This window comes from Megalops cyprinoides, chromosome 6, assembly GCF_013368585.1.
Source record: "Megalops cyprinoides isolate fMegCyp1 chromosome 6, fMegCyp1.pri, whole genome shotgun sequence".
Classification (NCBI taxonomy): Eukaryota; Metazoa; Chordata; class Actinopteri; order Elopiformes; family Megalopidae; genus Megalops; species Megalops cyprinoides.
In genome coordinates this window covers 21,682,063-21,754,151 of record NC_050588.1, presented here as the reverse complement: position 1 = coordinate 21,754,151, position 72,089 = coordinate 21,682,063, and the positions used below count along the sequence as shown (strand labels likewise).

The window sequence follows — 72,089 nt, the reverse complement described above, 5'->3', positions numbered from 1 at the left end:
AGAGGACAGGAGGCACCCACACACAGTGAAAGTGGCATAAGCAGTCATTTCCCTCTCTGAGTGCTACTTAGAGCAGGACCAATTCTGTCACCCACATCCATCAGAGTCCGGCTGTGACACAAAAAATTGAAGCACTGATTCCCTCTCATGATGGAGCGCTGACTCTAGCACTGCTTCAGACCTGGAGCAGATCCATGCCCACCTCCTGGAGGCTTATGTTACAGGAACCTGGAGAATAGCGGCTCTTTAGCACTTGTGCTTTTTTGGATAGCACCAGTGTCAGCCAGTGTGCGACGTTCCAAGTATCCCGTCCCGTTAAACCTGGAAAGCCTACGAACTGCAGCGCATTATCAGGGAGAACAGAGAAACATAGGAAATGGAATATTGATGAACACAGAGCGTCCTGTGATGTACAAGTGTAGGGACTGAAGGCCTTATAGCACATAAACATAATACCATATCAGAGGGGCGGTACACATTGCTGTAATAGGGAAGAGTGTTTGTGTGAGTGTGTGTGTGTATGTGTGTGTGTGTGTGTGTGTGTGTATGTTGAGGGGGGGGGGGTAGGTGTTTGTGTGGGTGTGTGTGTCAGGATGATGTATGCTGTTACACTTGAGCATATGAGTTAACATCCTCTCCCTGATCTAAACCCCCAGTGTTATGGATGGTCTTGTGCGCTGTGTTCATGGTTCGTTCGCCTGCATATCCCAAGCAATCTGTAACCGTGCCAACAGAGCGGTGGCCGTGGAAACAAGCTGGCTTTCATCAGGACATCCAGAAGCAGCACAGTGCGCTACAGGTTTTTCCACTCATGAGACTGCGGTGACCCTTCGGTCTGACAAAATGTAAACATTTGATTCCCTCAAAGACCGATTTTTCCTATTTTTGTTGCTGTTTTGTTTGTTTTATTTGTATAATTGATGTCGCCCTGCTCAGAGCTGCTGTAAGTTGCTCAGCCGGTTATTGGCCAGCGCTTTGGGGGTGGTTCATCGTTCTGGCAAAGACCTTAGCGGAATGTAAACACGGTGGGTGGAGAGAACAGTGGGAGCAGTTTTACTCCTGCTGGCGTGGTCCACACAGACGGTGTCACAGAGCTGATGGAAGAGATTGAGGTTGTTTATTTCAGTGCTCGACTGAATATATCAGTGGCTCAACTGTGCTTCCCTCCATGCTTAAAGGAAAACACTGTGGTATCCGAGGTGTCATTTATTGGGCTGCATACTTGCAAGGCCAGAATGCAAATGAAAGGGTTAAGCCATGACAATAAGGAAGACAGTCATTGAGAATGAATAGACCAGTTCACATTTAAATAATTAGATGTTAAATTCTTTTGTAGAGTTTAATCTATTTTAACATAGTTTTGGAGTACATCTGAGGTAAATGAAAGTCTAATGAGACAGTTACATAAATGGTTTTCAGAGCAGCAAATTGTCATGGGAGATATTAAAGGTTAAAATCTGGCTGGATTCTTTTGGCTTCTGTTTCATCAAAAGCAATGACAACTTTGTCATCATGCTAACCCAAAAACCTTTTATAACTGTTGATCCAGCCCCTAGGGTGAGTAACTTTTACTCATCCAGTCCCTCTGGTTCTTTGACTGATCGACCATCTCCGCCCTCTTTTTGGAAAGTAGTGCGGAAGGGTGCAACAGAGGGTCAGAACCTGTTTCTGTCTTCATCATCACACATGGATAGCAGTACATTGTGTGCAGAATGTAATGATCTCCTCTGAGTCCCTCTCCTCCCCTCATCTAATGAAGAGTCATTTCTGTTGAGCTGAGCAACACACAGACAGGCCAGTATTTTAACTAAAGCACTCTGCCAGCAGCACAATTGGTTTCCAGACAAAACCAAGAGCAGGAGCAGAAATCTGTGCAGATCTTATGTAACAGTGAGTAACACAGCCTGGCCTGCTGTGCTCTGACAGAGGATTGGGTTTGCAGCCACAAGGGTCAAAGGTCAAAGCTTATTTAAGATTTCCTTTTACACAGAAAGAGAAAGGACAGAGAGGGATAAAGAGAGAATTAAACTTTGTGTGTACTTTTCATTCTTTTTTTCATAGATACATAATTAAAAGCACATTCTGTGAATGTGGTATGTTTTTTATTGTTTGATGATTAATTCTTTTTGATTAATGCTCTTGTCATCTTGTCAAAAGAGCCCGACATCACTGTGGTCATTTATGCATCATAACCTATGGGCCTCCACTGCAATTTGTTCTTAGTGACCTTTGAGTGTTTGCTACCCCAAGCTTCCTCTGATTTTCATATGTGCCCCAGAGTCTGTTGCAGTAGGGCTAAGAACAAATATGATGCCTCTTTCCCCAACAGTCTGAGATGGCACTCTGGATTGTGCACAAATATATATTGAAAAGTGGGAACATTTGTTGGAAACCCAAAAATACATCTGGGCAGAAACTGAAGGGGGCAGAGGCTACCTCAGAGTGAAAAGGAGGTGACTCACATAGATATGCTTCTGCTCTGTGGTTATGTTGTCTCAAGCCTCTGCACATTATTGTCTGCCCATAATTACAGCGTGACAGATCTCCTCACAGAGACCAGGGTCATCTATGCCTGCACGCACGCAAGCACACACATACATACACTCACACACACATTCGTGCACACATACTCACAAACACACGCTACACACTACACAAGTGTGCACATACACAGACACATACATTTTTAGGGTAACTGTAACATTTGTTGCTTCACTTTTGAAAATAAACCAATGTTCATTAATGACAAAATGCATAAATCAATTCATCTGAATTCACCCGAATGCATAAATCATTCACCTGAATTACTGACTGTGGAACCAATGTATTGTGTACGAAACTGTGACTAACTGAGGGACAGATGAGTGAGAAAGTGTGGTCTGGTTTTGGGGAAATTCCTTTCTATTGCCTTATGCATTCACCTGTGAAACACACACTGTGACAGCTCTTGTATGTGCTGTGCTTTAGTGCATGGGATATTTGTTAAGTTGACAATGAAGATTAGTTTGCTCCAAACATTATATATATATATATATATATATATATATATATTTCTTTTTTCTTTTTTGCCACCACATTATGAAATGGCTTTCAATCTATCTATAGAATGATTCTGCCTACTGTTTGTTTTTCTCAATGGAGAGCAAGAATCAGTATTGCTTAAAGGTTGCCTACTGACATGCAGTAATGGCTTCTTTGGGACCAGCTGGGTAGACAACAGTCTTTAAATTCTTCTGGATCATTTCATATGCCTGGCTCTGTGAGATGAAGGCGAAGGAGTCCAGATCTCTGCTGTTGGTGTGATGTATTACATCCACGCCCAGAGGGCAAACTCACACAGTTTCAAATCAACTGAAACCACTCTCAGACCATATGCTGTAAGAGGATAAGAATATGGAGCTTCCATTCAGCCACTTTCTTTGCAATATTGTAAAACATTATTGTTATTATTTGGACCCGTTTGAAGGGGAGTTTACTGTTTTTATGTATTCTGCATTTTACACATGCTCAGGACTTATGGATGTTTGATGGTGTGATCCAGCATACAGTGTTTCTGACAATCTGGCTTCCACTGAGGATTTAAGTTAACCTTGTATTCACCCCAATAATCACCTCAGTCACTTTGCCTACATTTCTCAAGTTTCTTTTTTGGCTTTCTGCATACAATTCCTTAGACTTTCTATTCTCCACTGTAATAATATGCTGTCTCTGCCTCTGGGCCTGTGTGCCAAGATTCAGGTGGCATGCAAATAGAAGACAAGGCCTTGGATGGAGCTCAGTCTGAATAAGTCTTAATAGCTAAAGATTTTAGCTGAAGATTCGATTTAATACGAAACCCCGCAACTGCACTGCTGCATCATGGGAATCGCCATCTCTGGAGACCTGGCTAGCGTGGACCCCTGATGCAAAACCCAATGTAAATTTCCTAATTACTACAGACAGGCCCCTCTAAACTGTCAATTATGAGAAACTGTACCACGTCTCTGCACATAACCCTTTCAAACAGATTGCGCTCAGATTGGAGAAACACATTGAAGGGACCTCACGAAAGGTCTGCAAGATTCCGCAGGGACAGAAGCAAGAGATTCCGCCTATCTGTTCTACGAGTAATCATGTCCCCCCCCCCCCCCCCCCCCCCCCCCCCAGATGAAATATTCATGGGTGCCTTGAAGTGGGAAAATGGAATATCCCTCTTTTTACTCCAGTGGAGTTGATTAGCGAGTGAAAATAGACTAGGCTGTGACAAAGGGAGACAGGGAGAGATAGTGGCGTTTTGCTCTTCCCATTCTCCAGGGCCTGAGCTCGTCTCAGCTCGTCTCAGCTCAGCTTTCTGAGGGATATTCAGGAATTATCAAGAGGCGAGGGGGTTATTCCTCAAGTCAGTGGCTCCTGCTTCCTCTCCACCCTGCCCCCTCTAATCCTCATCCTCAATTGCAAAGGCACCAGATGCTTAAATGACAGGCCGAGTCTCCTGCCCTCCCCCAAAAGGTACTTAAGAAGGGAACACGATGTTTTCACGCACTCTCCTCTAAATTGTCAAGCAGAGCTCTCAAATAAAAACGGCAAAAGCTATCTGCTCTTAGATGCAGGGAGGTGACAGACTGATCTGCATAAAGAGCTCCATTTGGCAGCCAATCAGGATTAAGTAAATGGTGAGAAAATAACAGGGACATTTGCACCGTAGCCAGCCACAGCCAGGCTGGGTTTTAGCTGGATGTGCAACACCTGCAGCCCACACTGCAAAATGAAGGAAAAAAACATTTAGTGATATTATTCTTACAAAAATAGTTATGGTTATATAACATACAACAGCAACTGAACTAATTATATATTTAAAGAATATTGACACTATTTAAAAGATGGAAGGATATTATTCACCTCATTTCAGGACAAACTCACATTATGAAAACACTTCAAGTGGAGGGATAATTTTTGTGAGAGAAACGTTACTTTTCCTCCCTTGTGAAATAGAATGGAAACTTAAAGATTGAGAGACCGTAATGGAAAATGACACATCCATCCCTTTGACACAACCCCCACATGAAAACCACCACTTCACCATTCTCCTTTTCATCCATTTACTCCATCGCAACTTAACCAAATTCTCTCTTTATGGTTGTAAGGGCTCAGGCAAGGACTCAGTCGCAGACCAAGAGAGCTTCAGGTTCCAGGCAGGTTTATTTATGTTGGCAGGCAAGTTGCAAAACAAAAACAGGCAGGGTCGAAAAACCGGAAGGCAGTCCGTGGACAAAAGCAGGGTCAGGAACCAGGCAGGCAAACGATCAGGCAACGTGACAAAACGGCAGGCAGAGTCAAACACGGAGAAATCAGACATCCAAAAAAACTGCGGGAACGAAACAGGTATGACAACGCTGAGACGAACTGGCAAACAAGACAGGAACAAGCAGGGTAGAAATAGGGCTGGGCTGATGAGGAGATGGGATGCAGGTGAGCAGGCAGGCAGGTGAAGGTAATGGGGCAATCAGGTGGGCGGGGACCAGGCGTGGAGCGGGGCGGGGCTGGAACACAAGGAAAAACAAAAAGCAAATTGACAGGGAAAAACAAAAACACCACAGCTAGGGGGCGGAGCCCTGACGGTATCCGTAAACAGCTGCTGCAATTCGTGGGGAAGGGGCTGAGGGAGTGCGCCTGCAGGGAGGGCAGAGTAATTTCACTCTGCTGCTTACACAGGTCCTTATTGGCTCTCCCTCTCTCTCTCCGTATGGATCGCTCTGCTCTTTTCTGCCTGCCCCTGTGGGGAGCTGGCAGTTTCAGCGCAGTGCTTTGGCCTTGTAGACCTGCAGGGTGCTTATGTAAGGGTAGTCAAGAGTTCAACCAAACCATTCCCCGGCAACATTACAGTCACACTTAGCAGGTGAAAATAGGCTTGGGTACTGACGGAAGTCTTTTGAGAGCAGTTAAAAAAAATAGCTGAACAACACATTCCTAACTGCAGCAACCAAGAGTCAGTATTGCTCATTGCATTTTATTGCATAGCATTTCATTTCACGGCTGAATTTAAAATGAAAATACAAAAATTCTCAGCTTATTTGTTGTCTTATGTAAGATGTATGTGATTGCCATGGCTAGATCCATACATCTCATGCAGATTAGCTTAAAGTGATGCTTGGGAGATTTAGAAATCTCATTTAGTCAGATAGGATCCTTTGCCTTTTAAATCCCTGTGGGAATTTCTTTAATCAATATTGTATGCAGTCTTCTTTAGTACGATGATGCTAAACAAATTCTAATTAGCCATGAATAGCATATTTGAACTATATATATATATATATATATATATATATGTGTGTGTGTGTGTGTGTGTGTGTGTGTGTGCATTGAAAACAAAGTAGATGGGGAAAAATGGGAAAATACAACTGTAATGCTCTCAAGAAGAAACTGAAAAGGCAGTTCTTTCCCCTGTGTTGCCATGGCTGCATCCATTACGTTCCTGAGTTTCCGCATGGTTTTGTTGACATCGAGGGGTACTGTAGCTCTTGCTGCTTTATTCTCTCTGGCACCATGGCATTTATCTTGGTTCTCAAAGAATGAAGGAGGACACATTTGTTTCCAATGAGCATTACAATTTCCTTCTGCCTCCACAATCATGAGATGTTTAGGTGTTTTGTCAGCAGAAATACAGTGGTTTCCTTCCACCAAGATTCATGCGAGCGGCTCATGAAGACCAGCATTTTATGAATGTAATTAATAACTCAGCACTGGCAATGCAGGTGAAGTGGGAAGGAGGATCAACCCATTAATATAAATAATCATTTTCATGACTTGAACATCCATGATATGATATTGCACCGCAAGTGGCTATATATCAACAAATTGCTAAGCGTGCTTATAAAAATAATCATTTAACAACAAAATAAATTCATGTAATTACAAAGCACACAAAATCTGTGTAAAATATGTTAAAGAAATGAGATTAATTTACTTCAGAATTTTCCAGCACACTTTACATAGAGATGGCTCACAATGTACTAGGCATGTATACAAGCAGATAGAGAGCCAGAACACAGGCAGTCAAGAAAACATACGCAAGTGTGTGCTTCCAAATAATGTAAATGGAAAAGAAAGGGGATGCCTGCTATTGAGAGAAAGAGGGAAGAAAGGAATAAAGGCGACAGAGATACAAAGCAAAACCAAAGGCATCAAAACAGCAGCACTATATCAACACACTAATCATGCACCTACTTTAATCTGGCCACCAAGACAGGTGGGTGGGATATGACAATTCTCAGCCACTTGCTGATGGCCAGTAAATAAGCAAGAGGAAGTGATTTACATGACAAACTAATCCTCACTCTAAGATAAGGCTTTGTTGTTGAAAATTTTGCATGTGTCTTTGGTGCTTTCTGCATTACATTCAACATCTTCAGTGCAGAGTAACTGTCTGCAGTCAGTTATCAGATCCTTTCCATCAGACCTGTACTGGTTTCAGAACATTCTGGAAATTCACATGGATTCTAAAGAGACTATGCGAGTATATTGTCTTCTTTTGACAGAAGGCGAATAGGTTTGTGTAAATGTTTGAATTTGCTAAAATGAATGAGAGTACCCCTCTGTAAGGTTGAACCATACCAAATGAGATTTAAAGATTAGTTTATTTAAAGAAAAGTATTTGAAACTTTTGGAGATGTACTGGCATCACATAATCAAATGACATCGATGCAGATAAATTATCTCCATTTGAAAATAATCCATTGAATGAGTTTGCCACAATACACTGACCTTGATAAACAAATCACAGGAGCATCCACTGAAAGCCTTGATAAGAGTGATGAACCAGCTTCAAACTTATATGACCAGAATATTGGAAAAGTATTGAAACTCTATTGAGACTTATCCTTAATAGGTCAAATGCCTGTAAGATATCATCACTGATGAAAAGAGAATGATAAGGCTTGCATTACAGAATGTGGTTTTGAATTCTCAATAGTTCAGGTGCTGTAAGTGCTTTATACGCATAATCACTCACATACATATGTGTATATAAAGTGATTATGAATGACTGGATTTCTAACGCACGGACAACAAAACTGCACCTGATGTCTTAATTGGTTCAGGAACCAAGACAGATCTGAAAAAAAAAATTGCATTTCATAAGTCAGCCTAATTGAGTCTGATGTATCCACTTTAGCATAGCTTTGAAATATTTGTTCCCTTTATTAAATGTATTCCGTTCTTATCTGAAGGAAAATTGCTTTTTAACTTGATTATTTACTGTAGCACTGAAAACAGAAAGTAATTATTAGCTTGCACTGAAGACGTTAAAACTGTCATTTTTAGGCTTCTATTATGAATCTGTTCAAATATATTGAATTCTATGAACATGTGCTGTGGGATAGCTTGTGACATCATTTGCTTTTGAAATCATTCACTTGTTAAAACCCACAGCAATAAAAGGTAAGTGCAGACAAGAATCACTGAGAACAGTGTGCACTGGATATGCAGCTGAACTCCGGTGCATAATTATGTAATTACCCTTGCTATGAATAAATCCCTCTGTGCTGTTCTACTAAATTGATTTACAAAATGCTCGGCGAAGTGACGAGGTCGTTCTTTGCATACTGTGGCCTGTGAGTTATTAAAAGATTTTTTTCCCCCTTTTCTCTGTTACGGTGCTTTCAGAGGACATATGAACTCCGTTGTCAAGGAAACCAACGGTCTTGAACAGCATCTATATGGTGAAACTTTGATTTGTCCATGACTGTTGTCAATGGTAGGTTCAAAATCCTAGTCAATTTCTGATGACATCTTGAAATGCTGGGGGCTAATAAAATGATCACACATCACTCGTTTGAATGCATATTTCACTGATATTACCTGGAATTCACTAATTCCTCATATAACTGCATCTGGCGGAATGTGTCAGTTTGATCTTATGGCATGAAAGTACTTTTCACTGAGGAGTGGTTTTATGGGGCTTCTGTGCATCCCTGCAAGGTTTTTAAAAAAACAAACTTGGAAGAGACAGTGAAGACTGCTTTTATGGTCTTCAAATATAGCACGCTCTTGTAACCGAAATCATGACTACAGCTGCAGTCTTTTTAAGGGGTTTGAGACATGTATTCTTGCAAGACTAGGTTGAGTAATTCTTTTGTGAACTATAGTGTGAGGTGGAAGAATATGATCGTTCTGCCCTCACCGCTGTACAATACGGCCAAAAAATCCACATCTGAAAAATGACCTGCCATTCCACCTGTGTAGGAAGAACACTTGAGGGGGAGGTCCTAGTTAGTCATTACTACTCACCATGTAGGAGCTGATGGACAGGTTGTACAGTGGTGTGAAAGTGAGAATACTTGAATTGTCAAGGGCACCCACATTATTATAGTAGCATATTGGGTTGGAAACTCACAGCTGGGTTCAATCAAAACAACCAGAAGCCCTTTAAGCCATCATCATGAAAAGTTATAAAAAAATTACAATAATACAGTGACCCAATGGATTAAATCAGCACCACCAAGCCAACTGCAAGGACAAGTCACTTATCTGTAATGTGGCACTGGTTTAATCAACAATGATTTGATGGATGATTTTTCTTCAATTGAATTTCATTTGAGAAAACTTTTGACTGAATACAGTGGTTAAGCACCATCTGTGTTTACCAAACACCATTTTTAACCTCATTACACCTCAAGTATTGTATCCTGACCTGGTGAAAACTAAGAAATTGTTGCCGTGATATTTCCACAGTACCTCATTTCCCCCACCCCCTACTCACCTGTAACAAAACAAAGAAAGTATGTACCAGACCTTTTTGGAATAAAGTAAAAAAAAAAAACGCACCAGGCCAGATAGAAATAAAAAAATTGAACACAATGGTTTTGACTGCACAGGGAATGTACTGTTGAACCTGAAGCAATGCTGCATTTAATGACTGTATGCATGACCTGCCTCTTCCCCTGGGGGGGTGCAGATGGTCAACACCACACAGCCCCCCCTTTCTGCTCCATCTTTCTCAGAGGGTCCCTCTGGTTGTGGCTCTGTGGATGAATGACTCCCAGCAGGATGAGAGGCTGCTGGCACCCCAACCCTGTGGCCTGTCTGCCTTCTGGGGTGAGTCTTGCTCAACTGAAACAATTCAGTTTTGGCAAAGTGTCACTGTAACGCATTGTGAGAAGAATGCTGCCATTATTGGCTGTTGGCCACTCTGATGGAGGGAAAGCGGGGAGTTTAGGGGGTGGGGGAGTGGGGGTGAGGTGTAAGGTTTGGGGTGCATGGGATGGGCACAGCACACCTGGTGAGGGCCTCACACCTCCCACAAAGCAGTCGGCGCGCTCTTCGTGGCAAACTCCGTTTCCATAGTAACCTCGACAAGGCAGACCAGCTGCCCCAATTATGTCAGATGTCGTAACTGGTGACAACTGAAACGTCCCTTGTTTCCATTTTTGTTTAAACGTTTAATTTTTGCACACTGCAAAGAACAGAAAAAAAAGCTGATTTTCTCTCAGCAATGCCTGCATCAGACCTCCCGATCTCATTTCACCGTGTGTAACTCCTTTCAAGCACAGCAACAACTCTGCTCACTCAATTAAAGTGTTTATGAAGCCATCTATCTCTTATCCTGTTGGCTGTGCTCCCTGTATCCTGGAAGGGCTCTTCTGCTTGGTCATCTTTTTTAATAAGTCTCTTTAACGTTGTGCCCCTGATACATTGGCACAAACCTTGCAAACTGTTGAAACTAGGAAAAGAGAAGTGAATACCATGTGACTAGGCATGAGAGATAAGCACTTGCAGTCTGGAGATGTGTAGAATTTGTTGCATTGCTGCTCCTTGAGTAAACGATAGGGGAATGTTGGGTAATGGGTGAGAAACTGTCATACCAATATGCGGTAGCCTGACAACCAACCCGACACTTCCCAACTGCTCCAGCACTTGAATTAGCACTCCAGCAATGACAACGGCGTTCAATTTACTGAGAAATCCAGGCCAAAGACAATGCAGAGGCACATTAAATGACTTCCTTCACAGCTGCACTGCAGTGTCTCTTTCTCTTATCTGCGGTAGACCAAAGGGACTGAGAGAATGTGATAAATGCAGCCAGTTGAGTGGGGGAATTGCTTGAAGATGAATTTAAGATAAGATGCCATGATGAGCTCTGATGGGTTAATCCTATGGAGCAGGTTTGAAACCCTTCTGAGTCCGTGTGGGGAAAATGAAACAGCAAATGGTTAAAATCAAATGTCTCCAGCTGCCATGTCACCCTGTAGCCTTTACCAAATAGCTGAAGTTAGACAGTAGATGAGAGACCACTTGGTGAAAACATGCTGCCATGGGAAGCCTTGTTGACAGTCCAATAAGGGGCAGTGCTCTTTGTGCAACAAGGTGACACAAACTTGGTCCTAGTGCTGTTTATTTATTCTGGTTTTCGATGTGCGCATCCTCCGTGTCAATGTGTCTATTTTGATGGTGGTTGAAGTGAATTTCAAACCTTGTAAAACACAGAGATCATCAAAAGGAGTGAAAAATATAATTCTTTTCACCCATTCATTTACATCAAAAATCATGGACTGTAAGACCATATGGAGGATATTCCATGTCAAAATGTGAAGTGAAATGTGAAAAAATAGTAATAAGGAAGAGGAATGGAAATGAGGAAATAAAAGTGCATAGTGAATAGTAAATAAATATTATTTAAAAAAAAATAGAAACTTAAATTTTGGAATGACAAAATAGTGCTCTCCATTTTCTAGTTTGAGATTCCTCTGCCCCATGTGCTGTTGTGTTTGAATTTAACCATGGCATCTTCTTTGTACATAATCATTTCTCAATTCACATTCTTTGCATTCATAATCATTTCTCAATTCACATCCCTTTTCCACCTGTCTTTTTTCATATCCAGTATGCCCACTGATGTTCATCATCTGATTACTAGGAGTTGGGTTTTCAGATGGATGTGTTACATGGAAATATGTCCCCTGTAAAATAGACTGAAATCACCCGAAAGCTGGTTTGACAGAAGGAAACACCAGGAAACAAGCTATGTTATAGATAAGCTTTTCTTATGACATAATTATGATGACAATATTATTCTGAGATATTTTCTTTAAATGATTTAGTAAGAATTATGAAATGGTACATCAAAATTATGAGACTGTAACTCAATATTTTGACATAATATCATAATATTCCAAATGTACATTAAAAGAATGACATTCTTACCCAGAATGTCTGCAGTACATAATGTCTGCAAATTCATCATCTTGCAACTCTCTCAGTCTCTGTCTCCTTTGCTCTCAAGTCAGGTGACATGTTGCAAAGTAAAGATACATATCTATAAAGATACAATTATGCATGAATAGGTAAGTATATATTTGTGATTGAGCATGTGTGTGTGCGTGTGTCCTCTCAAGCCAATCCCAGCGGCCTTTATATCTTCCCCTCTCAATTAAAGGACAAAATTAAAGTCCACAGTCTTAAGTAGGTTGCAATCAGCACTATCTTTGTTCTTTAATACCCAGCTAATTAGAAATATATGAGATACTGTAGGGCATGGAGCATATATCTTTAGCTCAATATATCTGAATTAAACACAGGGCTGGACCTCATTGGCAACTGCTGATGGCCCTCTGAAAACTGATGTTTCCTACTACACCTCCCCTGTTACCAATCTGAGATTGTGTTAAATATGAGTTATAATAAATTCACTTTAATCTTTGCATCTTAGTTTATATTATATTTTGCACTTGTAGTCCACTTAATATCATTATGCTTCAAGCTACCTAAGCAAATAGATAATGGTTTATAAATATTCCATTGATGACAGATGTACATCCTGCCAGGCAGTTTTACTGGACAAGGGCAGCAGTGGACAAAGCCATCTGTTTTCCCTCTCGGTGGAAACTCTGATTTATTCATTTTTAAAGCTGGTTTTTATGCAAAACCTGCCAGTTGACATGATTCCTCCCCCCCCACACCCCCCCACCCCAGTAGTGTTGGGTCTCCTGATGCCAGTGCAGAGAGTTAGATGTTCCAATGCACAAGCTGTTCTCCCCACAATGACAATGCTCAATAATCCATGAATCCTTTGGGTCGCTCTACTCTTCTTTCCAAATGGTACACCTGACCATGGCTCCCTGTGAGATGACACCCTGACCTGTCTCGTGGGTGACTAATGTACAGAAACAGTCAGAGAACTTGGGTTATAACTAGATGGCTGGTTGGTTCAGATCTTACCTTGGAAACTACTCTTAAATACTTGAGCAAGGTACATAACTAGAATCCTTCCACATGCCTTCTGTGGTGAATTGTGTGTGTTTGGCTGCATGTGTTTGAAGTGTTTTTTTTCTTAAATAAATTTCCTCTGCATCTGGTCTAATTGAGTATAATATTGACAAAGCAGTCCTTATTTTTTGGCTAGAATGTCACACCACTACTGCCTTCAGCCACTGGTTAGTAACTGGTCATCTGCTGTTGAATTTAAAATAAGGTCCTACATGTAATAAGGTTTATAATTTCCTTAATTAGAAGGTTACATGGTAAGAAAGAGCTCCTTGCCATTTTAGATGAAAAGATAGGCTTCCCCTTGGATGAGGATTTCTACCAGCTATTACCTTGATCAATTGCTTTTGGAATGCAAGGGCTAATACTTCGCCAAATGTCTGCAAATTCTGTTACCGGTATAATTAAGATGAAAGGAAGAGGTCAAAGTTCAGTTAATGGAAAATTTTCTGTTCTCTTCTGAGGTTTTCCTGTCAGGGATTGGTCAAAATAACATACGTCAAGTGTGATTGTTCTTCTCCTTGCCGTAGGCAATGGACATTTTGAAAGGGTGGCTTTATAATGTCAGTATATCACCATATTGCAGACACCTATTATGATATATGACAAACTGTTCAGCCTGCAGAATGTACATTGTATGTATCATGTGATTTCAGCAGAATTTTATCTGTCTTGACAGTATCGGCCAGTATCCACCCAACCCTCCCTAAGCGCTTCTCAGCAAAGATTTGTACTAGCGAGGTGGAGCATCTGCATCTAAAAACAATAAAAGTAATTACTGAGACAAATCTCATGCTTTCAAGTGCCTTTTAACAATTGATCATAGGCACCAGATTATACAGACATCCAGCTGTGGCTTGTCATCAATTGAAATTTAGAATTCAAGCACGTAATTGGAAAATTAATGCTCTTATTGTACAAATACATGATTACATATTCTGAGCATATCTAACCCTGTTGCTTTGCTATTGTATGATTTTAATTTAGATTTCTGATAGGAGCGCTTGTTGTATGTAAATGTAATGTTGAATGTACTCACATCTTGTATGTCACTCTGGCTAAGAATGTCTGCTGGACGTTAAAAATGTTATTGTAATGTTGAATGTAGTCACATCTTGTATATGAATCTGGATAAAATTGTCTGCTTCGTGACAAAATGTAAATGTAAGTTAATACTGAAACATGGAATTTATGGGAGTTAAATTTAGGCATCATTTTGGACAACTGCTTAGGGGGCCTTGGTATGCTAAGTAAGTCAGTATGCTTAGTAGTTTTCCGACGATCGCAAAGAGAATCTAGACAGGATCATGCCAAGCAAACTATATTCACATTTCAGTGGGTTTTCAGGGTTTGCATGCTATCAGATAATTGCATGCATTTAAACTGCATTGCAACAGGAGAGATCTGAGAAAATAATTGTGTGTGAGAGGTTATGGAGGTACAGTCAATACTGTTAGACTTGAAAATAACATCACATGCACATCTTATCCCTTTGTGTCGCTGTCATTGACCCTAAGCAGGGTTGTGGAAGGACAGATTCTGACCTAACAAACCTTTAGAGATCCAAGGGCACTCCTATTCTCACTTGTCTGGGGTGAGTGGAGGCCCATTTCAGGAAGCAGTCAATATTCAACACTTAATTACTCTGTCCACAGCAAGCGGCATTTGTCAATTACCGCTTTAACATTGGTGAAGGGTTTTGAGATGTGTGCTCAAAAAAAGCTCTCACAGTTCCTCTCTCTATTACTCTATCTCATTGGATCAATCAGTGCATACCTGGTTCAGTGTGCACCTCTTCCATGTTCTTAAAATGCTGGATATTCAGTGAGGCAATGGTGTAACCAGTTACTGGTTACACCATTGCCTATATACTTCAGAGTTCAGAATTTACAGTCAATGGCAGCAGACCCCCTCTCTGGATTAGTACCATGTACAGTGTTGGTGATAAGCCGTATGCAAGAAGGTTTTATACAGTAATAACCGGTCAGTTTTGTGACTGTGATCATGAAGAGCTTTTTCCCCTTTATACACCCCTCTTTTGGCATTGCCAATTATGTTTTAGGATCGCCTCATCACATCAACTACTGTAGTTGTTCAGCAGCGCTGAGGCAAGATGAATGCAATGCAAATACACTGACACATAGCCAAGGGCTATTGTTTGCACTAAAAGCCAAACAGCACAGCACATTACAGTGAAATGGGTACTCATTGGAGGATAGGAGCCTATTCATTACTGTCATTGCATGAGCAACTCGTAGGTGTCTGAGAGTGCCTGAGAGCAGTGAGATGAGCAACCCCTGCCAATGTACCAACCGCTACCCTGGCAGAACTTGATCAACCTGTTCTGCCGGGGGTAGCGGTTGGTAAACTGTGGGCACCTGGTCATCACCAGCTGATGACATGACTGTCTTCAAACCCTGATCCATTGCATGACAATGGGAAGCGGTGTGGAGCTCTGATTCAGGAACAGAACATGGCCTGTAACCAAAAGGTTGCAGGATCAATTCTCAGATGCGGTGCTGCTGTTATACCTTTGAGCAAACTACTTAACATGAACTGCTTTAGTACTGTAAATACCCAGCTTTACTAATCAATGGCATATTAAATGATCCCAATTCACTAAATCATGCAAAATAATTAAATGGTTCATGAACATACACCACCAATCTCTCTGTCAAAAACATGCATTTCAGGAGAGTGAAGATTTGAATCCTGAAAAATAATGGTCGAAACAGACACCAAAGCTCAAGAAAGACAGAGGTTTAAGAAAATGATGACACTCATTACAAGGGCAGTATCATGGTCTCAGAAAAGCCTTTTCTTTCCCTGATGTATTGGTCAAGGCTTCTTAATTGATATTTTGGCTCAGCATTACCACCAAACGGAAGGAACTGAATCCCTTGATGTGCTCTTGTTTTTGCTTGCTGTGATCCCCAACTCTTTTCACTGCGTGGGGCCTGACCCAAAACACCATGAAAGAAATGAAGCTCTTCCCTCAGTGGCTGTGGGATTTCAGCCGCACGCTGCAGGCTGTGTTACTCCTGCCTAAAGCCTGCCTTTGTTTTCTCTTTGTTTCCTCTGCTTCCTGGCTGTATACAATTCCTTTCATATTACTTGGAATTCAGATGATTTGAACACATTGATGGTTCTGCTCAAGTGTGCTAAGGTGTGGATCCTGCATGCACATCTCTTGACTTCTCAGTTTTATTTACACAAATAAACACTACTACAGATATCGTCCCTGTCTGACCACATCTATGAACCATCTCTGTGTAAAATATTTTCTGCTTAATTTTTGTGGGCCACATCATTTAGCTCAAACATGACAGGCCACATGTAGACTTGGGGACTTTAGCACCTTTTATTGTACCTTCACATGATTTCCTTGCTTATTACTGGGAAAGCAGCAATGAAATATTTCTTGTACATCTGTTGTGGTCTTGCTTGAAGGTTTGTTCTTCTCATTGCAGGAGGTTCACAGATCTTAGCAGCGCCATTGTCTTTATTTCTACGACGGCATGTTCTGCGTGTCACTTTGCTTAAATGTTGCCCACATGCGGTGTGCATTTTTGGCCTTTGTTGCTAATGAGATGTGAATACCTGTTTCCACCTTGGGCCAGCTGCTGTGATCTGATGCCCCCTCTGGAAAGTAACAGCTTCTAATTATACTCCTCTGGAACAGTGCCTGGGGATGTCTGAGCTGTCACACACATGGATGGGTCACACCCGCAGGCTGGGAGGGGCTACAGGGGACAGGGAGCCACTGGTTGGGGACCCTTGCCTTTTCCCCAAGCATCACCAACTTCCTTGCCTTGTGCAGAGAGACAGAGATAGAGAGAGAGAGTACACAAAGACATGCCACCATATGGAATGAACTAACTGGCCAGTGAAGGTGCTAATATACAATTGTATATTTGGTCAATAACACCATAATGGTAAAAATATGCTAATAACAATAATTTCTTGTCAGTTGTTTTTTTTTTCCTATCCTCCCAGGTGATCATCCCCACACAAACTGCAGGCAGTAGCAGCTTTCACATGATGTGTTTAGTTTGAAACACCCAGACTCACCCTTCCCTTATGTACCGCCATGTTCTTTCAGTTGCTGTGGCTGATAGGCCTCCAGGCTCCCATAATGTTCCCACTTATGCCGTTGGCACTGCAACATCTCCTGTATGCATGGAGTGTTTCAGTGGAGGGCCTGTTCTATATTGCAGCAGGCTGAGTTTCCTGCCTTATTACTGGAGGCCTGTATACAGACAAAACTGCTCTTCAAAACCACAGGATCAGATATGACTATTGTTCTTTTCAGGCTGAATTGCTGTAAGGACAAGCTGAGACACTATAATAGGGTTCCTTTCTGGGGGTAAATCAATGACATGAGAGCTTGTGAAGAAAAACAAAGAAAAACATGATACATTTTCTCTCACGGTGAAGAACTGAACATATTTAATTCAGTTCTTCTCTTGGATTTCATTTACATTTCTGCAGCAATGGAGGAGGGGAAGTGACAATGACAATGACTGCAGAGCCCTCAAACTCACTTTGGAGTCAAAATTCAGGCTTGCTGCTGCATGAGACTATTCTGGTCTCATTTGACTAGTTCTGATCTGCAGTGCGTCCTTCCTTTTGACATCATGTTGCACGTGATTTATCATTCCACAGATCTGCATTCCAAACATAGAGGATGAAGTTTATGTTACAAAAAGAGACTGCATTTATTCAGATGCCTTCATGTGGACATAGTAATGCGCCTGGTTAATGTTTGCACAGAAAACTCAATATGTTCGTTGAGAATAGGAAAGAGCTGAAAAAAAGACTTTCTGTTATGATACAGGCTTTCATCCAGACAATACATTGCTAAAGTCAGCCTCTGTTTTCCCAACATTTTCAATGTGCAGAACATTCAAACTGGAATAAATTGGTATTCACTAATGAATTGGAATACTATGGAATCTTCGAAGATATTACACTGGAACTTTGCCAGTACTTGCAAGCAGGAAGACCTTTTCAGCCGCAAAAGTCATTATGTCCCGTAGGTTTAGTCACTTACCGCAATAGCAGGGGTTCTCCCCAGGTGTTGGTGTTTGCTCGCACCTCCTGCTATTATTCACATCTATGGCCCCAAGCAGCACTCAAGACCTCTACAAGATCCAGGAAAATTGAAAGTAAAGGTTAATGTACAATGAGGTGGTGCAACACAAATGTTCACGTCATTGTGCAAAATATAGTGATGAAACCAAAAAGCTTCATGTTCAGGTGGATTGAAAAAAGTTCATTCGTGGGCCCTAGTGTTTCTTTCTTTTCTTATATTTTATTTAGAAATTGTGAAATGAACTCAAGTTTGTTGTTGTTATGCCATTACCTCGGTAGGACCTTTGGATACATTGTGACACAGGTTGTCTTCTTAGTGCTAATAACAATACAAAAATACCTTTACAAATTCCACCACTCTTTTACTGCAAAGGTTTACATTTGCTCTTGGAAACATGGACAGCTAGACAAATGTCATAAAATACAGATGTGAATCTTTTTCTATTTTTCAAGTTTTACCCGTGAAAAGGTGACCCTGGAAAAAAGAAGCCGTGAGCTGTGGTATCGTGCTTATGGATATTGACTCTGAGTCCTGCCTCTCTAAAGCTGGACTCCCTGGACAAGAGAGACCCGTGGTGAGGACATCTGCATGCGTGTTTCCCCACGGGGATTTGCAATCAATAGAGAAAGATCCATTAAGACTTCTTTGGGAGCAACACTTCCACAGAACATTGGGACATGATAATGATGGGGCCCATCAACAATAGCACCTATGATCTAAAAATGACTTTATGTGGCAGCTTCTCCTTGCTCAGAAGCTCAGTAAGCATGCATCTTATGCCCATATGAGGGAGGTGACAGCAATATCTGTAGGCAGGGCCTAGCATTGTATGCCACAAATGCTACTAGATCAGAATGCATGTATTCCCCACTGAGTAAAATTAATTGATTCATTTTTTTTTTCTAAATATTAAAAACAAATCAAAATGAGGAGCATTCAATCAAGTATCAAACACATATGACTAAAGCTAGCACCTGGGAAAAACTGGCTCCTGCAGTTGTTCAGGAGCCATGCTGTGTTTACAGAATGTATATTCCTTGTTTATTTTGGCATTAGTCTGCCCGTGTTTGTACTGAAGACAGATTTAACCTTGTTGATTAGGTATTGGCTACGCCTATTTGCACTTCAGGGATGCATCTTTAGCACCCACTTGGCACAGATAACCAGAGAGACATGGGCTGTCACCATAGGAGTCCTGCAGATCTTTTATTGACTGTACTGAGGATCTCCTTTTCTCTGGCAACATGAAAAGGCACTTACGTGGACGTACACATGTGTGTTCTGGCTAATTCACGAGGACACATATACCCAAGGGGGTCTCATTAAGTCTCAGAACGTTAGAGGGTGACATCACCACTAACAACAACCCGCTGATGGCATCTGCTGCAGGGCCAAAATAGCCCCCCTTACTTTTGAAGACTGCTGGAGGAAAAGCCAGGTGACTTCACTGGGTGGCCAGCTCACTTACAGAGTGAAAAAGAAGGTATAAATCACCATTTCGAAGGTTGTTTTATGGCAAGCAAGCCAAGTTAATACATAAATAAATGGTACATGCATCTGAAATTGTCTCATAAAATTGTTTTATCAATTTTTATTCACAAGATAAAATGACAGCCCATTACACATTTTAAAAGAGCTGGCTTATCTCCAAGTGATATAAAGCCACTGAAAATGAATGACACAACTGAAGTGTGCCCAGTATCAGTCCCTTCCATCCCTTTTTGTCCAATGAAATAGACCCAACCTAGAATTTACATATTTTTTTATTGAAAAGAGAGAGGGGAAGAAAAACAGAACTATATCGTCTTCCATTTTATGATCCTTCTAATGAAACGTGGCTTAAAATATTTACTGAGTCAGCATGATATGAATAGTGTAAAATGAATCCATGCTTAAGCAAACATAAACCTCCGTAAGTTGAAATCATTCATAGTATTTTGCTGAAGTCCCTGTTGATAGTATTAAGTTATATTTAGAACAGTAGCAGAAGTGGCATGATTAGTTTTGTTTTCTTATACAATGAGCTAGAAGTGCTGAAGCGACACTTTTAAACCATACAAGTACTACTGCTACTATCACTACAACTAATAAGAATGTCTGTGCACTGTACGTATAACTGGGGTCCCGTTCCCTACAGCAACTCCACACATCCGAACTTGGACTTCTACGGAAAAACGCAACGTTCATAATGTGCGACAGAATGTATCCGCGTGTCATCAGCACACCATCAGTCATGGGCTGACATACATAAATATTTATTAACTAATGCGATTGCATCTGCCGGGGTTTATTGCGTAGCCACACCCCTCGGCAGTTCGTCAGATTAACTCGCTTTAACTCCCTCTTTCTCTGCCCCCCTTTCTCGCGCTCAATTCTAGTTCCCCTCTCGCAGTGCGTATTCCTGCTCCTCGATCTCTCCACGGCGAAGTCTAGGCGTAAAGCGCACAACGGATGCAACAAAAGCTGCCGGATTTACCCCTGACGCTCAAGAAAGAAGAGCACAAGGTTCAAAAAGTAAGCAGAGCCCTCGAGTCAACTAAACGATTGTCAGTAGTTTCTGTGAAGAAGACGGAGGAGGAAAAAAGCGATATTGGACTCTTCATTTACAGCGGAATTGATTATTCAAGTAAGTAAGCGCAATTGGAGACCGTGCATACCGAGAGCGTCTTGGCGAAATGCAGTGATAATCATGAACTACGAAATTAGCCACATTAGCGAATGCAAGAAAAAAACCAAAAAAATTTATTAATGTTGATTTCCGAATTTCTGAATTTCTTATTAATTCTTATTATAACGGTTTTAAGAGTACAGCTGCATCAAGACTGTAAAAAGTGCTATCCCGTGGTCATTTGTTCAGCAAAACCTACTTCAAACTTGTGAAAATTCACCCCCACATGTGTTTGCGGAATGTAGAGCATAAGGTTGTGGCTGTCAAGCATATTAGGTGAAGTATATTCGTAGCTACTGTACAGTTGGTAATATTGCAGCAGAGCACATCGCATTACTGACTGTCATCAAAAAAAGACGTTTCTCACAATGGACACTTTTATACACGTAGTCTCACTACCATCGAGAGGATTTGGTTTGTACATAAACAACATACTTACAATGCAGTTACCTATGTTTTAGTAAATACATAATGCAAAATATATCACACAGGAACGACATTCTTTCTGGATAAATAGAGCATGCGTTTATTTAATTAATTATGATGCATTCTGCCAGAAGAAAATGCTTTTGCTGATAAACTCCAATTTAAATTGCTGGTCTTCTTTCACTTTTGTTTGGAATGGTTTGAAATGTAATATAGGCTACTATAGGCCACTAGATACGTTTTGCAACTATTTTGGATTATTTGTTTTGTTTCTGTTCTGTGTAATTAAAATACTGTTATATTCCAATTCTTCATTTTCACGTGCGCATGTATTGTTTGAATAGACAGAAATGATGTACTTCCGAAGTACAACATAAGCTATTAAAATGAAAAAGTGTGTGTGTGTGTGTGTGTGTGTGTGCTACGTATATGCACGCATATGCACAAAATCGACGGGTTTGTCGCATGACTCCAAACAGCTCCGCACCATCTACTGTATGGTTGTTTTATAGTGTCAGTTGTTGTAAAAGTAGCCTACTACGTGCTCAACAAGTACATTGCTAATGTGGGATTTCACAAGAAATATCAATTGACGTGTCCTGTAATCCACATTCTGACATTTCGATGTGTTTTCCATTATCCTGCTATGGAGAAGTGCAGCCTCTCACAGTTGTAAATCGGTTCATGATGGACATAATCAATCGCAACGCTATACCCTGGAGTACAGTAGACTAATGAACAAGTTGCCCGGCGCCTGAGTGCAGTGCTGCTGCCACAGACACGTAATACAAGACCTTTCATATACATCTGATATTGCATGCTGTTAAAATACCTTCGATGGATAATACGTTAAATTATTTCACAGTAATTCTTAAATTCGGGACACCGATAGTCGCAACATTTTGCCTTGTCCAAACTGGAAGCGAAATGAAGACATGTGCAAATGTGTTTCTATCACACGCACGTTGCGAAGGACATCGTGCTCTGAATGTTTCCCTTACTGCTTCGAAATGAAGAAAGCCGAAAATTAACAGCATGACTGGATGTTCCTGTTGCTCCGCTCCACGCGTCTTGCTGTCAAAATATCAGCTGGCACGGGCTCTTTCTTAGCGTGCGGGGTAACTTTCTTCAGTAAAGTATCCGCATGAAGTTCAGAGGATGCTGTGCGATGATATTGTTACGGACGCAGTGTTGCAATGACGTTATCATCACTCGGAGGCAAGCATTTTAGGAGACACTCACCGAAATATGAAGGAGCACATTCCCCAGGCAAACTGAATCTTTGTGCGAAGCCCCTCGGAAACAACTTAGAGTTGCTTATTAGAGTTGCCTATTGTGGAAGGAGCAGTGATCACCAGAGATCACATGTCGTCAGCATGGCAGCGCCTGCCTGGATTGCTTTGCTGATCTTTAATGCGGGGTTAAATATTATCAGGGAATCGATTTTTTCAGAAAAAAAGACATACCGCAGATCATTTTTAAAATTGTATTAGTAAAAATATTTTGGAATCAGACTACTGTTGCATGACATATTTCTTTCTTCATAGTTTGTTGTACATTTAATTACAAAAATCTTTCTTATATTACGTGTCTGACATTTAACCTTAGAGTTTTGCTGCGTAATTTAAACCCTAATGTGTTTTTGACAAAGTAATGGCAGAGTCTGAGCGTTATTTCTTGTTGAGAATGACGGGGGTAAGAGACAGTGCAGGGGAAGGTGTTTGTCCCAAGGTGGAGTGAAATGTGAGATTATGCTTAGTCAGACATGAAAGTTTCTCTACTTTTTATTAAAAAAAAAGTTTTTTCAGTCATAGAAATTTGTAGATGATGGAACTGGTCTTGCGCTGGCTTTTATCACGATGATTCCGCAGCAGTGAATTGTGTTTCCTGTCCTCAGCCAGGGTATTGTGTTAATGAATTTTGCACATTCCATGTGTTTCATCAGATCGCCTTTATAATGAGCAATCAATAGATTAAACTGTGCCGAGGCTTCACAGATTAGCTCGGCATTTATCTTCTGGCAACATTTCATTATGCAGCGAATTGCATAATTTCACTGCATTGAGAGTGCCTCAAAGAGACCCTTACACAGAGGACTGTACAGGCTTTTTGTGAGCTCGCAATAGCACTGGATAATTTCTCCCTTTGATCTTTATAAGTATTCCTTTTCAGTGCCATATTCCCCTGTCAGTTGGTTTGGTGTTCATTGTAGGTGTAAAATTCATGTTTCTGGTTCTCAAGCAAAGTGTGGTGGCACTATGAAGTCTTTGTGACACCTAATCAGTATTCCTGAGATTATATTTGATAAAATAACTGAATACCTGCCTCGGATTTTGCCTGGATTTGTCTACTTTACAGTTTGCTGTCAGATACAGGGATTCAGTGAGATTGCATGAAGGTTCTACGAAACAATGGTCATTTCTCTCTGCTGAACCTTGTCACTTAGTTATGTAATGGTGCATTTTGCAATGGAATCTCGTCCATCATCTCTGTATTGTAATGGATGGGAATGGACAACTGTAGCTGAGTAGTGGAGAACATCACTCTCACACTGAATATTCACTGCTACGTTCAAATGCACAGCACCTTTCAGATGAAGACCTCAGGTCTGGCATGTAGGACTGGATTAGACTACACATATCAGTGTTCTGTCTCAGTTTAAATGCTATTAGGTTTTCAGCTCATCTGTTCAATTCAGAGTTAATTAAGTTAGTTATCAGAAACCCAATGTTTTCATTGGGTCGCTTGAGTTGGTTGATGCAAATGGACACAAGCTGTCCAATCACCAGCAGTATTCTGAACTGCTAGCAAAGTTATTTGTCCCCACTCCACTCATCCTGTGATGGAGTGCATGTTGACAGAGAACATAAATACTGTCAGAATTTGGAGTATAAGACATCAGCGCTGTATGGCAGTGGATAGCTTCAGTGTAGTCTTTTTACTCAATTGTACTATGAAGGACAGGCTATTCGAGAATCCCAGCCTTTGGTTGGTTGGCTTCGGCTTCTTTCCCATGATGAAGGTTGGGATGTGGGGGTTGTAGAAATCACAGAAGGTCAGTATTAACAGAGTGTGTGCAGCACTGTGGGTTAGTGTTGAGGAGGGGGGTTTGTAACCTTAAGGTTGCTGGTTCTGTTCCCAGGTTTGGCAGTACTGTTGTACCCCTGGGCGAGGCACTTAGCTTTGTAAGTATCCATCCATATGTGTAAATGTTTTGCAGGCTCCTAAAGTTTCTTTGAGTCAGTGTCTGCAAAGCTAATGCAGTGTGAGAGTGAGGACACAGCAATATATGTAAATGTAATCACAACAATGCTGCATCTGCCATGGAGATACACCGGAACTGAATACATCTGAAGCTAAAAAACTTTTGTTAATTCCTGTTTTTATTTCTTTTTTGGTGTGAAGGATTTTGAAGGTACAATTCTGCTTAATTTTTTTTCTGGGGGCCCTTCAACAATCAGAATATGCTTTACGCAATTATTTTGGAAGGCTGTGAAAAAAAAAAAAATTCAATCATTTCTGCTTGTCTGTATGGGTAAGAGAATGTCCCAAAGTGCTCAGCAGCAGTGGATTTTAACTAGTCCTTCAGCACTGATCCTGGATGCGTCATCTCAGATCCCCAATTCCCTCTGCCCATTAGGAACCCCCCAAAGATGTACAAGATAATTCTAATAAGAATAAGAATAAACATCATTGTTGTAATTATCATAGTAATCACAATAATCACAATCATGGTAATTCCATAACATTCACTTCCCAATGATAAGGCTTATGAAAGTTTTTTTGAAAACACATTGTGTCATAAAAGCAAGAGGTGTCTGTACTTCTGTATAAAATGTAATTTTGTAACATTGTATTAATCCAGAACATTTTTTCCAGCTCTACCCATGTAAACAAAGCCATTTCCTTAAAACAGGGGCTCTAAGCTTCACTCCCAGCTGGAATGTCCTGGTGAAGCTGAGGCTCATTTAGCGCCATGGTTTGGGTTTGGCCTCACCCACTCAACTGATCTGTAATCTTTGTTTAGCATTCAATGTCTGTGGCGGGATACCTGAGAATCAGCAGACAAAAAAAATCAGACAGCATTCCTCTTTTTATGTTGTTTAATAGTTTGCTAATTTATTGGGTTTTATCAGAGCTTCTACTTTTGATTACACTTTTGCTAAAGAACTGGAACTATGTTCAATAATGGAAGGGTGGGAGACTGTAAATTGAAATGGGGGAGAGGAGGGTGGTGGGAGGAGAGGTACTTTGTAGGATTGATGGAAACTGCCACAGGGTAGTTGTTTATTTATTTAATTATTTTTCTGTGACATTTTGTAGAGCCTCACAGAAATGGCTGTTCCAATCAGGGTACTAGCATGATTTATACCATCATTAGGATAACATGTCAATAGGTCTTGATCTGTGTTAGGTATGCTTCTATATCACATTGCTTCTTGATGCATGGTGTTCTGCATTTGGCAGTCTCCATGTAATGAGCCAATGGTTAAGCTCTGGAATATAGTCTATTGGAGGTCACAATTGACTGATGACCCAAAAAATCAGCAGTTGCTCCCTGGCTGTAACAATTACAACTTTATAGCAGAGTCAATTAGTAATATTGTTTACAGCATGTAAGGAAGAATGCCCTTAAAGCTCTGAAAGCTAACAGACGCCTATAATAGCATAATGATAATTTAAGCAAGTGCAGTTCGTTTTCTGTCTTCTTCATATTCAGGCTTCGGAGGAGCAAGTGAGGGAAATGAGCTGGATTGTGGTTAACCATCTGACATCTACCTGGTATCTGGTGTCTAACTATCAGCTAACCAACTGCTTCAAAGAAGCGCAAGGACGGGATCCAGATGGGATTCATCTTAACTGAGTTTTCTCTGCAGATTAGATGGCGGGCAGAAAGAGTTAATGGTTGAGGTCTCTGAAATGGACAGGGGTGTAAAAAATTACACTGATACTGAAATGACTTGACTGTGGAATTTTTTTTTCTTTCTCTGACTCTTAGGGGATTATAGTCACATGGGAGTAGTAGGCAGCAATCTCTTCCCTTTATTTTCTCTTAACCTTTCCCAGGAGATGACAACTGAGGTGAATAATTCCCATTTAGCATTTAGGTTCCTCTGAGGAACTATCGATTCAGCGAGGTAAAAAGAAGCTGCCAGCGGCATGGAAAATGCCATGCTACCAACCCATCTGCAGAAGGAAAAAGAAACAACAACAGAATATGGTAATAATAATGAAAAAAAGAGATCAAATCTGCAGAAAGAGCTGGAACATATCATGGCCACAGTCTGTTGAATAGCTAGTGGAACAAAAAGCTATGTGTTGTGAGGGAATAACAAAAACCCTCATATCAGCTTCTTTTTAAAGTCTCAGCGCAACATAAAAGCAAACAAAACCCGTTCTGTGCCCTTCATAGTGCATTGTGACGTGTACTTCAATATGGCTGTGACAGTGTAATTTAGGCTTCATGCAAAGCCAGACAAGAAACCATGTGGCCGTCACTGGGAGAAGAGCCTGCAGGTTAATTGCAGAGGTCAAATATGCCCTGTTGCACACAATAACAGCACTGACAAGGGCAGCCAATAAATGCTGTATTCTGTGTGTTCGTAAATGTCATCGGAAAACATCATAGAGACATGTGCATACCTGTTCACGTCATTCTGGATACACGTTGTGTCTGTGTGCTGAAAGCATTAACAAGCAACTGAAGGCAGAATGATGAAATCTACATAATGCAACAGTATTATTGAAATGCAGTATTACATTTTGTTTGCTCCATTAAGAAAACAGAATTTTTACTTTAGACACATTGCATCATTGTTCTTTTCCTTGGAGCCGTAGCCTGTCGCATAAAGGCAGTGTTAATGTTGTTTCCTTGAAAAGCCTTATTTGTGCAAATACACAGATTTCTCTGTCTGTGTTTTTGATTGAAGAGGATGAATAAACAATCCTGGAGGAAATAAAAAAAAACAAACAATTTTTTCAAAAACAGTATAAGTGAATTTCACACACATGCAAGATCAAACAAAAAATCTGGACAATCTTTCAGGGTTAATCCAACCTTTTTAATATTACAACATTAATATTATGTTCTTTGTGGGTTGTACAGTACTGAAATGTTCTAGAAGGAACACTCAAGCACAGAAGGCATTTCATTACTGTGGTTTGTAGCATTGCTTGCTTGCCAGCTCACAGCTTCCAAAAATGCATTACTTGTATAGGGTACCTTATTGGTAGAGTGTGAGAGCTGCGAATGAGTTCATTGATCTATGTGTGAATGAACAGATAGAGACTGAATCTGTCTTTATAAATGCCTGGGTTCATCATTAGCAGTAGGAAAAAAAAATCACAGTAAATCACCAGGTTGAGAGGTGCACTGAAGTTCAGAGGTCAGATCTATGGAAAGACACTTCGTCTTACTGATGGAAATGTTCAATGCTGGATGACCTTTGACCTCTGAGGAGTTTTTGGCAGCCATATGCTGTTAATGAATAAATTATCCTCCTTGTTGAGAGCGAGAGAGAGAGAGAGAGAGAGAGAGAGAGAGAGAGAGAGGAAAGGGGTTTGTAGTTTCGTAGAGAGAGAGAGAACATCTCTCAAGGCAGTCCTCCAGTTCATCTCCAATGAAAGGGTTAAGTGTGGCACCAGCCGGCTTCAAAGAGACGCTCCGGCTGATAGCGTCTACAAATAGCGATTTAAAGGGGAATTTTTAATGGAAATTGATTAATATTTCACCTCCGGTTGATTCATGCTGCCACCATAGACATTTTCATCTTGCAGAGAGTCAGTTATGCAAGGAGGGAGAAGGTGGGCGGGTCCCTGTCAGCTTGTTCACCACGGCCAACCCCCCACACCCCACCCCCTATACCGGGGGTGGGCTGGAGCCAGAACAGCTGCCCGCAGGGAAACAGCCAGTAGGTGCCAAAAGAACCTTCAGTGGAGAAGCACACAGGACAAACAGAATTTGATACCAGAACCTCCGACTTTGTTCCTACCTACTGTAGCACAGCTGAGGGCTTGACTCTGGATGGGTCTACCTTTTAAAGTAAAAAAAAAAAAAAAAAAACACCTCACGTAGTCTTTCTGAAGTGGGAGGTGTTTTTTTATTCAGGGTACCTCAGGAGCACCCCTGTGTTCAGCCAGAAGCTTCTCACCCTCTCAAAGAGCTCTGCCTTTCCAGTGCCTCTGAAGGAGGAGAGCCCAGGCTCACAGAGGCAGTCATCACAGCCTGGCTACAATGTGTACAGACATCACTGTTTGCACTTTAGGGGCTAAATACCACAGGAGAGATAATGGAATTTGCTCATAAAGCATTACCGTCATCCCAGATGTCAGATATTAGCATATTGAAAAAATAACAATAAACAATAACTAACAATTAATGTTTCACTATAGAATGCTTTTTATAGCATTGTGTTTTCTTTTGTATTTTAAAAACCTGGTATACTTTGAATTCATGTAAACTTAGACTGAAAATTAAGAACAATAGAGAAGTAAAATTAGTTTTTAATTTAGTGGGCTATGATAACCTCCATATTTCCATTAAATAAATGATGGTATTGGACCCTTAGGCCCTGGATTAATCTAACCACAATAAAGTTTGTTCTTAATTTTGAGTTTATGTGTTTGTTCTTGACTTTGGTAAATTTAAGCAAGGTTTTTGCTCATTGCACAACATTATGAGTTTGCTGGTTGCTAGAATGAAAGGACACAGAAATTACTGACAGATTGATATGAGATTGAAATTTGGCTTCCAGTTTTGGCAGGAAAGATGATAATGACATGGTGAACATGCAGACTGTTCATAAGGGGTTTGGAAACAGTGATTTGCCAAATGAAGGACAATTTCCATCAATAGATCTGAAGAATCTGTAGGACTTTGCGGTGTGTGGTGTCTCCCCAAACCACCATAGGCTGTGCCTCCATCAGGCCTGGTGAAGGTCACAAGCAATTGCAGCATTTACTATGAATGAATGTGAGGGTGCCTGTGCCTCTAGATGAGGCTGCCTCTTTCCAGCGTACTGAAAAGCACCCAGGCTGTGTGCAAACAGCAGAACCATCTGACAGCAGCCGAAAGGCAGGAACAGCCCTGTCTGTGCTACACATCCCAGCTTCACAGACCCCCACATTTCTCTGTTAGAAAAGCTTTCTGTTAAAACTGGCAGGGGTCTTGTGGTCTGCAGTTAGCATATTTGCTATTCTTTTTTAACAGCAGGACAAGTCATGTCACAGATTGCTTTTGGGCTTCATATTAAATGTTGGTCTGTTTGAGTTTTTACCTTTAATCATGGGTGTGGTCAGCTACCTGCCGTCAGATGATACCCAAAAGGTATACGGTTTTCCTCTTCCTGCAGCTGAGTGCCACAAGGCTAGGCGGAAGGAAGATCTATTTTTATTGGAGCTGCGTGACAGGAGACATTAACATCTCAACACGAGAACAAATGAGCGGATGAGTCCCACTGCTTCATCCGTCTGTCACCACCAATCCAAACACGCGCACCAAGGCTCCCTGACAGCAATCAGCGCTGACCTCAGGGGCTAATGCTTTGCTTGCAGCGGTTTGACAGGACTGAAGTGTGGAGCTTCGTGGCGTGCGGTCTGAGGGCGAAGGTGTGTGCTGTAGAGGTGGCCTGTGCAGTGGTGCCGCTCAGGCTTTGCAGGAGAATGACAGCTGTTGAGGAAGATGTCGCAACAGAGCGATGAAGGTGGAGGTATCACGTGACAAATGCCACCGGTGTGAGGAAACAGGGTGTACGTTAATGGAGTGAAGTGAAGTGTTGGGAGAGAGGGATTTGTTTAGCGAGCATTTGCATAATTGCACAGAATTAGTTAACTTAAATGGCTGTTATATAGCGGTGCCTTATCGCTTTGTGCTTAATTGGAATATGCTGGCCAACTGGTGGAATATATTCAGTTGAGGGTGATCTGTGGTAGGGAGCTATGAGAGAGCTAATCAATCTCAAGTGTCTAAGGAGCATTCCAGAGCTTGGTGCAGATTTTCTAAATTACATGAATGCAGCCTGTGACCTGGACCGCACTAGTTTGGCATCATTTCAGAGGCAGTTTATTGTGAATGCTCCAGGGCTGTCTTACATTTTCTCACATTTGGCCTGGAGATGTCTTCTGCTAAGCTCCCTGCAGGCCATTCATTATGATTGCAATAACAACAGGGAGAAGGGGAAACAACTTATGAGAAATGTGTGTGTGTTTGCTTGTTTGGTTTTTGATGTTCTATATTGTTTTATTACAGCTTAAAACAAGCAAAAAAGAAAACACCAATCAGGTGACTTTTGGAGTAGAAATGGAAGTATCCATCGCAGTATGGGTGGTTGGGGTCAATGGGTGGAAATAAGAGTCTGAATGCATGTGTACCCTGAAAGGCAAATGCAAGCCAGTAGACTGTCAACCAAGCTAACAGAGCACAATCAAGTGGATAGGAAATAAAATCAAGCTGCCTAAAGGGAACTACAACTGGATGATACTATATTGTAGTGGAATGATGACTTCACACACCTGCATGGGATTTCTTGGGTGTTGCAGCATTCTGGCCCCAGCATTGTGTGTTCTGCGTAGATATTTGTGTATTTTTTGTCTCTCTTCTTTCTTTTGCTCACACTGTCCACAGCATCATTGCTGATCTGCGCATCCACACAGATGATCAGTTCCTATTGGTTAGCTGAAGACAACACAAGTGTTAGTTTGTTGCTAACCTTGTGTGGTAAGCGTGAGACTTGGCAGCACCTAAATTTAGCCATGCACAACCCAACAACGCAATATCATCCCCCTCGCGCATTCGTTGCTGCTAGCTGCGTTCTGAAAGAGGCCTACAGTACGCAGACACAGATGAAAGACTTTGTAACCAAGGCAACATAAAACCCCATCAGAACAGTGTGGTCAGCTCAGCCGATCTGTAAAGTGAGGAAGCGCCACAGATTCTTTGTGTATTAGACAGGCTAAATGCAGTAACTGAAAGAGGAGAAACAGGTGGGATCTTTTAAACTGTATGGAGACCTCTGAGATCCTATTCCATTTTCTGTTCAGTTCTCAGCGTTCACCTGTGCTCTGGAGATCTGAAGTATTCTACCAGGCTGCTGGAATAGCAATCTTCAGAAGCTGTTCTTTTGAAGGTCTCTGTTTAATCTCCCCCACCCCCCAACACACACCTACACACACACACACACACACACGCACACACACACACACACACACACACACACACACACACATACACACACACACAGTTAGGGGCACTAGGGGTGGCTGTAAATGATTAAAATGAAGAGTGGAGAGGGGGTTATTTAGAGTTCTTGTATTTGGTGTTGGTGAACAGTGTCCTTCCTCTCCAAGGAAGACATGTTTGCTGTTGTCAGCAGAGAGGGGCTGATGGCAGTGTTTTTCCACCACAAACAGTATCCATCCATCCATCCATTCATTCTTTTTACCACCTCCTACTGCAGTGACCTCTGTCACGCGTGCTGCATGAGTCATCTTTTCCCATCTCTTTCATGTGCTACAAACAACTTCTCTACTCTGTGTGCTCCACTGTGGATCTTGTTCTCTGCACTGACATAATACTGTAATTCTGACTAATCTTATTCCTGCACAGCCCAGGAGGAAGTGAAAGGGGATATATTTAGATTTGTACTGTTTCAGTACTGATTGACTGGAACATGCTTCCAGAAAGAAAAGGCTGTATCATCAGTGCAGGAGTAAGGAAAACAAGTTTGCGTTTGGAGGTGTGCTGGGGTAGCAGCCCAGTTCACGTAAACTTGTCAAAAGTTGTTGGACCACATTTTTTGGCAACAGGTTTTTTTGCTACTTTATTTCATGGCCACATACCACTAGTCATTACACATCATTTCAAAGGCCATGAAGGTTGATTTAGCTCAGATGAGACATTCCACTGATACCCTGTGAGACTACTGTACATCCTTCCATCAGTAGCATGGCTACATCATTTTTCAGTAAGGATAGTACTGATAATGATGTGATGGGTTGCAGTCTAAATGAGTAGAATTTGCTGAAAATGAACAGTGTTGCCGCCAGTACAGTCAGTTTTCACAGACCCCCGCACTTTTTTGCAAACATAAATTTCACCTTCACATGAAATTGGTTTATCAGCTCCCCTTCTTATGTCTGCCATGCCATTCCTGCTCACTGTGTTCCTAAATCAGCGTGACACCAACTGTACTGCCACCGCTGTGTTTGCAGTCTCTGGGCTGCCCACTGCAGTGTTTCCAAAGTAATAAACATGGAATGTGGGTTTGTGAAACAGTAGGGTACCATTGTGCTTGTTTTAGTCACACAACAATGCGAGTTAATCAGGCATTACGCCAGAGGAGGCCGAGTGGTCCTGGATTTGCAGTATAACTGTCAAGTAGAGTTCACAGGGCTTCTGCCCTTTCAGCTAATAATAAAGCAATTTTCCAGAAATCTCATCAAGCCATTCATCATCAATTTGTCTAATTAAAGGTTCTCTTTGAAAGAGCAAAATTGAGGTTCATCCTTACAGGTACAGAACAAAATGCATCTGAAATACTTCACTGTAATAAGATTTAAAAATCCACTCAAGAGGTATCTATTACCCCACATGAGTACTAACATGGCAATTTAAGCGACCAATGTGAGAAATGCCCATTTGGGGAAGAGTTTCTCTGAAAGGAAATGACCTGATGCTTAAGTCAGTTTTCTCTCTGCAACCATTATACTTGCAGAGTAAAAATGCACCACAGTGGCGAGTGTGTGTGATATCAACATAGTACACAATTAGACAGGCTTGTAGTTAAAATAAACATAACAAACAGTTTATAATTGTCAGATACTTCACTTTATTACATTTGATAGTTCTACGCAATTGTCAAAGCTGAACGTTTACTTTCTTGAAAAATATCACATTCTCTCTTAGGTCTGAAATGTGCAGGCACAGACGGCAGATAAAACGCATCAGTGGGATTCAGCCTGTGGACCCCCATGAATGTGCGAAAAATAACTCAACCAGTGTGATCATTTCATTTGGCTCCCACTACACGCGCACAGTGGTCATATGTGCTACATAAACACGTGTAAAAATAACCTCAAATAATGTCCCCTGTCATATGGTTTTCTACAAGTGATGTCCGTGTGTCCTGCACTACACATTGTTGCTGATGGATGGATGGCAAAGGCTGTTGAGACCACACCTAGCTGACCTTCGCACTCAATATTAATTGACTGTTTCATATAAAAAAGTCGACAACAGGTTTAAAAATCATAGTTCATATGGTTGATTTGCATGTTGTCTGTTGCTCTCATGTACATTACCTGTTGATAACTCACATCATAATGAAAGAACCAAGTAGGCTGACTTATTTATTTTAAAAAAAAATCGTTAAAGTAGTTGCTATTAACATTTTAACATTTGCCGTTTAATGCAGAAATGCATATCTCCAGAACTGCATTAATTTATAGAAAACATCTGCACAGCTTTCATACACAATAAAGTAGCAATATTCTTGTGGCTGAGTTCTGCAAAGAGAACAGGGAGGTGTTGTTTTTTAGGGTGAGAAAAATTGAAATTGAGAAAATGGGAGTGCACAGCTATGTACCTCTCATTTTCAGAGATACAGTCCTATGTAAGTCTGGATCCTCACAGTGAGGTGCAAAGCAAAAAGTGCTCTGTGCACCTAAGTGTGAATCGGTCTGTAACTGTTTACCACATTAAAGGAAATCTTTAAAGTGAAATCTAAATCACTTTGAGGTAGTATTCTCTGTGGGTCATTGGAAGATACCTCATCCCAGTGCTTTTTATTCCGTATGAAAATGTAGTGTTAGAAAGAAATCCAGTGCCATTTCCATATAAATTACACAATTTTCACTGAAGAGCGAATATTTTGGTCATCTTACCTTTGGTATGCATGGCCAAGGATCACTGGGTCTCCTGTACTTGTACACCCCGTGTCCCAAGAGCACAAATCCTATCAGGTCTTATCTGAAACACAACAAAGCTCCTTTCTTGTGGATTGGGCAAAAGTATTCACTGTAGAGTAGAGCACCCCCACATTTCTCAAAGTGCTAATTAATAGAGCTCAGCTTAGAGGAAACACGTAAAGTTACCCACTTTAACCATTTTGTTGCGATTTATATCAAGCATTTCACTGTCAGTAGTCTAGTTAAATCCACATGTTAAGCTGCACTCTGCCAAATAAGTGGACTCAAAGACTGATTGATAAATAAGACATGTTTCAAGATGTTGACGCAGGTGGGTGCCCAGAATTCTGTAAACTGTGTGTTTGTGCATGAAAGGATTGAGGCGGAGGAGAGGAGAGGAGAGGAGGAGATGGAGGGGAGGAGAGTAGAGGAGAGAGGGATGCTGTGTGGTTTGTGTGCCAAGTGCGTGAGTCAGGAAGTGCTCTCAGCAGGGCGACATGGAGCAGGTGGGCCGAGTCGATGGGCAGGCGATGCTCCTGCTCCTCAGAGACTCTCGGCCATCTGCAAGCCCTCTCTCAGCCCCACCCACCTGCCCAACCGCTCACCCGCTCGCCCGTGCAGACTCACCCGGGGGGGCCAAGGTCTGTTTAACGCATAGAGGATCCTCAACTTACCCACCCTGTGTGTCTGTGTATGTGTGCATACATGTATGTGTGTGTGTGTGTGTGTGTGTGTATACATTTCATTTCAGAAATGTATGGTGGCTTTCAAATGGCTGTGAACAAGGGGTACAGTTCAGTTTTGGCTTGGAGTCTGAGGAAGGGGTCATACCTTGGGGTGGGCTGAGATTGTCGACCCCCCCATCTGGACATCATACATAGGAACAGAAAAAGGAGGAGGTGGGGTGGCAGAAGGAAACCATGAATAGCTGTTACAAAATGGGAGTGCTGAGTGGGTTTTTTATACTTGAGGATGGGATGGGTTTATTAATTGTGTTCGGATTGTCTAAAAATTCCTCCAAATTTGAGAAAACTTCATTTGGAACTTCACATGTGTGCGTATGTGTGTTATGACATGCTTGTGATTCCACCAAGAAATGCTGTGACTTATTTAGACATGAGAATGCTGTCATGTCAGAATTGATGGGACTGTTATATGTATGGAGACCCCAGCAGCCTTGGTCAGCCACACGTCTGGGGTGGCAGCGACTGTGTCTGAGGGCCTGCTGATGGTGACCCATATTCTCTGTCCCTGTGTCCCTCTCTGTGTCTCTGTGTCAGCTGAACGGGATTTTGGAAGGTCGCACCGAGGGGAGAAGCTGAATTTGGCTCTCTGTTCCCGGTCGGCACAGCATGTCCCATCTGAAACCATCAGGATCTCAAAGTATTCAAAGGCACGCATGACATCTGGGAATTTGGATCTTTGGCTCAGTTAGCGATTGGCAGTGTTTTTTAAGACTGTCGCCTGTCTATTTATATGTTAGAATCTCCAGTATTGGCTTAATAAGGGGATATTTTTGGTCTGGGTATTCATAGGCTTTGGCTGTTTTGGGAGACTGCTATAGATGCACTGTCTAACATGTTGGGCGATAACAATTAATGAAGCCTTTGTGCTCACTATCGCTTTTAGCATTTTGCTCTCATCTGCAAAATTCTCTAATCAGCACTCCATTGACACAAGTAGCATCTGTTGTTTGACTGTAATTACAGCTCTGGTTTATGTCCTAGCGAAGTTAAGAGAAAAAATCAGTCAGGTAGAGTGTGGCAATATGGAATATTAAGGCTTTATGTTGTGGCATTTCATCACAGTATTTAGTTCAAAATGTGTGTGTGAGTATATTTCCGTTCCTTCAATGAATCAGAATTCAAAAAAATGTCGCTGGTCAATAAAGAAAATTATACATTTTTGGTGTCAGTTATGCTACTTTTAAAAATACTCAGATTTGTTACCAATGGCAGAAGATTATGGAATACATCAGAAATGAAATAAGTGGGGATATGGAAGTGAACATCTAATGGAGTGAAAAATAGAAAATGTAATAAATGAATCACATTACTAATGTTGGTAACTTTATACCATTGTTAAACGGGAATTGCTGAGTGCAGGACTTGAGTTATATGAAATTCTTGTACGCGTGAAAGGGGTTGGTGATAATGTGTCTGCCCTGGTGTCGGCACCAAATGAGGTAAATATGATAATTTAATTATTCTGTCCACTGAGGATCTCCTCTTCCATCTGCCAGTCCTGGTGAGCTGGCCTGTGTCCTTCCATCTGCACCTTTACTCACCTGCCTGACTCAGCAACCACATCATGCCCACCCCCCATCTCCCCCAGTGCCCTATCTGGGGCCTTCTTCTTCCCACTCCTTTCTACCTCTGTCTGTCTCTCCTCTCTCCCTGATGCCCCTCCTCTTTCCCTGATGCCTGTCCCCTCTCCCTGATGCCCCTCCTCTTTCTCTGATGCCCCCCCTCCCTTTCTCTGATGCCCCTCCCCTGCCTTGCCTCTCTGTTCCTTCTCTTACTGCCCCTTCACTGTCCCTGTTTCTGTTTCTCTGCACTGTACCCTTACTGTGTCCCCTTGTGTGTCTCTATCATGAATATCATAAATGCCACTTATTTAAAAATTGCTGAAGACCGGATGACAGAGTCTGCCTTTGAAGTGTCATTTTATATATCCTCTGTAAAAAAGTGACTTTTTCAGTCTAGCAGCAGCCTAAATTCAGAACATCGTATTTTAAACAGTTCTGTGCGTCCTAACGCTGGTGATGACAAGAACAGAGACAAAACAATCCCACAAACCGCAGTACAGCTTAAACCTAACGGGATGCTTTGTCACTTCTTTTAAATAGTTGTCTTTCCTCTTGGAAAGAATAGTGGGAAAGATGTTTAAGACAAAATTGCATCATTTCCCAAATGCAAGGAAAGCAGAACATCATACGTTCATTACAGTTTAATTCTTTTTATTAAAAAAGATGCTTCATATGTCTTCTAGTAAGCAGTGTAACCTGACATTTTGTATTGCCTCCAAGGAAGGGAGGGTGCAAAGCATCACACATTAGAACAACCATGCAAAAAATTCATTATCTATATCATTCTGCTTTTATGCACTATACACTATAAAGAAGAAATACATTTAAAGTAATGCTGGAATGTTTTTTGTGGCATGAATACAAACAGTGTCATTCAGAAAATGTGTGCATACCATTTTGCCATGTGATTTTGCTCTGAAGTAAAATGTTGAGGGGATATTGATGCAAATGAATGAAGAAACAGAGTTCAGGGGGCTTCAGGTTTCTGCATGCAGTCAGACTCATCTGGTGACCCAGTATGTGAGGATAATCACACACAGGTATGTGTGTTCTTGAATGAGTGAGAGTATGTATGCGTATGGGTATGTGATCAGCTCTCATGCATCTGCCATTCAGATGTGTTGAGAGCTGTGACACTTGCAGTAAAGCTATTATAACACTTCTTTACCCATGATGGCATTCGTTATTACAGTATTGCTTGATGGATTGATGTATGTTCATATGTGCTCTGTCATGTTTTGTGTGCACTGTTGTTCTTGTGACTTTATTAGATTCACTTTTGCACCATTGCTGTGTAAACTCCACTGGGTCAAAGTGCCTTCTTAGTGACAAAATGTAAAGTAATGGAGGTCCTGAACTCCTTGTGATTAGGTCAGTGAGGACCCTGCTATAGATGTGTGAGGTACAAGGTGTGCCTGAATGCAGCGACAGGTTGCACAGGAGGGGACTCTCATCCCTCTCTCTCTCTCTCTCTTTCTCTCAGTGCCTCTCCTGGTGTACAAGCTCCCTAAGCCTCTTTGTTTCGACAGCTTGCTTGTTGCCAAGCAAAATAAAATATATATTGCAATTTGCATTCTTATCGTAACATTCCGCTCGGCTTTTGGAAATGCGCTTTCCTTATCCAGCTTTTGTTACTGCGGGAACTGCGGGGGAGACGGCGAGTGCTCAGCTGGGTTTACATGCCACAGACTTAAAGTCAGGTGAAGCAGAGTGCTGCCACCGCATCTAACTCCTCGAGACGAGCAGGGCGTATTTCACTGAGGTTTAGGGTGTGTGTTGATAGATCTGAAGGCCTTGCCAAATGACATCCCTCTTTGTCTACTGTTCAGATTCCTGAGTGGTGTGGTACAGTATAGAGGAGGTGGTCATACCGTAACAACATGGGCTTCTCTTGCTGCTTAGGGGGGCAAGTATGCCAAATTGCCACAGCCAATTACACCTGTCTATTCAGGACAATATTTTAGCTTTTTCTGTCTGGACAGGAAGGAAATAGAGAATGGGGTGACAGATGATACAATGTACCTTCAGTCCAGCATTGCTATTAACAACGCTTCGGCCTACCTAATAAGCTGACTCACATTGCTCAGCTAAGGCCTTGTGTATCACTGCAAGCTCTTGGTTAAGCAAAGTGATAAGTGTAACATGGAACCTCAGATTCAGATTTCAGATTTCCTTTATTGTCATTTTATCATGCACTTGCGTACAATCAAGAATGAAATAACGTTTCTCCTGTACCAACAGTGTACATAAGTTAAGAAAGAGAATTAGAACAACATACATATACAATACACGCAGCACAATCAAGGAGTGTACTGTAAATTGTCTTTGAGTCTTATAGCAGCATGTCGTTACAGTATATTTGGATGGGAATAGCAGAATGTACTGTCAATAAATTGTCTTTATAGTCTGTACAAAAAGTGCCAGGTGCAGCGTGAAAAGGATTGCACTAGTGGAGAGAAGTGAACCATTAACCCCTATGGAGGGGTTAATGATTCAGTGAGGGGGGGAAGAGTGTTCATGATCCTCGCAGCCTGGGGTATAAAGCTGTTCAGAAGCCTGGTCGTCCTGGTACTTATGCTTCTGTATCTCTTCTCTGATGGTAGGAGGGAAAACAGGTTGTGGGAGTGGTGGTCAGGGTCCTTGGTGATGCTGGAGGCTCTGCGGGCGCAGCACTGGTTGAAGATCTCCAGCAGGGATGGGAGAGGGGCACCAATGATCTTCCCCGCTGTTCTCACTATCCTGTTCAGCTGTTTCTGTTTGGAAGTTGTGTAGTTTCCGAACCAGGCAGTGATACAGTAGGTCAGAACACTTTCAATGGTGCCCCTGTAGAAGGTGGTGAGGGCCGGAATGGGTAGGCTGGCCTGCGTGAGCCTCCAGAGGGGATGGAGCCGCTGTTGGGCCTTCTGGACGATGGCCATGATGTTAGTGGTCGAGGACAGATCATCTGCCAGGTGCACTCCCAGGAACTTGATGCTACTGACCCTCTCCATGGCCATGCCATCTATGGTCAGCAGGGGGTGGTGCACTGTGCGAGCCTTCCTGAAGTCGATGACCATTTCCTTGGTCTTGTCAACATTCAGGGACAGGTTGTGTCTGTTGCACCACGCTGTCAGCTGCTCCACCTCCATCCTGTATGCTGACTCATCACCTTTGCTGATGAGACCCACAACTGTAGTGTCATCAGCGAACTTGGTGATGTGGTTGTTGCTGAATCGGGCAGTACAGTTGTGGGTCAGCAGGCTGAACAGCAGGGCGCTCAGGACGCAGCCCTGGGGTGAGCCTGTGCTCACCGAGATGGTGCTTGATGTGTGGCTGCCGACTCCGACTGACTGCTGCCTTTGTGTCAGGAAGTCCAAGATCCAATTACACGTGCCAGTATCCACCTCCAGCGACCTCAGCTTTTCCAGCAGTTGCTGTGGTGTGATGGTGTTGAAGGCTGAGCTGAAGTCGATGAAGAGGAGTCTGGCATAGGCATCCCAGTTTTCCAGATGGGACAGGGTGAGGTGGAGGGTCATGGATATAGTGGACCGGTTGGTTCTATAAGCGAACTGTAGGGGGTCCAGATTTGTGGGAAGGCAGGCCTTAATGTGTTGCAAGAGATGCAACACTTCATCGCTATCGCAGTGAGAGCCACGGGATGGAATTCCTTCATGTAGACTGGGTTGGATTTCTTGGGCACAGGTATGACAGTTGCACTCTTGCTCAACCTGCACCATTGTCTTCTCCCCAGCACACAACACTAGCTTTCTGCAAAGAGGGAGAATGACATCCCAACCACAAAACACAGCCCTTTAACTGTGGGATCCTGTCTTTTAAAACTGCTCCCCAACACTGCCCTCTATGAGCCACCAAGTACTGTTCCCCAACACACCCAATGAAAAAAACCACAACACAGCCCCCTAAAAGTGCACCTCAACACTGCTCTCTACAGGCAAAATTCCAACACAGCCTCCGAGCACTTGCGTCAACATTGACCCCTGAAACAGTCATTGCATGCCACATCACAACCGCCAAATCCAGGACACAAAGAATTAGCTCCTTTCTCTTAATGAGTATCTCAGTGCTCTGGTTCCTTGTTTGCATGTGGCGCAAGTGAACTGATCTGCACCACTGAAAGAGAAATCCAAATGAAAGCTGCAGCTAAGGCGAATTCTTTCAAGATTAAACTGTAGAAATGTACCAGATGGCTCTTTGATTTCCTTTGAAGGGGAGAGGCTAACAAGCTTCTAATTAAGATCTGTCCAAGGGATGAAAAGAGCCCTGTTTACTGGCATTCAGAATTTCCCCCAGCAGGGGGCACCACCTTATGTACTGTACTGAGGACTCCTAACACAATGCTGATCTTCTGAAAGCACACTCAGGGCTCTGAAAAAAAGGAAAAAAAAAGATCTGTGAAAAAAAAGTTATCAAGCATACAAAATGAACCCAAGGGAAAGACTGTGGTTGACATACCAGGTACACCCCAAGCTAATTGCTGTGATAAGTCTGAATCTTGGATAACTCATACATCCAACCAAACGTTTGTTGTGTAGTTATTTTACCCATAGGTGTCTTTTAAAGCAACATTAGCTTACGAAAAGAGGTGGAATAGGAACCAAGAGAGTAATATAGTGAATACCATCTAATCTTCTCCTTTTGCACAGTGATTAATCTCTTCAGTTAAACTGTCCTCATATTGCCTATGTCTCTACCTCTAAATTATGGCTTTTCTGAAATGGTGCATCCCCCGGTGGGTGCTCTACATTGGCAGTTGGGTGATGTGTTTTCTATTCCCAGAAAAGCTCTCTGAGATCATTGGTGGAAAAGCACTCAGCACACCAAACCACACAGATAGGTATACCACTGTTAATATTCATAGTTTCAGAGATAACATCTTTGTGTTTACACTGCCCATCAAATTGGGGTTACTGCAGGACTGTGACAGTACAGAGGAATTCTAAAATCTGAATGCAAGCATTGCGTGTTACGTCTGGGAAAAAGCATCATGAATATTTATATCTGTTTTGTTCTCTTTTTCTCTTTTGACTAAATTGCTGTTAATTGCTGTTATCTCTGTTTGGTTCTTGTTGATGTTATAGAACAGAAACAACACACACACACACACGCGTATTTTTTTAATCAGAACACAGAAGGAATGGATCCTTTCTAGTGATTTTAATCTGAAGTGATTTTGCAAAATGACCACTCAGGTAGCACTCAGGCGCCTGGGTGTGAGTATTGTATCAGCACAGAATGTGATTATGGAACACAGTGTCACAAGGGGTAGGTGATGTCATTACGCAGTTATATAATTACTGCTTTTTTTTTTTTGGTGGATGCAGCCGAGTACCTCAGAGCTGCCTCTCAGAGTTTGTGCTTAATTTAGGCATTAGTCTCAGATTTTAAATTGTCATCCTCTTTCAGAAGCGCCTCTCATTAAATTTGCGAGGATTAATGCTGTCAGCACTGAATGGACACCTAATATGAAGGATGTCCCACCATGAATAAGAAGTACTGTGATAGGGTCATGAGTGCAAGGGAAAGAACAAAGACAGCAGTGTCAGCATTTGTGATGAATAAGAGGAGGGAAGGGAGTGAGACATAGAGAATATCTGTGATTGAGGAGGACAGCGAGTGTCTGTGATGAGGAGGAGAGACAGAGAGCAAATCTATGATGAGGAGGTAAGATACAGTGTCTGTGAAGATGAAGAAAAACAGAGATAGTGTCTGTGATGAGGGAGAGTGAGACAGAGAGCATGTCTGTGCTGAGGAAGAGTGAGATAGAGAGTATGTCAGTGGTGGTGAAGAGGAGGAGAGAGACAGAGTATGATGAAGAACAGTGAGACACAGAGCAGGTGTGTGATGAGGAAGAGAGACAGCATGTCTGTGATAAAGAGGAGAGACGTGGAGAGAGTGACTGTGATGATGAAGAAGAAGAGAGAAAAAATGCTTTGAGACTGTCTGTGAAGGAGAGGAAGATGGGAGAGACTGTGAGAATGTCTATGATGAAGAGAAGCAGAGAGGTACTGGTTGTGTCAGTGATATGAAACCACACTTATTAAACTTCTTTTTAGCTGCCTTTCAGTTCATAACTTTTTTATATTTCATCTTTTTATTCGATTAGTTTGGTTGAAAATTGGTTCATGTTGTACCATCTTTGTCATTGTAGCTATATGGGCTTCTCTGATTTGTTTGGTGTGATTTTTTTACAAACCCTGATATTCTCACCATATCTGCATGTATTTGTACCATCTATTTTGTGTCATATCAACATTTCTTTTTTAAATAGAATTAAAGGCAGACTGAGTTAAATCCAGAAAGCATGATAGCTTCACATGAAATATTTGCATTTAAGATACTGATCAGTATTTTAATCCCGCCCTACAATGGAATGAACTGTTTACAGGACCACAGACCATCTCTGGTATACACAAAATTAAAATATATACATTAGCACACAAACCCCGTGCCATTCCCATGAACGGTAATCTTGATCCCATTGCACTGATCTGTAGTGACTTGTGAACTGCACAGAAGAACTGCATCATTGGGAAGCAGGGAACAGTAACGGGGCCTTCCACTGATTGGCCTGGGCTCAGACTGGGACCAGCATTCTCTGTCATTACCTCTGCTGCTGGGAGTCCAAGGCGTAGCTCTAAATCAGGTAGCGGAGGAACTTAATAATAAGCCTGAGCTCTCACTTTGATCTGCTAATCAGCAGGAGGCTTTATGTTTGCGAAGCACTGCACACTGGCTCATGGAAGGAAAGGAGGAAGGGAGAGCGAGAGAGACGATAAGGTGGAGAGAAAGGGAGAGAGACAGGGAGGTGGGGAGAGAGAGAGAGAGAGAGAGAGAGAGGAGAAAGACAGAGAAAGGCGTAGGCACAGTCCATAGGAAATAGTATTTAAACAGCTCAGGTGAGAGACAGTTGGCCCTGAAGGGTGATTCCTCAGGGACCTGTGGGAAAAGAAGCGGGGTACTCTTGTGGGAGTAAATCAGGCGATTCATCAGATTTCAAACATCAAACCAAATTATGAGAACTCCACAGGCAACACACACACAGACACACCTCACGTTCACCCACACACACGCACTCGCAGGCACACACATACCTCACATTCGCACACACTTTGTCACATCGATATCTCACCTTCTCAAATGAGAGTAATTATAATTCAGATTGGGAAAAGTGTGAATCAATGATATTTCTTAAAAGTTGGTCTAGTCATGCAGTTCATTTACTGCATTACTACTCAGCTGACAATGAACAATGATTTGTAAACATTCAAAAAGCTATAATCATTTTCCATAGTAATAGTTACAATGTTACGATTAGCAGAAATTGTTTGAACATCCTGCACTTGCCAGAAAACCAATGCAGTAATTTTTCTTTTTCCATAATCTCATTATAATCACAATCTACTGAACTGTCTATCTTTACTGGGTGCTGGCCTCATTAATGATGTGTTCATGATTATGGATAGGGGCATGGTCTATCCAAAATCAGGAGTAGCAGAACTATACTGCTTCTTGTGGTGTGTCAACCTGGACACTATTAGGTGCATTGCAGATACGATACAATATACTTTATCATCCCCTTATGGAAATTTGTCTTGGACTCAATGCTGCGCACATAAAATGCCTTCACAGTCACAATAAAATAAACTACATATAAATAGAATAGCACCAGCTGTGCCAATCACAACAGTAGAATGCACATCAAAATATTGCACACACCCCATGATAAAATACACTGCATATTATGTGTAACACATGTTGCACACACCCATAATAGAACACCAAGACTGTTGCACAATATGTACAGCTTCAAGAAGCATGGTTTAAAAATTTGACAGAGACAGGAACAAATGAGTTTTTAAAATGGTTGCGTTTACATTTAGGGACAGAGCTGTGGAAACAAGTGGTATTCGTACATGGAAAGATCTTCCCAACAGAGCATACAAGGGCCCTACATCCCTCTCTCCCATAGACCCCCCCCCTCAGGGCATATAAAATGCCACACTTTTGGGCAAAGGGGTAGGGGTAAAATGCTTCGTGACCTGAAACTGACATTTTGCATTCTGTAGTTACATGGGCAAAGGTAGCATTTAGATGATACTGCATGATACCAGGTTTCATGGTCAGTGGGCTTGGAACATGAACCCCCGCCCCCCCCCCCCCACCCCCACCCCGCCCACCGGAGCAGAGCCAGCCTAAAGAAATTGCCTGACTGTAATGTGCAGAAAACATTCATCATCGCTGGCTTTATTGCTCTCTTCTCTTTCTCTGAGGCTCATAAATGGGCCTCCTTGAATTTATGGCCTGCCATTTGTCCTCCTTTGCACTTCCAGGATTCCTCAAGTCAGCATTCTGATGCTATCTTCAATTAGAGGGGTGTTGGGGGAGCTGTGACATTAAAAGTGAGCCTGCTATTTTTTATCTATGGCATGGGCCAAAAATATTTCATGTTATGTCAATTCAATGCAAGGCAATTAAAGTGTCTGCAAGCAAAAGAGCGCCGCAGAACTGAAATCTAATGAGATTAGAGGCGGAAGTGGCTTTGCTCGCCAAAGGGGGAGAAGGACGATTGTAATGTTATTTTCGCTGCACAAATGAATGATGCAAGTCAGTCTTCAATGGTTGTGACTGATTATCCTTACTTATATATTCTAAGGATTTGGGTTGATGGTCAACAAAAAACAATTAATCAATTAAAAAAAAACTGAAATTGTGTTGCTCAGTTGAAAGTGTTATTTGGATGTGTTTGATCAAATGCCAGATATGCTGAACAAATTTAAATACCTTCAAATTTAGGGGTCCAGCTAATATATTTTCACAAATGAATGCAAGTTCTGACATATGTTTGGCCCAAAGGGAAGTTAGAGATTTCTGAGAGATTTTGCCCTCCCAGTATCTAGTGAGCCATTGACTATCAGTGTCCTAGTAAGACAGCAAGAGCCAAGTAGCCATACTACCCTAAAGCCTTCTTCTGCCACAATGCAAAAGCTGAGTGTATCTATCTATCTATCTTACTGCTACAGTAATCCATTGGGGAGATACAGAGAGGAAGTGCTCCCTCTGGACTTTCAGGCAGGTTGGAAGAAAGCCATTGGGAGGAGGTTTTATTTTGAGCACAGCCTCATATTCCAGTTAATTTTGGAGTGAACCTGACTGTTCCCTTTAAGTGTCCAACCCCTTGGTGCCTTCCTCATGAAAAATTCGCTATGATGTTGCTCTGACATGGAAGTGTGTTTTATAGGTAATTAGATATCCAGAATTGATTCTTTTCTTCCTAGAGAGAGAAGCAACCCCAGATGTGGTGCAGGTTAATGAAGACACAAAATTATGCATCACTCAAAATACACATACACACACACACACACACACACACACACACACACACACACACACACACATACATACACACATGTATACATGAACTCACACAGACGCACCCACATTCGTAAGCACATACACTCACACATAGATGCATGCACACACCTACACTCACATGCGCATTCTGTCGTAATGGTATTTCTCCTCTCACACAAGCACACGCTCACACGCTCATATGCAAGCACACACATAAAAATAGTGTTACTTCTCCACTGCGCAGTACACTGTACTGACAAAGACATTATTGTGTTAACTGTGCAGGGCCAGCTGAGTGCATACCAGTGGAGAGAGGCAACATATTCACACCGGCAGCTTACAAAATGCTGCAAAAAAACCTGCTGGCAGAGCATTTTGGTTATCTCCGTTACACAACCATCTTGAATATGAAATGTGAATAGTGAGATTAATGCTGTCTTAGCTGACAGCAGATTACAGCCATGAGTGTGAGGTAGCAGGATGGCACTAGAAGGAGGCTAGGGGTAAAGATGCAAAAGAACGTTAGAGGTTTACGGCATTAAATCACTAAACAAAATAATGAACTCTCCAGATTCTTCAGATAGAGCTGTTTATTATCATTATTTGAAGGAACAGACTCACTCTAAAATGCCCATTCCTATTGAGCAAAGTCATTAGTAATTAAAGGAACACCTTTCCTGAATTTAACAAAGAAAGGAGAAAGAGAGACAAAGTGAGGGAAAGAGAGTGCAAGAGAGAGAGGCAGATGGATACAGAATGAGAAGCAGAAAGAGAATGGGGAGGCAGCGCTTTTTAATGTCTGACCTCTGTAGGTCCAAGTGAATGAAAAACACCTCTGGAAATGAAGGCAAGAGGAGAGACAAAGTAAGAAAAGCCAATCAACGGACGAAAGAGTGGAGCGACAAGAAGCCATTAAAGGACCTGTCGAGTGGCACAACAAAAGCTGTCAGAGAGCTGAACGGAGGTCTGAATGTGAGGGGAGAACAGCCCTGGAGAGGCTCAATGGGACAATGCGTGGAGCCCCAAAGAGGTGCATGAGGGTAGGAGGGGGCGACAGCATAGCTACAGTGGTGGTGAAACTCTAAGAAAGAGTGGCGTGTGTGGAGGAGATTTAAAGGCTAGAATTCGCAGAGGTGCCGTCAGACAGCGCTGCAAGCCAGAAATAATTGATGGTGAATCTCTCCTCATTATTCTGCGTTACCTCATTCTCTCTATACGCTCAGAGGTATGGGGTGGGCGAGGTAGGCAGCTCTTAACACTGTCGAACTCGAAGCGACCTGGACTCGGCCCGGGCTCCACGGCCCTGACCTCGGCAGGGGACACAGTTCTGACAGCGAGGCTTCAGAGTGACCTTAAGGGAAAGAGCTTGTTGCTGGCAGTGCCGGCGCCAGTGAGGGACAGAGACTCTGGAACATAGAGACTGGGGGGACAGGCTCTGGGCATCAGCTAATCTCTGTCAGACACAGTTGTCAGGGTGATGTTCCGGCCATGTTCTGTCTCTCGCCTTGGATGTCACTCCGCTCTTATCCGCTCTGTGAGCAGCCGTTGTGGAGCTTTGGGCACCAGACCCCAGACTGCAGAAGCTTAGCTTCATGTTCCAGTGTGGACGCCGCTGCTGTACCTCTGAGCAGGGGTGCTTCATTTCCACAAACCCAGCGCCATGAGCAGGTCACAGAAGGTGAGCAGTTGCTAACTGCATGCCCTGTGAGTCGCCATGGAGAAGGGCATCTGCTAACCAAGTGAACGATGCGGTGTCCTGCTGTCACAGTGGTGGTAATGATGATTGCTTGCACCTGGCGCTGACTGAGTGTGTGAGTTGCCCATTTAGCCTTGCAGGCTCATTGTCTTTGTATACCCCGCTGAGGGCATGTCAGCCAAAATGCCTTGGTAAGCCATTTTTATAACAGCTTTTTAATTTTTGCACGTCAAAATGTTTTGCCAATTTTTAGACATTGGCTTTGATTTTTCACTATTTCAAAATATGAGCCATAACCAAATCTCTTTCATTTCCCTTTAGTCCAAAGAGCACCTTTTTGATTCAACCAAATGCATGATACTTTTTCTAAAGCACCGCAGCGCTCTCTGCCTCTCCTCCTTCAGTCCTGGATGATGCAGTGCATTTATCTGAGTGTGGTTCTGAATTAAATACAGATTGAGTCTCACAGTTTTAGAGGGTGAGAGTCTGCTGAGGACAGGGTATTTGTTGGACCGTAGTGTCAAAAGCAGTAGATGGGGTGTGTGCCTTAGTAGCAAAGGATGGGATGTGTGTCGGACTGTAGTTTCACGAACAGAGGTCAGGGTATGTGTCGTGCTGCAGCTTTGAAAGCAGAGGAAGAGCGTGTGCCGGGTCAAAGCTCTGACAGGATCTGAGCCAGGCATGGGTTCTGCTTTTTAGACGTGGTATGCGCAGCGGTCCCCGCGAGACCCAAACACAGGGTGTGCGTGCGCGAATAATGAATCCCAGAGTGGCTTGCTCTTTATTTCCCTCCTTCCTCATTATAATCCCACATACGCCCAGCCATGATGGATTCTGCGTGCAGTACTGCCAGCTCGTTCTCCTTGCTCCGCTTATTCCCAGTCCGAGGTCATTATCCCTCTCCTCCCGTGTGCTATGGGCTCTACGGGCAAGGCCACTCTTCATGTGGTGGGGAGAGCTGCTGCGTGTTTAATTAGCATTCTGAAGGCTTGTGGGTCTCCTCAAAATTGTTTAACCTAATTGCAAAGAAATCATCCCTCTTTTCAGAGTTTTTTCTTTCCTCTGTATTTACATAAAATCTATATGTTACTCTGCCCTGCAGGGGAATTTTTCACTATGTTTATACTATTTACTGTACAATATTTCCACTGAGGAAGGAGGATCTACATCGAAAATTGGCACCATGCCTTTCTGTTGATTTGTTTATTTAATCGGATGCATATTTTAACCCCCAATGCCTTCCATGCTTCGTTATCAGACCTAAAATGGAAGCAATACAACTTTCTTGTTGAATCTCAGAGGCAGCTTTTCAAGAAGAATTACTTAATGTTACTCAACAAATATGGAGCAACATTTTGATTATTTCCTGTTTGAATTATTTAATTATTATATTGCTCGTATATTATTACTCTCAATTACAGATCTCACTGTTAAGATCTGTTGTCAGTGTATTATTTAAAAATCTGAAATTTTCTCTGTGGATAGCCTTGCTATCATTGCACCATTGCTAACATATCTGATTGCACCATTGACTTGTTATCAGAATTATAAATTCAGATGCGGGGTTTGTAAGATTACACTTACAGCAGTCCCTCATTCAGGCCATTGTTAAAAATGTGTCTATAATGCATGTTTTGGCCCACAGTTAGCTTTCATCCATAATGCTTCCTTCTCAGTCATGCTTTGACACTAATGGTGCTTTTTACAGTTATACAGCTTTCATTAGCATACTTGTGCCGCATTGTGAGCTGTGCAGCATTACAGCTGAAAATGCCCTGATTCACATTATACTGCCTCTGGTAAGCGTGAATTAGAGAGGCAGAGGCGTGATCAGACCTGTTGTGAAGACGCCGCATGTAGCATGCAAGCACAGCGGTTTGGACACACGGAGAAGGGATGATTAAATGGGTCAAATGTGCTCTTCTGGTGACCTGTACCCTCAGTTTGTCTTACTCCCCTCTGTTAGCGAAAGGCTAGTGCAGCCGCTGCGAGTGACAGACAGGTGCTTGGACAGCATGCTGAGGGGCTGTTTAATAGAGCTGTGAGCTGCAGTCTCTGAGCACCGCCACAGATAGCGGCCCTGGTTATCCTTGTGCCCTGTGTCTCAGCGTAAGCAAGGATTGATTTCAGGGATATTTGGGGCAATCATGAATACCCCCACCACCTCAGGGACGTACCTGTGACATGCAAAAGGAAGAAGTTCCCATTGCTGAAGACAATACAAATTCCAGTGCCTATATTCATCGATTGTCTCAGAGTAGGAAGTAGGTCCCAAAAGCTTAAAAATTCTGGGACTGATGTCAGTTTGGTTTCATTCTTACTCCTAAGAGTAAAAGCGATTTATCACGATTCTTTAAACTTAAAACTACACTTATCTCAGCAGGTATTTAGGAGTACTTGTAAGCTGTACTAACCTGTTAGAAGTCGCCAACAGGTGGCTACACTGAGGCAGCCTGCACATTTTTTAGGAGAAAAAATATGTTTTGCTTACATTTGATGACACTGAGCTGGTAAAAAGACATCAGTCACATGACAAGGATATTTTATTTGAAACCAACCTCATTAGAGATGTTATCACTATTATTTCATAATAATAATAATAATAAAAAAAAATTATATTAATAAATCGTTCCTCAATGCCACCTATTTGATGATAAGGGATACTTACAAAAACCATGGCAGATCCAATCCCATGATGCTTATAGCTGCACAGCTTAAATGCAATGACTAGCCACGCATCAAACATTTATATTGCAGTATATGAAACCCATAAATGACAAAAAGTATTTCACATCAGTTATGTCATCTGTAGGGTTCATAAGATCACGGTTAATGTTGTGGAGACATTTGTGAAGTAAACAGCCCTGAAAAAGGCAGCCATATGTTAACAGCTAGGGCCTTTCTACATAATATCTGGAAGCTATGAGTTTGCATTGGCATATGTGGAATTTTTTTTGTACTATCTTTGGATGAAACTGGGAAGTAAGGCAACATTAACCGTAACAAAAGAATAAAACAATGTGGTCTTGACAAACATTTTATTAGTGTGATTATTAGCAAAAAAGGAATTCACAAAAAAAAACAAAGGAAATGCACTCGGAGGAAAGGGTCTTACAGCTGAGTAGGAGTAGGAAGCTTCCTAAATAACTCCCAGCTCCTACTCTGAGATAGGACATTTTTACTCGTTTAGCAGGACTCTTAAGAGTAATTCTGACATTTGATAAATACGAGCCCAGAGCTCCATTCACCCCAACCCCACTCATCCCCTCTCACACTTGTCTTATCCCTCTCTTACCTATTCTTACTCCCCTCTTCACCCCCTCCCCTCACACCCCTGTCTCACCCTCTCACCTGCACCCTCTCCCTCCCCTACACCTCTGCATTCTAGCAATGACTCTCTTAATGCACATGCACTGACATTTAAGTGCTCAGCTAATTGGCTGTTTGTTAAAGAAGTCCCACAGCCGATGTGCTTATTAAAGTTAAAAGGAACCCAGCAACAAAAAAATTAAAGACCAAAATGCCATTTTAATTAAGGTTACAAAAAAGATGCCAAGCAGATGGGAAATGTTATGCTATAAATGGATGGGTTTATATGTGTGTGCGTGTGTGTGTCTATATATATAGACCCACAGATGCAGTTATATTATATATTGCTCTCTCTCTCCCTCACACACACACACACACACACACACACACACAGTGTTTCCTTCTAAAGCATTAGCTTGGGGCAACCTTTGACAGGGGTTCCAATGGCTTCTGACAGCAGTAACTTTCAACCCACACTCCCGGCCGACCCTTGCCTCCTATCTTCTCTCAGAAACAATGGCTTCTCATTCATCGGGCTGAATACTTACTGTGTAATTATGCTGTAATTATTGCTCACAAGCTCATTAGCATGAGATAAACATGGAGATCGATGAGCTGTTTTTGCAGCATATTTCTCTGGATGGCAAATGATGTCATCAGCTTCCTTTAAGGTGTGGAAGGTTCTCTTAATCGCCTGTTGTCATTTTCACATTCATTTTGGCGATCACTGAACTGACAACACTTAGTGTAGAAAAAAAAAAAAACATTTGCATTTCGGTGTGAGTCAAATGACAAAGACCAAATGTCAATGAAACCGACGGGTATGTCTCTGGCTACGCTGCTTTGGTTAGTGTCATTGCTTAAGGTTAAGCTTTTTAAAGGACACATCCATAATGCTCTGTTGGGTCAGTTATTTTGATGTTAATACATTCAGAGGTCACTCATGTACAGCAGTAATTTGTGAAACATATGGAGTTAGAGACAGAGTCAGAGTCAGAGAGACAAGAGGGGAGTCAGAGAGGCAGTAGTGGAGTTAGGGAGATAGAGAGTGAGTCAGAGAGAAAGGCAGAGTCAGAGAGATGGAGGGAAAATCAAAGAAAAAGGTTGAGAGTCAGAGAGGAGAATAAGAGGAGATAAGGAGTGGGGGAGGTAAAATGGAGGGAATGAAAGCCATCTCACCTGTTTTTGCTCACTTCTATCAATGGCATGTTTGGTTTGATCTCGCCATCATGACCTTATTACAACTATTCTGAACTTCCAAGAACAAAATTATCACCTTCATCAACATCTGTGTGGACAAAAGAGACAAATGTCTGCAATGTTCACTGCTTAAAAGCAGGAGGTTTTTATTCTAAAATGAAATTCAAGAGCAGCAGGTTCATTAGACTCCTAAAACAAAACTAGTAAGCCTCTTTTGACCAAATCAAGCAAAACAGAACAATTTCCCCCTATCACTGGCATTCTCTAATTGCAGCAGCTTGTGAAACAGTCCCTGTCTGTGTTTGGATTTTTTTTTTTGTCTGTAGAACATCTGTGTTATTGATTGTATGTGATCTAATCCTGGCTTTACTCAAACACAGCAGAGCAAGAAGCATGTTTTGCCAAGTGGCAAGAGGGAGAATCTAATTTGATGGTCAATTCCACACATTAACGAGAAAGGTGCCTTGGATCCTCTAGTGCAGTGCTATTGCCCACCTCCCATGCCATATATCTGCAGCACAATGTAGGCAATATCAGCTGGTGCCAGTGGAGCTGCTACCTCTCAGAGGGCAAGCCACTTCCTGTAAATAAGTCACAAGGTCCCACGTTTCACCTCTTCACAGAATCATAATGGACAGCCAATACGGAGGGGATGGGGACCTCTTCTGTTTGGATGAAGAGCTTAGATAGACAACCAGATTACCCATTTAGACATTGTAGTTTTTCATGGATCTTGTGATTACAGATTCTGCCTAATTTCAGAATGTTGTAGGTTCTTGAGTGGAGACATTCACAACAGTTTTACAATGGGAAGGCTTTCACCATCAAAATGAAACCTGATGGATTGAGCATGATTTTAGAGTTGAGTTGCTTGTGACTACTTGGAGGGTGAAATAGATCACTGATGACTTCTGTTATGCTAGATTGACATGGAATCCACCTCGGCTACTCCCCGTAGAATTATGAGGTCTCTCTTACCAATCAGAAAGAGACTCAGCAGATGTTTATTTTGTACATCTCAAGAGCTGGCTGAGTAGATAATCAATGAGAATAATAAAAATACAATTGTAATATTGCCTTCCTTTTTTCACTTACAAAGATTATGGAGGAATATTCTTGAAATTGGAAGAGATTTCAAAGGTCTTCTTGGACTTCTCCCATTGAAATCCCTCTTGGTTTAAATGGCTTTATTGAACATGCTTGCACAACTATTACTTAATATGTGCATAGATTTGTATGCATAAATCAGTATGCCAGTGGTGGTAAATGAAATCGTATTTGAGAACCATGTTAGATGTGCTGAGGTTATGTTTGTCTTGATTCCTCTGGTAAGGAATAACCAAGGAATAACCATCTACAGCCATTAGTCAACTATAACCAAACAGTCTATCGGTTTTGGTTAAAAACCAAACTACATCAGTATGTCAGTATGCTGATATGCAAAAAGACTGTACTCCAGTTGTCTCATCTGGTTAAGGTGCTTGATTCAAACACAGGCTGAGCCCACCAGGAGAGACATGGGGTTATTTTATTTTCCAACAACAACCGAACGTACAAGAGATTGCTGCTGTTGAGCACATTTGGCTTCGTTCTGCTAGCGGAGTGTAGTTTTCATCAGCAGGCGTTGGCCTGCTACTTCCTGGCACTCTTTACCAGCTTGTGAGGAACCTGCAAGTCACTCAGATGATGTCAGGGGAGATTTGCGTATCCTTCAGATATAAGAAAAATAGCCCTTGACTAAGTGCACTTGAGGATTGCATCACTATCATGTTTCAGCTTTTTTGCACAAGTATAGAGGGTGCTGTGATGAGGCAAGCTTAACCGCCAGAATATTGTTATTTAATGCACCCGGACAAGCGTCTTATCTTGAAGTTTGCCTGTGGTATCGCACTGTGAAACTCACACATCCATTTAAAATGCAAGTAGACCACCAGGACAGACTATGGCAGTGTTGGACTGATGGTTACAGATAGAAAAGGGGGAAGAAACTGTTTAAACTGGGTTTAGCAGTTTAGTTCATGTAGTGCATGCCAACGTGAAATCACGAATGCATCAGCAGAGTCACATGATGACGTCACATTGTGCCAAATAAAAAACAAACTTTCAAGCCCTCATTTCCATTTCTGCATTTTCACACCACCTCCGCATTCTGCACACAACAGAGGCCCGACTGCCAAACAAATTATTCAACTGAAAAAAAAAAAGATAAACTAAAAAAGGTTTTTAGAAAATAACTAATTTCACAACCCCTGCTCAGAACATATTCATAGAAATAATTATAAAGGATTGTCAAAATGTTTTATACAGCCAATAGTATTTTAAAATGCCAGCCTGTTTTTCAATTTCATAGATCAAGAGAACTCCAGCCAGGCAAATCTTGTAACCCTTTCTTTTAACATGATGTGGATGACTTCCAATGCTCCAGTTACTTTTTGTGCTTCCCTAAAAATAATAAATAGATAAATAAAACCAATAGCTATGAGACCAATAGAACTGGTTAGAAAAAAGTAATCTCGCTGTAACAATAAAACAAGGAATGCTGTTTTTTAAATTGGCTTGCTGGTGTTACACAGCAGTGTGCAGCGATTGTGCTGGGAAGTGCACATTGAGGCTGATAAAGTGGTGTAATTTGTCCGAGCTTCCCTGGACACTCTTCCCAGAGTTCCCCTCTCCCCCCAGTTTAAAGCATGTCTCTGCGGAAGCAAGATTGCATTTCGCTTTGCTGTTCCACTCTGTCTCAACCCACCCCGTCGCAGCCCTGCCTAATAAGACTGGAGGCGGCTTCAGAGGATTCAGAGAGGTTGAAACACTACACAAGGTGCAGAGCCAGGACACACATAGTGACTGACAGAAGAGGAGATGAAGGATTCAGACAGTCAGAGTGGTTCTATATGACCAAAGCCAGCCAGACTCGTAAAATGCTTCCTTGACCTTTTCCCCTAAAAGAGACTGGACAATATGCCGGTAATGAGTGTCTACTATTTATCCAAGGCAGGGAGGTTTATGTGTCTGAGGACACAGGAGCCCAATGGTTTTATCCATCTCACAGTATTCACTGCTTGGAGACACTGCAAGTTTTTATTCATTGGCTTGGCAGGCACTCTTATACTGAACAAAGTATAGGACTTCTATGTTTTTTTGCCATTACATATTCATAAAGTTGGATATTAACTGAATCAATTCAAGTGGGGCCCTGGCTACAAACCCAACTCCTGAATCATACCGCTTATTTCTATTATTGCTAGGATACAGTATATGAACTCAAGATAACCCTGAATACAAGGCACAACAGTGTGGTATGTTTAGGTGAGGTGACCATGCTGCTTGAGTGAAGCTCTGTTCAATCAGACTGCTGTTCCTATAAGGGGATGGAGTGGCCTCGATTAGATGTGGTGTAAGTGGTGTAACTGAATTATGAAGTGAAGGCCTTCTCTTGGCAGTGTATTGATGTTGGATGGTCTGTGACTTTGTACAATTGTTTAGCAAGTTTGTGTGATGGCGTGTAGTACTGTGTGCTGGTATCTGATGGTGGAGGATTTTGTGTAAAAATGTGCTTCCTGCCATGTGCTCTCTTTCAGGGCAGGCGTGGCCATGCCATTCGGCTGTTTAACACTCGGGGAGAAGAAGGATTACAACAGTCCCTCAGAGGTGACAGACAAATATGACCTGGGACAGATCGTTAAATCGTGAGTACACTTAACCTGTCAGGTGGGACATAGAAGGGTAACTGATAGAGGTGCTACTGATGCCCTGGAGTGAGTACCATTGTGTCTTAGGTAAAGCATGGCAGTGTCTTGAGGTGTCTTAAGCATTTTGGTGTCCTTTTACCAAAGAGTTGTTTCAGTTTTAAAGTCAGTAATTAGGCAAAACAGTACAAATTATATTTATGGGCCATTCATTGCAATGATGGATGCAAATTTGAAAGAAAAAAAAAAAACAAAGCACCCCAATTTTTAGGGTATCATATGATCTTGAAAATTTCAGCTCCTCATGTGTGGATTGTGTACATTGTCTTTATATTTTGTGAGATATGTTGTACTTGTCTGTAGGGAGGAGTTCTGCGAGATCTTCCGGGCCAAGGACAAGAATACGCTAAAAATGTACACCTGTAAGAAATTCCTGAAAAAAGATGGAAGGAAGGTCCGGAAAGCTGCCAAGAATGAGATCCTCATTTTAAAAATGTGAGATTATGGACTTAATTGCAATTCTTACTTTTCCTTTGTTAGTTGATATATCCTACAAACGCTGTCAGTTGAGGTAGGAGTACTGTTGATTTTTGTGTTTTTAAATGCCGGTTTTTAAAGTTTTTAAAAATTAATATGTCTGTAGTATGGTTATTCTTTAAATCTGTGTGATGGTAAAACAGAGATTTATCCCTTAGATCTTTTTAAAGGCTGTGGTGACAAATAAACATTGTTGCAATTTTTCATTCAGTGCAATGTTTATTAGCATACAGTGCAGAGTTTTTGATGCTCCATAAAACCAAGTGAAATGTTTCATCTATGATTGCACCTCCAGAGAGAATATCATATATCATGAAAGCAAGAGAAAAAAAGTGTTGCAAAGGAAAAGCCACCCCATACCGCTGAATAATTATCTTGTGTAGCACTTTTTTAAAATTGTATTTGTCTCACATATATTCATCTCACATTTACAGTGTTTTTTTACTAACCTTGCTTTCCTATTAGACTTACATTAGCATACTCTGAGCAGCATCAAAGCATTTGTTACTGGCAGCAACAGGCAAAAAAAATAACATTAAAGGAAGAGAGAAAAAAACTCTCATTGAAATGTTTCATCTCTGTAGAGAAAAAAACTACACTGCTCTCTATACACATAGCATCCATACATCTATAAATCATTGCAGGTGTTATGATGAGGTCCAGTTCTACTTCTAGGAGCAGCCTGCCTATGGCTTTGGTGGAAGTGGTACAGGTGCTCTCAGCTTTTACCATACGATGCATTTTCAGACAGCTGAAATTCAGTCTGAAATTCAATCTTACTTTCCCATAGACATGGAGTCATCACTGGGAGTTATGTTCTTCACCAGGCTAGAAATCTTTTTATGCTAGATACGTATGGTATTAAGTCAAATATTCATAAGATATGAACCCAGCACGAGTATTTATATATTTAAAAATACTGTAGACAAGAAGTGCACTATAAATATTGTAACATGCTCTGTGTGATGGTTTAGGAATGACAAAATATGGAGAATAGCAAGATGCAAATCACAATCTTCAGTCAGGTTTTTTTTTAGCTACAGGGCAAGTTAGAGAGTGCACCCAGTCAAAAGGATGGAATATTTATTTTTTCTTCAGCCCCACATTGGAAGTGCACTGAATGAAACAACAAACCAAACTAAGAAAGACAACACAACAAACACACACACAAAACCCCTGATAAGAGTCTTCACTGAACCTTCCATTTTCACTCACCAGTGTCTTTCTCATCATAAACCTGGACTTTATGCCATTAAACATTTAATGGTGGCATTTATTAAATGTGGAGAATATTATAATAAACTGAATCATAAAATTGAAATGTTGGTAAAATAAAGATTGCCTGCACTCCTCATACTCTGGACAACTGTCCAAATATGTGCCATTACCCACAATCCCTTGCAGTTAAACTGTGCACTATGTTGTATTGTGGGAATCAGATGAGTTTCAAACTCACAGGGCAGGGCTAATCACAGATAGTTACCAAACTGGTGAGTCTTTAACGTGTTTGGTTACTGTACTATAATTAATGTCGGTACAGAAATGAGGAGGACTGCACACTGTCCTGCACTGTAATTTGCAGTTAGCCTAAAATAATCAAAATAAATAAATGAAACAGTTTTGGCAGCTGCAGTGTCTTCATCGAGGTGTAACTAGAGGAGTATATATGTATCTTATCAAAGCTATAGTACTGGAAATTTTGATTTTCGTCATTCTTTATTCTTAGGTGACACGCTCGGCCACACCTCATTAACTTTGACCATGAGTTCATGAGTCTGTCTCTTTAAATTTTTCAATTCTATTTATGAAAATGACACACATGTTCATACTCATTAAAATATTTCTTATAACAGAAAAGTTTACAACACTGGATGCATTATGAAACAGCAAACAATAGCCTGAAACAACCTTCTGCTCAGCCGTGTTTATTGAAATGCATACAGCTGAATAAGCGCTATCTGCATTAAATTGGCTATGTTAAATAAAGCACTTTTTATGGTGGAGAGCCATGTTTCTGCTTGGCCTGGTTGACTGAGATGAGTGGGCTCTTCAGTTGTTGGTGCAATTGTGTCCGGCCATGAAAGACCCTCCCACCCATCTCTTAATCTCTCTCTTGTGTTCCTCCTGCCACTCACAGGGTGAAGCACCCTAACATTCTTCAGCTGGTCGACGTGTACGAGACCAGGAAAGAGTACTTCCTCTTCCTGGAGCTGTAAGTCACTCTGTTATTTGGCTCGGAGGAGATGGCATTATTTCATCACAATGGGTTTTATCGGATTCACAAGGAATGAGCTGTTATAGCCTGAGGCTGGAGCGACATTCTTACTCTGCTGAGCTTCCTTAAAGGCCATTTATTATTTACATATTTAACTGATCTGAATTGCCTTATATATACCTGATCTTTTCTTATTTTGCTTTTCTTTTCTTATTTATGATATTTCCTATTTTAGCCATGGGCTAATCTTGAAGCTGAAATCCAATATATAAAGAATGCTAGAAATTATATTCCTGCATGTTCAGGCATTCATATTTGGACTTTTATTGTCCTGGTAAAGGAAATTCATTCCACAGTTAATGATGGACAAATGAAGTGGGAGCTATACAGATATAGACAGTCATACATCAATCATCTGAGAGGAGACTTTTTTATTCACCCACAGTGCAACAGGCAGAGAGGTGTTTGACTGGATCCTCGATCAAGGCTATTACTCAGAGCGGGATACCAGCAATGTCATTCGCCAGGTGATGGAAGCGGTGGCCTACTTGCACTCCCTGCAGATCGTCCACAGAAACCTCAAGGTACAGTCAGCAGGGCTCCATCTGGTGGACAAAGAAGGGAATACATTGCAAAATCCAACCTCAAATGCTGTCTTGTCAGTGGGGTCATCATCAAAGCAAAATGCATGTCTCTTCCAATTGGCACCTGACATTTGAACTGGTCCAAAATTATTGGCCCGCACTGTGGTTCTGTTTGATTTCCATGAACCCATGGAGGCAAGGAGCTGGGGATAGATAAGCCAAAACATTTTAATTTTGATGTAACCGCTGTATTTCCTCATCATGCTTGATTGAGTTACAGAGGCACAATCAGCCATGGATTATCAGATGAATTGTAGTAATAAACTAATTTTCGTGTTTATAGCTTTGACTGAAAAGATTAGCCCATTATTTTGGGGGGAGGTCTTTATCAGGCCAAAACAGTAGCGTGGCCTGACATTTCTGACTGTTTATCTTACATGTGCACACAAATCAGCTTTAGCTCAGCTGAGAGCCAGTGGCCAACCTGTGCCTTTGAGAATGGGAATTAAAAGCAAGCAGAGATGGAAATAAGAAATGAGGTGTTATCAATGACATGTCCACCTTGCTGCAAATTATGTGTGTGTGTGCTCTGAACCCAATCAGAATGTACTGAAAGGAAAAACACTGCGTTCCTGTCATTTCAGCTGGAGAACCTGGTGTACTACAACCGTCTGAAGCAGTCCAAAATTGTGATCAGTGATTTTCACCTTGCCAAGCTGGAGAATGGGCTCATCAAAGAGCCCTGTGGGACTCCTGAATACCTGGGTGAGAAGGGGGAATGAGGGGTGTACAGTAAAAGGTAGAGGGTGGAGAGTGTGGTTACTGGGGCAGAAGCTTATAGTTGGGTGTAAGGAAGGGGCTAAGAAAGTTGTACCAGGAGGGGTTAACACTAGGGGATTTGGAAGGGGTATATAGAATGATTATGATGAGCTTAATATTTTCACTATAGGAAGAGCTAATGGTGGGTGGTGGGTGGTGGGAAAACAGCATGAAGAATTAAATTGGGGTGTAGCTTAAAGCTGTACATGTGGGTAAAGTTCACAGTAATGGTGGGTAAGGGGTATATGGAATGATATGGGATGGGAGGAGTTTCCTTCAGCGAATATTCTGAACTCTTTTTCTGTTTCTCCTGTCTCAGCCCCTGAGGTGGTTGGGAGGCAGAGATACGGCAGACCGGTAGACTGCTGGGCACTGGGAGTCATCATGTACATACTGTGAGTATGAGGGGCTCAGAACGCACCTCCACAAAATAACACTAATTATGCATGTATGAACATAAACTAGAGAAATATGAATATTTAGACTTTAGCATTTAGTGTGTCTGTGCCTCGCTCACCTGCGCTCTCTGTTCTCAGGTTGTCAGGGAACCCCCCATTCTATGATGAAACCGACGACGATGACTACGAGAACCACGACAAGAATCTGTTCCGTAAGATCCTGGCAGGAGACTACGAGTTCGACTCCCCATATTGGGATGACATTTCAGACTCAGGTACTTCTGAGCCGATTGGATTGGTGTGTGCTGCTTATTAATATTATCACCATGATTTATTGATTCATATCATGTTGCTTTTGTGCTTAGCAAGTGCCTTATATAGCTTGCATTTTTACACTATAAGAATTTACATAACTTTATAATTTTACAAAAAACATTCAGGTTAAACATCTTCCTAGAATGTTGTATAGCAGTGTCCTACCTGGCCTTGGAACTTGCAACCCTCTGGGGTATGAGTTACAGTACAATCACTGGAAATCAATGACACCTATAACCCTGATGCTGTTTTTCTGTCTCAGATGCTAGAGGATACCTGAGTCTTGCTAAATGTTGCCTCTGTGTTTGCTTTGTAGCAAAGGGGCTTGTGTCCCGTCTAATGGAAGTGGATCAGGACCAGAGAATAACTGCACAAGAGGCTATCAACCATGAATGGTGAGTGGAAGAAATGGAAAGAGAAAGACATTTTAAGCCTCCTTTATAAAAGACAATATACCACAAAAGTCAACAAATGTTACTGTGCATCCATTTAAGAAAGGGGTCAAAAAGGGGAAAAAAACAAGAAACCATACCAAACCAAACAAACAATACAACGAAACAAAAAAATGAACAACGAAGGAAAAAATACACAGGTAAATAAATAAGCAAATGCAACAACCCTCCGAGAGGACTCAAAAATTAAGTTCCGGTGCTCCATCCTCAGTATTCCCACAAATGCACTCCTCAACCCCCGTGACCCTTTAAAAGATGACAAGAATAAATGAATAGTAGGTAAAATAATTTTCATCCTTGCTGTTATAAGCCTTATCAACACATCTACCAGGTCAGATAAACCTGCTCCTACAATTTTGTTCTTTCTGGTCAGCCATATTGGCAACTTAGCTTGAGCAAACAGAAAGGTCAAAAGCACAATTCTTCTCGTTGACACTGCATGCCTAAGACCATAAATAAATAATCCACAAGAAAAACATTCTCCCAGACATTGACACCTCCCCTTAACCACTTGGGATGTGCCCTGTAAGCATGCATATTAAATAAACAGATGTGAACAGAGAGAGCGAGAGAGAGAGAGAGAGAGAGAGAGAGAGAAATGAGTCATTATTTAATTATTTTTGGGTATTTTTTCAGCACATTTCATACTGCATAATGTTACTGTACGCACAATTCAGTGTTTCTATCTCAACTCTTAGGAGCCCCTGTATTTGTTGTATGTAACAGAAGAACAAGCCACAAGGATTTTTTAAACACAGGTTTCCTCTGTTATCAGGATATCTGGGAATGCAGCTTCAGACAAGAACATCAAGGATGGAGTCTGTGCACAGATCGAGAAAAACTTCGCCAAAGCCAAGTGGAAGGTAACTGTTCCTCTTTCTTTTTGCTGTTGCATCCCGGAGATGGACAGCTTGCCTTTTGCCATTTACATGACCATCCTCTGCTGACCAGTTTCAATCACAATAGCCACACAAGCTGGCCACTGAATGGGGCTTAGAGGCTTAAGGCCTGTAGGAATTTGCTGTAGTTAATTATACAGTACTTATGATAAGACATGATTATAACATGTTGCCGCTCCGCCACCCACTCAGTCTCTAGTATGGACAACATGCTTCTGAAATCAGATTTTGAGAATTCAGAAATCTAAGTGAAATAGTACATTATTGTATTGAAATTAAGTATCGCTGACTCATGCATACTTACTCATACATGTAACATACGTACATATATGCATACATACAAACATGCATACATACATACGTGCTGCATGCATACATACATACAAAAATACATGCATTCATGCTTGCATTCATGCACAAATACATACTTGCATGTGTATACATGCATATATACATGTGCAGTGGGTCATTGCTGATTCGAATGTCACCCACAGAAAGCGGTGCGGGTCACAACTATCATGAAGAGACTGAGAGCACCCGAACAGAGCAGCTCTGCATCAGCCAGCCCCTCTGCTGGTCTGGCCGTGCCTGGGGCTCCGAATGACACCCCTGCTGCTGCTGCAAGCGCCCCTGTGGCTACTGAGGCCCCCAGCGCTGAGCCAGAGAGCACAACAGCCAATGAAGGGGCCAGCGAGGGCCCTGCCCCACCCCCCGACTCCACCCACACCAGCCCTGCCCCCGAGGACGAGAACCTCTCGACGCGGTGTAACGGGGAGACCCCAGCGCCCCACCAACCGGCCACAGGGCCCGGGGATGAGCAGAACGGCTAAACGTACCACCCCACTACACCCTCTGACCCTCCCCACACCCCCACTCACCCTCAACCCCGCACACTGTATATTAGCTGCTGGCATGGTGACACTGAATCTGCTAAACCCTCACTCGCAGCATTAGTACCATCTCACAGAGCCTGTGTTCCATCTTTCCTGATCGACTACAAGGCCTGCGAGCCCTCAGTCTTGGGTGACTCATTGGCCTGTCAAACTTACTTTCTTTTTTATTGTCGTCTGTCTTGCAAACCCTCTCCTGGCCTCGCAGACACGTTCCCTTTTGACTACAGTGTATCCCTGCCGAAGTCCTTTTCTCTTTGCAAGCAGGTCTAGTTAACGCCTTAAACTTCTCTCCTTGAGCTCTCCCTAATGATAACATGGTGAGGGAAAAAAAAATACACTAGACGCCAAACTTGAACCGCTTTTCTTTGCATCATTACCCGAGTTTGGTAACTTCTACCCAACCTCCCTCTTTCATGACCTCTCATGCCACTTTATGACGTTATGAACAGCTTGGCTTTACCTCTTGTAATGTTAGATTTGCATGATAGCGTTCTGCAAGTGAACGGTACCCACCTATCTACAGTGCTCTCCCTTTAAAAAGAGAGGACCTTTCACTTCCAGATTACTGTGGATGGGCTCCCTCTTCCTTTCGTCAATATCCATTCACTTTTCTTAAGGGTGTGGCCATGTACTAGTCGCTGTATGCATTTTATTTATTAATTTGTTCATTTATTTATTTTGGTTAATCTTCAGTGTGGTCTACGGGGCTGCAGACTGAGTGAGAGTGATTGACACCTGTCACTCCTCAGTTCAGACTTGGCTCAGTAAAGAACCATGTGGCTGGCTGAGTGTAAATGTACAGGACTGTAAATAGACATCTATGTAGAAAAGTAGCCAAATGGCATGCGTTCTCTACTTTCCTCTTGGCTCTACATCAATTCCATGTACCTGGTGGATAAAGATGTGCTCTCACTTCCTGCCTTACAAAAGCATTGTACTTTTTATGCCTGCAACACATTGACACATTTTCACATGCTCTGTCTCACATTGTTGCTGACATTTCCTTTTAACATTCATATTGTCGTCGCTCCCTGTCTTTGGACACATTTCCTGTTGCAGATCAAATACATACGTGATTTAAATCTTGATAATGTATCACTTATGTAATTTAATACATACAGTTGGAAAGTATCCTTCTTTTTCTTAGCTGTCCCTTTTACTTGCACCTATACTTCTGTCTGATCTGTGATGGGCGTGGCCCAGCCCCCTTAGTGCAGGTCTTTATCCATCAGAAGCCCTCGCCTCTTTCTTCACTGTAAAAATATGCCCCTGTTTATTTCTTTCTCTTCTTTTCTCTGTCCACTCTAACATGCCTGAGCTTTTGCTTCATGAAATCCTACACATGGTTAAATTATTTTGGTTCTGTCTTTTGCACTCTCCCACTGCTGTCTGAAGCTAAATGAAACTTCTTTGCATACTGATACTAAAAGCCATGTTTTCCTGTCCTCCCCTCCATTCAAATGTAAAACTCCTGGTAAAAAATAATAGAATTAAACTAAAGCTCCTAGTATTGCGAACCATCAACTAGACTGGGATTGGAATTCAGCTGGGCTGATGAGATACAAAAATGATGATGTGACTTATTTGTACTGTATTTATTTATTTATTTATTCAGTTATTATTTGGTTATGTAATGGTCTTTTCCTCCCTCCCACCAATGGTCCCAATTTAGTGAATGGTAGAATGCTTGTCCTAGAGATGGTACCAGAGTTCACTGTAATTACTATTCATTGAGCAATATTGCAGTTGCTACAAATACTGTGATTCTCCTCTGCGTTTCTTGCTTCATAAAGCACACATATTGTACATGCCAGTGAGAGCTGAACTGGCAATGCTGCCGTGGTCTCGAAGAACAGGGTGTTTCCTGTCCAGATGTCACCCTTGTGATGTCACCCTGCCACTGTTGAGCAGGAAGTGCCCAGATCACATAAAGTCACTTTTCAGACTTGCATTGCATTACGTTTCTGCAAACGTCCCTCGCCGTCCCACAATGCATTTCTGACAGCACCCAAACCAGCTGTGGGTGAGGCTGTTGATCTTGAGAAAGAGCAAGACCACGGCTACATTTCCAGTTTGCAGCCATTTTATGTGCTTTTTTTTTGTTTCAGTAACTCTGTTTTGATATTGCAGATTCTCCACAGTGCTTTATTTGGCCATTCTTTTTTTCTCTGCAGTGTATTCACATCTGTGCAGCTGCAGGTTTCTATGGAAGTCTGTCATTTAGATGCATTGGAGTAATTTTCTACAGAAGGGGAAAATGAAAATCTATTTAATCTGTTCTGTTCATAGTCCATTATATTGATCAACAATGTTGATGAAGTCTTTTCTGCCCAGTCTGCTGTATTCCTATGTGTTTCTGAGACCTATGAATATATAAATAGTTAATTATACCTACATTACTGAGTTGTAGTATTACCGAATTTTATTTTAATGAACCCCTGCAGGTATAGATTTTTATGTAAAAAGTTTAACATTCATTGAACTTTATGTAAAATGTACTGAGGCATTATTCAGATGATCTTACCATATTCATACACCTAGTTATGACCACAATAAAAGACTGTGTTTTACTATTCAAAGCAATGCTTTTTTTCAGTGCGTGTCACTGTATTCAGTATGAAGTCTGTTCATTTCCCCATGTACTTACTGATGTATTTATAAGTGTATTTGTCACCGGGACCTGTAGGCTCCTATAGGTCCTGTCTCTCATGTGTAACCTCTGTATTCTTTGACTGAGTTTATGAATTTGATGGTAATAAAAATTTCTTCATGGAACATTGGTGTAGAGCATTATGTCCTTGATCATGGTTGCCTTGCTGTTAGCTCCAGGTGTAATTTGTCTCCTAAAACACTTGCAGTGAATGATTTAATTACTGCACACTCTTAGTGTTGATATTTTTCTGTAAATGCAGGAAGGGAGCTAAATGCAGCTAGCTTAACAAAGTGCAAAAAAACAGCAGATATTTATTACAGATAACAAGGCATAGACATTCAAAGCACGAACAGTGCTCAAGAACTCGAAACAAAACACAGCAATGGGTCTCTGCCTGCACCCAGGAGCTCGCAACGTGTTTCAACTCCCCAGTCTTCCTCCGGCGATGATCAAAAAAAGACTAACTGTTGAAATGCACTTCAAGTGCCTGGGTGTAGGTAGAGCCATTTAGCTGCATTCTGTTTGGAACCCTTCAGTGCTGTTGAAACTTGGAGAGTTTGCACCTTGTTATCTTTAATAAATATGTGTTGATTTAGCACAGAGAGGCTCGCTGTCTCTACAGCATGTTGATATTTTAAGACTTGTGTTTCGCAGACTGCCTCTCTGGGGTCTGAGCTGCAAACTGTCACCTTGTCACACTGAATGGAGAAACAACTTCTGCTGGGTGCGTTATGTCGAGCGCTGTGTTTTTAATACAATGGGATTCTATTTGTGAACCTGTTTAAATGTGTAACGCAATTCCCAAAAGACACCCCTTTTCTCCAAAATCAGTATTTCATTTTGAGAAAAGAACTGTGTAAACAATGGAATGACCCAGTGAGTGTGTTATCCTGAAAGAGTGAATATTTGATTGTGCTCATTGTAGGTGCATTCTTGCAGATGTCAGGTCTCTGATTTTTTGGATCATCAAGTAAAATTCATAATTGCTTGGTCATCACAGGGATGCCAGTGGATAGTATTTGTTTGGGGCCTACAATGACCCTAAGGCTAGGTTATTTTATGACGTCTGTTCCCTTGGGACTAGCAAGACGGTATTTTTGGAGTCACTTAACTCACCATCAGTTCCCTGAAAATGAGTTGGACTTTTGCCTTAATGCTATAATTTTTAATGAAATAAATAAATAAACAGATAAAACCACCACTGTTCTGGTAGTTGTGGAGCCCAGAAGACACCTAGTCCATGAAGAGATCCCAAGAGTCAGGTGAGTCAATAAGTTCATCCTGGCTGTCTTTGATTTGGAGGTGTGCCTTATGCCAATTTTTGAGTTTTTTCTTTTCCAGTACACTCACACAACACACAATGAGGTTAGACTAGGTATTCCTTTCACCACCATTTTCATAATTTTGTTTTGAGCCGTAACACCATACACAACTATCAGAGCCAGCCTGGCGTCCTTTGTCTCTTTGCTTTGGAATGCAGAATTCCACACTCCCTGGCTATCCCCAGCAATTCGAATGGTCAGCTGTCTTCTGCTTGCAACAAACATACTTAACAAATAAAGCAGTGAGATATAACATATTGACATACAGACTTCCAGCCTGGTGATTCATGTCTAGATGGGCATGTTGGAGGTCCTCTCCAGTCATGCTGAAAAAGATGGATTCTGATTTGCCAGAATGTGACCTACAAGCATTAGTCATTCCATTTGAAATCAACAAGTGAGCACCTTTTCAAAATACATGGTGGAGGGTCTTGACACATTTTTAAGTGAGTATTTGTGGCTACCACAGTGGCTTTAACAGATTGGAGAATTACCCAGCAGAATGTTGTGTGCTCCAATAGATTAAATATTTACCAAGAATCCATATCATGCATCAGTAAAGCATGGTTGAGCCAGACCTCACACATAATGTTTTTTGTACCCTGCCAATATATTTACTTTTTGTGGCACTATCTGGCATTTACAGGTAATTTATCAGAGTGTCTCTATGAAATATTGAGGAAATTAATGATTCAGATGATGGATGCCTGCAGTTTTGTTTTAAATTGACCTCCATACACTAAAATAAAACATAACACATTGGTGAAGCAAGTTTATATTTCTTTTTGCTCCGTGAAAAATGCTCATCATACAGTCTGGTGAAATATAAACAGAGATTGCTCCTCTCATTAGGTACATTATTTACTGAAATTGATATACTATTTCACTTTACTATATTATAAATGATGATGCTTTTCAGAGTAGTTTTTATCACTTCATTCAGGCATTCATATGTCAAGTCTATTCAATAACTATTTAATAACACAGTCCTCTCTGAAGTTCAAATCAGATTTTGGAAGAGTGAAGTACAGTCAGAACTTATTAGGCCTATTCATTTCAAGGTGATCTATTTCCCGCTGTTATGCAGTGTTGCACTGTTGCACTGTTATGCATCATATATGCAGTGATCATCCCTGAAACAAGTGTTTCAAACAGGGTTAAACAAGACTGAGTGACACTCACAGGAGCAAGACGATATTTTATTTTGACAAATTCCTCATTTACCCACCCCTCCTGAGTATTTAACTTTATCCAGGATAATTGCCTGACGCTTCCCTTTTTGATGTTTCGCCAATATCCTTGCCAGCACATGAACACACGTGTTTTTTAATTATAATTCTATTTTTTTAATTGAGTACCTGGATAGCATCTGGTATGTTACAAATATGACATTTCAAGCTATGTGCCTCAAATGAGGCATTCAAATACTGAGGTTCTTAGATGAAAGCTTTGGCTTGCATGCCTGAACAAGCAGTGTTACATTGCTTGCCAAGAATGCCTTGGAACAGACTTTTTAAGATAAAAATAATATTGCGGTGACAATCAAGATAATGTATGGAGCTGTAAAGTATGTAACTGTGATATCATAGCATGGGTTTGAATGTATATCTGTTAATTTAGTACCAGTATTCAGTCATACACACTGAATTCAAAACTACCAAAATCATTGAGTATCATTATTACCTTCGTTTAAAAATGCAGACAGTTATTTGATGTAATAATAAGTAACATTCCTGCATTTGACAGAATATAGAATGGAAATTAATTTGTGGCCTAGGTGGGGATATGACTAGCCTGGGTGACGGATCATTCTTTTTTGTGCTGGGAGTGAATCTAAGAACGGGGAGAAGGTTTCATAGTTTCAACATTTAATATGAGAAAACAAAAGACTGCAGTCTTACTTCTGTGGCTCCTTGGCCTAAACTTTGAGTATCACATTTAGGTGTCACTTTTAAAATTATTTCTGCAAATTATTGTGGCCAGTGAATTCAGTGAAATTCAGTTTAATGAAATGAATCCAATTTAAGTGTCAATGATTTTTTTAAATTGTTTTTTCTTCTTTAAGACGTAAAGAAGTGTCTGCGCAATATTTTATTCTTGAATTTAAAACTTTTCATTCAGTCAGTGATTTAATAAATTGTTATAGCTTTGTTGTTGCATATTATTGCATTGTATTATTTGGATTTATTCCGTTTCCTAATACAGGAAGATTTTAATACTTCCAGCATATTACAGTATGAGTCACGTGCCAGTTGAGTGGGTCTCAGAGATATGGTAAATATAGGATTATAAAGAATGATCGTCTGAATGTTCAGAGGGTTGCTCTCTGTCTGTCCCCTTCCTTCCTCCTCTACAATTGAAATCCCTTGTTTCTGAGCCATGAATAAATTTGACTTCTCTGTGTTCCCCTATGATATTGAGACTTGATGAAGCCTGACTAATGGGCCGTGTATTCCCTTCTCCTGAGATAATCATAACCTCTCCTAGATTGTGCACTTGCCAGCACGGGACTCCGGCTGTCACTCAAAGCAGGGCCTGAATCGTGTCCTCGGTTGATGAGGTGGTACCAGTGTGGATCCTCCGGGGCCCAGGAGGGCAGCGCCGCTCGTACTGAGAGAAGTCGGCTGGAATATTAATCACTGATGCGTCTGCTCGAAATGTGGTGACTGTCAAAGCGTCTGGGACAAGAACTAAATAGAGTCCTCAGAAGCTGCAGTTCTCTTTGTTAGGGTGGCAGTGTAGCATAGTGGTAAGGAGCAGGGCTCATAACCGACAGGCTGTTGGTTCGATTCCCTGCTGGGGCACTGCTACTCTATCCTTGGGCAAGGTACTTAACCCACAATTGCCTCAGTAAATATACAACTGTACAAATGGATAAAATTGTACCCTATGCAAGTCCCTCTGGATACGATCTTCTGCTAAATGACAATAATATAATGCAATGTAATCTAGTGCTGGGGTACTGAGGCAATGGAACCATCAGCTAGTGGATCTTACCCTTGTCTTTCCCTAGAAGGGTGTGGCCTGTGTGGGAAGTGGAGCTGTTTTTCCCTTCATTCTCTGAATCCACAGTAGCCAGCATCATGCTGTATGTGTCACAGATAGCCAGGCTGAGTAATGCACAGGGGTGCATGTAATTCAGTTGGGATTTAAAAGTCAGCACAAAAATAGCAACACAAAAGTGTGCTATTGTTGGAAATGGACCAGAAAGGAACAGTTATTGTTTTGGCTGCTTCTGCTTTGGCACCAATATGTGGATACATTACCATCTGTATCCACCCTCAACACTCCTGATGAGGAAATGGGGACAGAAGAACCATGTTCTGTGAGCCCCAAGGGGAAAATGTTATACATGTAAGAAAAAAAAAGGAAGGAGAATGAAAGAAGACTTATGTTTTAAAAAAACTGTATCAACAAGCTTGTTGTTTTAGTGATTTTCTGTAGCAGGGGTGGCCAACACTAAGACCTAGAGCTTCATGCGGCCTTTTAGAACTTAGAGTGTGGCCCCTGAAGAGACTGTGAAGGAAAGAAAAAAAAAAACATCTATTACCAGCTATATTAATACTAATAATTTAATGATTAAAGGTTTGGCTATTTGCATGTTCTATGAAACGCTATGAAGCACTGTAAACAAACTTCAGGCCATTTTGAGCAAAATTTTAGATTGTCCCTGTCATTTCGCTGAAACAGTTCTCCATATTTTCTCAATATAATCTCAGTATGAATCAGGTTTTACAATTTCAAAAAATATATATTTTTTATTGTGGCTCTTTGACAATGACACTGGTAAATTATGGCTTGTATTCTGGGACGGGCTGACCTATCCTCTTCTATGGTCCTGTTAACAGGGATCTGTTAGAAACTGTTTCACATTTCCTTGGGCCAACTCTATTGATTTCAGATGATCTTATTGGAAATGACAGCCAAGTATCCAAGATCTACCTGGCTGGTGAAGGTAGCGTCACTCAGTCATTACTCAGCTGGGTGCGGTTATTTAAAGATCTTTACAGAGCTGACTGCATAGAATCCATCTTGTATTAAGGTAATCCAGATCTGATGTATCATGTTCAGCCCATAAATACCCCCTCCATAAAACACATGCTGTGATTCAAATAGCCTAATTGAACCCCTTGACACACTGCCAGCAGCCATACCACCATGTAGCTTCCATCTGTAGATTACAGAAGCTAAGTAGAGCTTCCTGTTTGACCTCCCAGGTTGATGCTTGAATAATAGCGGAGAACCAGTAGAGGGTGCTTTGCAACAGGAACCCACAGAGTTGTGGTCTTAGACTGCTGTTCAGTGTGGAGTATAACTGCCCATTCTATGAGTCTAAAAACATAAAAAAGGGTTTACACATGCTGAGATTAGCCACAATATAAGAGTAGTGGATTGCTGATCAGTTATTACAGGTTAGAGAAAAAAGGGTGTGTGGGACTTCCAACAATTTAACAGGACTGTCTTAACATCTATATCCTCAGGGTGGCAGTCAAGTATTATCTTTCATGGTCATTGCAAAGCCAAACATTGCTTCCTTTTGTTGGTAACTAGACCAGATAAAGTTAAGTCAGTAATAGTAATCCACTGCAAGGAAAGTGTTCAGCTGCAAATGAATGCAATGCAGAATAGGTTTTAAAAAGAGATAAAGGTAGTTTGTATGACTGACAGCTACTTTTTGGATCTATTTATGGTTGTGCGTGGGTGGTATTGTCGAACAGGATAATACTGTAGGAAAAGGAGTACCTTGAGTTCAGGTTACAGTAATTAGGCACATTTCTCATTATAAGTATCTTAGATGAGGTGATGTTGTTAGTGTATCTAGTTTTCTTCTGACTGTTTCTTTCTTTGCTTACATGAATCCTTGAACCAAACTGCTACCCTCCTCACAGCCTCACACTGCTGTTCTGATCACTTTTCACCATGGCTGCCCCACAATAGTGTAATATTATTAAAACAATGTACTGAAAACATATAATACCATACACTGGGCAGCACAGTCTGAGCTAATCGGGTAAAGGAACCAGTCTGACTCACCTCATGCCTGTGTAATGTTACAGCCATAACTCCCCAAGGCTGGAGCATTGGAGAGCCACAAAGACAAACCCAGGGAGCTGGGGAAGCATA

The 72,089-nt window shown here is 41.6% G+C and overlaps 1 protein-coding gene across 1 annotated transcript; it reads left to right on the top strand.

Annotated features, from left to right (window-relative positions):
- Positions 1-20,529: 20,529 nt before the first annotated feature.
- Positions 20,530-65,745, top strand: camkvb (CaM kinase-like vesicle-associated b). The gene is made up of 11 exons (XM_036530223.1): positions 20,530-20,957; positions 55,771-55,878; positions 56,242-56,373; positions 58,553-58,627; positions 59,076-59,214; positions 59,859-59,979; positions 60,353-60,428; positions 60,570-60,706; positions 61,063-61,141; positions 61,974-62,061; positions 62,592-65,745. Exons 2-11 carry the CDS (start codon positions 55,784-55,786, stop codon positions 62,925-62,927), a joined length of 1,278 nt encoding a protein of 425 aa, XP_036386116.1. The 5' UTR covers positions 20,530-20,957; positions 55,771-55,783; the 3' UTR covers positions 62,928-65,745.
- The last annotated feature ends 6,344 nt before the right edge of the window (positions 65,746-72,089 follow it).

Excerpts from the sequence above, each read along its gene's own strand:
- camkvb (XM_036530223.1), top strand. The coding sequence starts at position 55,784 with ATGCCATTCGGCTGTTTAACACTCGGGGAGAAGAAGGATTACAACAGT. Across the intron at positions 56,374-58,552 it reads GAGATCCTCATTTTAAAAAT|GGTGAAGCACCCTAACATTC; the intron begins GTGAGATTATGG and ends TGCCACTCACAG. Across the intron at positions 59,215-59,858 it reads TCGTCCACAGAAACCTCAAG|CTGGAGAACCTGGTGTACTA; the intron begins GTACAGTCAGCA and ends CTGTCATTTCAG.